A 72,089-nucleotide genomic window follows, 5' to 3' on the forward strand; every position below is an offset into this window, starting at 1 on the left:
GTTCTTTTTCCTTTTTTCCCCCCAGACTAAATGGCTAAGAAGTAAGGAAACCACTTGAAGTAAATTTGGTTCTCCTAAGTTTTTCTACATAAAGCTTTAAAATGCTTCACTCCCTTGACAAACTTTATGGTGAGAGGGAAGAGAGAGAGAGGCCTGGGATTCCACCCACCCTTCACACCACACTGCACGTGGTTTTAAATCTGCACAAAACTCTGCCATCTGGAAAGAAGAGAGAAGATTGAGAATAAAAGATTTGTAAAATATGTGTTTCCCAAACCCTCGGGACCTAAAGAGTTAGTAACTTGACAAAGCAACTAGCTTTTTTTTATTAGACTACAGATATTTATGAAACACTGGGCGCTATGTGGTGTTTTCTTTGTTGGATTAGTTATAAATGTCATGATCCATGTTCAAAGGGATTCAGGGATGGAACAGACAGACCGATGGACAACAGGGCCACAGAAAGCTGAAGAGGATTTTAAAATGTAATTTGAACGTTACGGAGAATGGCCAGGAACTTCCAGAAAATTCTGTTTTGCTGCCATAAAGAATTTTACAAGGCTGGGTGGAGCCCATTGAACGTTGAAGTGTCTCAATCTTTTTGAATTTAAAATCTAGGTAATAAAACAAGCTTGTGCCACGTGGAGAAGATGGACTCTTAGGAGAAAGTGCTGAGTCTGGTTCCTGGAGTTTAAGTCATGTGCAATCACAGGCAAGAAGAGGATGATTAGTCCTTCCAAAATGGCCCACTTCAAACTCTGATTATCACGAAAAGGGTGGAAGGTGGTATCAAAATTACCAGTTATAAACCTGGAGGGACAGCGAGAAGAGCCAGCCTGGGACTCTTACAGAAATAATACAGTGAAAGAGTACGTCCCACCCTGGGAATTAGGAATGCACTCTGTCTTCTGGTGACCTGGCCACAGACCAACTTTTCCCCCTTCTCCTTTTTTCAGGAGAAAAAAAAAAAAAATCTCCTTTTCCCTCCCTTGAGTTTCTGTGTTTATACAAGAAGCCCGTCTTCTGTGTTCATCACCACCACGTTCTGTGAGAAGCTTTCAGCAGTTTTCTCAGGGTGGAAATCTTAAGGCCGGCCTTTCTTGTTTGGGCTTCTTGTTTGGGTCTCTGACACACAACGGGGCTGTTGACAGAAATGGTTAAGTGGCCGTGAAGTCTGGAGCCCAGATGCAATCCACCTGCCAAACAGGATCAAGGGTGATGGCGGAGATGGAAGGCCAAGCCAGCTCTTCAGCCTCAATGGAAGTGTTAACAGAAAGCAGGAGGGGGAGCTAAGCTTGCTGAGGACAAAGGAAAATGCAACAGATCAATCAACTCTCCTTTGTTAAGAGGCAGCAGATCACAGGCTGAGGCCATCAGGCTCCCAGACGAGATGGGGCTGGGAGGACCCTTCGGGGTGTACCGTTTCCTCGGTGGGACGCTCAGCTCCAGGCAAATCCCCAATCTGCACGTTGGGCTTTGCAAAGGGTGCTCCTGTGTCTTTGATGACTTTCCATAAGAAGACAGTCTGACAGAGATGACGTTCACTTCCCTGCTCCCAGGCCAGTGAGAGCACCGCAAACCCCTCTGTGCAAACTATTAGCATTTCGGGATCTCAGGGGAAAAAAAAAAGATCCACTTCTGCATTCCAGACTCATGGGGCAAATGGAAACAGATGAAAAACAAACCAAAACCCAGAACTGCTGCCTTGCAGATCTGTTAACAGGGGCAACCACTGGAAGCAGGTACTTCACTTCTTCCCTAAGATGTGGAATAAAATGTAGACATCTTTAGATGCCTTTGGTATATTTTAATGTATTTACCCTTAGACACAGAGGCCCATATTTATTGAATTGCCTCAAAAATTATTTAAGCAGGTTTTCTCTTATTATTATTCTTTCCCTTCCGTGGTCACGGGCTGGGGCTCCGCACTACCGCGCTCACCATACGCCCACATTCCCACTTGGTTCTGCCTCCCCCGAGCATTCCCTGCTTTTATTTTTGTTGTTCTTTTTTTTTTTGTGGTACGCGGGCCTCTCACTGTTGTGGCCTCGGCCATGGCTCATGGACCCAGCCGCTCCGCGGCATATGGGATCTTCCCGAACCGGGGCACGAACCCATGTCCCCTGCGTTGGCAGGCAGACTCTCAATCACTGCGCCACCAGGGAAGCCCCTATTTTTGTTGTTCTTAACAGCCAGTCCCCTTCCCTTTCCATCTGTCTCTATCATCTATTTTCAGGTTATGGCTCAGGCCCCTCCTCCTGCAGGAAAAGCTCTATTTATATATTCTCAAATAGCTGAAGAAGAGGGGCAGTGTCTAACAGTTGTTAGCAACGTGAACAACGGGATTCATGTTTCTCTAGAAATAAACCAACGGCTTTAAGCTTAGATCTAATTGCAAAACTGGCAGCAATGATTTTACTATTTATGAGACAAAATACGTAAGGTTGGATAATTTCTTTTCTTTTCCTTGTAGGCGTATATACAGTTAACGGGTCCTTTTAAATGATAACCTTAAGAACCATAGTCTCGGGATGGCCTTTATCGCTGATGAAGGGTCGCTATTACGCCATGGTATATATTTCTCCTTGTGAAATGCTTGGCTTCCCTGCACACAGGGAAACCCGCACACAGCAGAGCTTCACTACACGCACGCCAGATACAGCAAAGGCATGGAGTGCACAGTCAGACTCGGACAATTTATTTTACTGAATGTAGGTTCAAGTTCAACTAGGCATTCTAACAGGTAACATGATTCAAACGTCAGAGAGAAATCTCTTTAAATCCCAAGAAAGCAAGCTCACACACAGCCTGCGGGCCATCGAATGAACTTTTTATTCTCGACACTCATCCGTGTGGAGTGTGGCCACGTGAGGTTGCCAAATATAGAAAGTGATAGACACCACAACCATCTCCCGAAGATAATTATTCTTTGAATGGAAAACATCACTTAAAGAAAAAACATTTAAAGATGCTCCCTTAGTCTGTATAATTCCTAAACGTAAAATATCGTCTTAGTAACAGAACAAAGAACTCGCCTTGGTTGGTCACATCATTCATTACGGAAGGGGAAAATCAATAAAAATCATAAAAAAACAAAACCCTGAAATAGAAATAAATAAATAATTTACTCATAGGTAGTTTTGCTGCATTGCACGTTACCACACAAAATTCTAAAGCTGATTTTTCTTAAAAGCTTGGAAAACACATTTGCCTGTTGGAGTTTCTTGCTAAGTGGTGCATGCTTCTCAGAAGGAAAAGTATTCTATGTAGGCCTGAGTTTCAAATTTAAACACTGGGTAATCTAGCGCTTGCCCTCCTGGGTGCACAGCTGTGATGATGGGAGAGCAAGCGTCTCCCCAGCCCCCGAGGTGGGGAGTGCTGCAGAAAGCCAGCAGTTTAGGGTGAAAATGGGCAGAAACCACAGGTACAGATCAGTCTGTACTTTTAAATGGATTGTAAAATCTTCGAGACCATCCTCTGGAGGTTCAGAAAGGAGCAGCCCAGATATGACGATGGAACAGAAGTGTTTACTGGAGGAGTCTTTCCACCAAGAGTTAACACAGAACATTGCTCTTTGAGAGGCTTTTAGCAAGTTCCCACCAGTCCAATTTCTCTTGCTTTCTGTTGCTAAAAGTGCTCAGAGTTTACGGCCTTCTTGGCCAGCCCTTAATTGATATTCTTTGCTTCCTGAGTTAAGCCCCTCTGGGGCTTGCCTCTCACCCCTGCCTGCGCCTGCATCGCTGAGAGAAACTTCCCGGCCGTCTTCTCCTCCCTGGTGCCGGGTGGAGAGAAGCTACTGAGCCCTTCTCATGACTGCAGACATCTCAACACAACACTGTGAGCCCTCCTGAACAGCACGTTTTAAATTTGGGCGGGGGGAAGGAGGAGTATGCTACTTGGTTTATTAGAAAACCGATCTTGAAAAGAATCTAGAGGAAAAGGTAAGTGAAATTCTGGTGCATAAACAACTATTTTGAGATTGAAGTTTGGTCACTTCTCTTGCCCCTCTTTTTGTGCTCACGGGTGGTAACTACCTTCCTGAATGAAGAGGACGCGGCTGTATATCTGGTCTTGAACGGGACTCTCCACGCAGGGTCAGCAGATGTCTTCTGTAAAGGGACACTTAGTAAATATCTGAGGCTCTACAGGACACGTGCAGTCTCTGTTGTGTATCCGTCACTTTTTTTTCCTTTAATGACCCTTTCAAAATTGAAAAACCATTCTTAGCTCAAGGGTCTCCTAGATTTTCCCTGTGGGCAAGTTTGCCAGGCCTGCTCCGGGAGTTCTTTGGCACGGGACACGGCACCGAATTGTGCAAAGTACAAGGCCGCTGGGCCTTGGAACCCTAATCTGGGGACTTCTTTTGGAGAGTGAGTTAGGTCCTTGCAGTTGGATGCTCAGGCTTGGATCCTCCATGCTGGTCTCTACTACACTCCCCAAATGGTACAGAGCTGGACCAGGTTAGCATCCTTTATTTAAAAAGTGGCTATTTATCGTAGGAGGTCTTAATTTAGGCCTATTTAGATCTATGCCTATGCTAGCTTATCCTTGCCTTGATTTGAAAGGCCAAATCACCTATTCTAGGCATTCTGCAGGTCAGGGCCTTACTCCTCCAAATAGCTGGCGGCAGAAAAGCTAACATGTAAACTTACTTCTTTACCACTAATGCCACCCACAGTCCGCAGGGCAAGCCTCCTTTAAGAAGTCAAGGAGAAGCACACCAGTTCACTATGCCCCTGGGGTACCCATGACACAGCCCGTGTGTGGCTGCGTCTTGAAAAGGAACAGTGTTTACCAGGGACCAAGCATTTAAATAGCTGGAGACCAGCATTTCAGAAGCTGGATTTTTCGAAAGACATCTGTCTCCACCCTCTCTGAAACAAGTCTCTCTACACATCAGATGCTATACCACCATACAGCTCCCCTAACCTTCTTTATATTTGAGAGGCAAACTTTCTACCAATAATTTGTCCGTTGTTAGAATATTCACTTTGAAGAGCAGAGTCACAGGATTTGCTTTTCTTTCATAAATCTGTAATCTTTTAAGTCATCAATATACTTGTATGCCACATTTTTAAGTAATTAATGGACGAGATGAAAATCTAAAAATTTTTTCTGAATTAAATAAGGGCTTCAGTGCCTGAATTCTTTCTCTCATCATTGATTTTTTTAAAAAGCAGTTGATGATTCTCGAAATATACATTTGTTACCAACTAGACGAATCTAGCTGTTCTGGAGTTAAGAAATAGCTTGTGCGCGCGCGCGCCCACACACACACACACACACACACACACACACACACACACACAGAACATCGCCTAAAAAACTATGTATGAGAATTCCCAAAGCTTCTAAACTAAACGAATAGGTGAAAACCCACTGATCTCATACACGCCAATCCAGTTGTCCTTTTTAGGTTTTTGTTTAAAATGTCAAACGTGTTTTCTTCAGAATGTGAGTTGATTTCTCGTGTTCAGTTCTTCTCTTCATTTGGACTTACAGTGGCCCTGCCAGCACAGCCTCAACCGCGACAGTAAGCTAGGTCTCTGAACTACGAGGGCAGGGGGATACCGACTTGAAGATGGAAGAAACCGGAGCACAATTAAACAAGCACGAACGAGCTACTGAGAAATAAGGACGTGCCTGTTGACAAGCACCAGCTCCAGTTCTAACAACACCGAAACCAGTGAACTATGAATTTTCCAACTCAGCAACGTAGCGTTCTAAGGCCGCCGAAAGATGGCATGAAGAGAGTAACTACCTGTGGTCAGAAGAAGCAACAGTAACGGGGAATGATTCTTCTAAATGAAATGAAACAGTGCATTCTGAAGCGTGTGCTTTTAGAAGTGAGAGCACTGCACTCCCTCACTCTCTCCCATCAGTGGGTTTCATACACAGACACGCGCACACACTCTCACTCTCACACACACCACCCTCACCCTCACACACACACACACTCTCACCCTCACACACACACAGCGCTCTGGTTATCATTTCACATTTTTCAGGTCTCTTCACTATCAATTTTAAAAACTGTTACCTCTTGGTGCCTATACCTCTCTATTTTGGATAGAAACAGTTCTGATTTTTTTAACCTGCAAAGAAAACACACAGCAACAGCCCTGAACAATAAATAAAACTAAACATCTCCCTCTTTAGGTTAGCGCTTTCAAGACAGAGAGAAAAAGGGGATGATCAGTCCAGTCGGTATGTGTTCTGGTTCTGTGAAAGCGTCACCCCTCGGTCCCACCTCCCCTGACAGAGAAAAGCCTGCCGTTTCCCTCCAATATTAAAGTGCATCTGTTTAAAATCAAATATACCTTAGAGAACAACCAAAAATCTTAGTAATTTTTGGCAGGTATCCTGTGCAGCAAAAATGAAGTGATGTTCCCTTTTCCCTATTCCGCAACTTAAAGCTGGACACAGAACGGCTAAATGCAATGCTTCTAGGACAGCAGAGTTTACGAACAGTGGGTTTTGGTTTTGTTTCAAGGAACGAAAAGGGAAAGGAAAAACAAAACAAATGAGAATGAAGAGGAGAAACCCTGAGGCGAAAATGGCTTTTCCGTTAGAGTCTTTCTGGGGCTCGAACTCCGGTTCATAAGGTGCTGGCGATCTTCTGGGACGGAAGGCCGTCCTCCAGCCAGACGGTGGCGGCCGAGCCACTGCGCGGGGCCCGCCTGTGAATGCGCCGCAGCCGCAGCAGGTAGAGGAGGATGGCGAGCAGGACCACCAGGAAGCAGCCCGAGAACAGGTAGTGATTGTACACAAAGGAGAAGCCCCGCCAGTGCGCGTGGCTGGCCCGGAAGGTCTCCTGCTGGATATCTCTGCCCACACGGGAACAAGAACAAACATGAGAACGAGGCAGGCGGGAAGGGTGACGTAATGATGCGCAGGGTGGGGTGGGAGGGGCCTGGTTTAGGACTCAGCTCTGCAGACGGAAGCTGGAACCTCCGTCTCCCAGACTCAGTTTCCCCTCCTCTAAAATGTAGGATACTGTGGCCCAGCAGAGAGTAGCTGTAAGTATGAACACGATAACCTGTGAAAGGGTATTCTTAAGTCTGTAGCTGTTACCAGCATTATACTTTGGGTAACAAAAATCAGAGAAAGTTAGAACTGTGAGTGTTTCACTAACACACAGAAGCTAACGTGGAATCAAACCACACGTCTATGATCAGCAACACCCACTACTCACACGTTTTGCAGTTAAGCCAGCTAAACGTGCTGCTGGGAGACGCTTAATTAAATGAAGGGAAAAAACAAAAACAAAAACAGCTAATACCTCATTGGTTAGTGAACCAGGGTTCTTATGGGGGGGGCGGTCAACTGACAGCTAAGTCTGTGAACTTGAGTGGGAAAAAGGCGCACCTTTATTTTACCGACCTCTGGTTGTAATGCAGCATTTTCACTGAACGTGAATGCAGACAAAAAGCTATCGCTACTGTAGTATCAGCAGAACAGTGACTCTGTTCCTAGAGGAACTCACAGAGCTTTTACATCACACTGTGGGGTTTTGCAGATGCCTCAAAATATCATCAACAGGCATCGTTACACTGAACTGACAGGAAGTACGAATTCTGCTGCCAGGTCTCGCTATTTAATAAAGAAGAACGTATACCACTGTATCACAAATTTGTCTTCTGTAATATTTTGATAAAGGTACTGCAATACAGTGGTTTCCTCTATAGCCTATGTATTTATATTATGCATTAAAAACAAGATTTTGAGAAGGGGTCCAAGGCCATAAAGGTTAAGGACCCTGGAATGGACCCTTCTGCGCAGGGGCTAGGTAACAGGCAGCTGAGAATAAGCACTTTTGTGGCGCCTTTGCTGGGATGGTGGGCTGGGAAGGGAGGAGGCTCCGGTGGGGAAGACCAAGTCAGACCTCCCCGACTCTCCCACTCTGCCCACGGCCAGCGCCAACAACGCCCCAAACAGCCACACCCACTGCCCACGACGCCTCGGACGCAGGGAAGCATCTTCTGTTGGATTCTCGTGACCAAATTCGCAGCCATACCTTAAGGGTAAAAAGCGGGTCCTGTAGAGGATTGCTCCGAGGGTCCACTGAACCTCCTTGTCGTACACTTGCAAAGCTGTCTTCAAATTTTTGTAGTTGACGGGAAATGAGAAGCCCCTGTGGAACACCTCAAACATCCAGGCGGATTTGAAGCACTGATACCTACAAACAGCACAGACGTGAGTGCGACTGAGTCACTGGGTGGGTCCAAAAGCACGTTCGTGGAGTCGGCCTTGCCCTCTGTGAACAACGGGGGTGCACAGGCTTCACGAGGCCTGCGCCCTGAGGGCGAAACCATCCGTACGCATCTCCAGCCGACGTGCTTGCTTTACGCCCTCTGTCCCACACCATTCACCTGTTAAAATCGATCTGCTCATGAAGCTTGGTCTCCGTGTAATTTAATACGTGGCCGCGGGAGATTTTTCCCCTCAGGCCTTCCATCACTTACTCAATTCAGTTCTGAATAAATACTGAGCAAGTTCCACCTTCTCTGGACCTCAGTTTCTTTATTATAAAATGACAAGATAGGCGGGTCCTTTTCAGCTCTGATAATCTATGATTCTAAATATTTATCAGAGGGTTGCTTTTTGCAAAGCACTGGGCTAAGCAAGTAATAAGACATCATAATAAATAATAAGATAGCCAATGTGCTTAAATGACTTACAATGAAAGAGGATGTTTTAAAAGCTACAAGTAACTATAAACACAGAATATGATAAACGCCACAAGAGGGACGTAACGAGCGCTCTGGAGACTCGCAGAGAGGGACGGAGCCTAGCCAAGTGGACAGAGGAAGACTCGGAAGGGACAGCACCTGACCTCTGAGGTCTGGGCAGGACATCAACGAAGAGAGCATGCCCAGGGGAATTCCAGGTGGAAGGAAGAGCAAAACTGAGCCCCAAACTGCAAGATACGTTTGAGCACGAGTATTTGCCATTGGTTTGAAAGGAGCCTGGAGGAGATGAGGAGGAGTAGGGACTGATGAGGGCAGAAAGGTAGATTGGGACCATGGTATGGCCAAGAATGGACACACAGTTTCTTCAACACACCCTGGGCTCAGCTGTCTATGACTTACTTGAGCCTGTGGAGGTCGGCGTGAGAGGCATACAGTCCTCGGTCAAAGCGTTCCCGCAAGATCGACCACTTCGTTGCGCAATAATCCTGAAAGAAATTTCACCCCAAAGAAATCACTAGGAAAGGTTTATTAAAGTATTTTCACTTTAAAAGTTTTTACCAAATTCATATTCATAACAAACATATCCTTCCAATTAGGAGACACAAGCTTGTGTCTGTGACCCATGAGGACGAGACACACAAACACTCTGTGAATGCTTACTGATGAGCTGAGACAATGCTTGTTCTTTGTCTTAAGATTCAGCCAAAGTTATTGTTAAAGAGAATCTCGCTGCCCACAACCGACCTCCTCAAAGCTGCTAAGTTTCTCCCCGCAATGACTGCATGTGACAGGCACAGACTTTTGGAAAAGTGAAGCGGTCCTTCAGCCAGTTCAGACTGAACACCTGTGTCTGTGGCTATATGGTGCAAGGTTCTGGGAACACAAAGATGATTACGAGAGGCTTTGTCTTCAAGAGAAGGGAAAGAGGTGCCACCTTTTCCTGAAGTTATCTGTAATGTTTACATTAACAGCTAACATTTACTGAATCCTGTGTTGGCACCTTCTCTAAATGTAATGCTTCAAACAACTCCTTGACACAGCTGCTATTCCAACCTCTATTTAAAGGATGAAGACATTGAGGCTCACAGGGGCAGTGAAACTCACAACAGGGGATACAGAGAATGGCACTCAGCCTGGGGTGAGAGGGCGAGGATGCATGTCAGGCAGAGGAAACACGACGGACGAAGACAAGATGGGAGGGAGCACAGATGGGAGGGAAATGAACAGATGTCTGATACGATTAGAGTATCAAGTGCTAGGTGGGGAGATGAGGCAACAGCGTGGGAAGGACACACTAAAGCATTTGAAATTCATCCTGGAAGCAAGAGAAAGCCACTGAAGACTTTCAATAGGAGAGCAGGTGGCTGCACTTGGGTTTCAGACAGAACACTTGGGAGTGGTGTGGAGGATGAACCACAGAGGGGGGCCAGATGCAGAAGGACCACGGGGAGGCCCCTGCATAGTGCAGGTGACAGAGAGCGGCCAGGGCTGGGACGGCGAGGGTAGGACAGAAAGTAGGGAGAGCAGGGCTCTGAGAAAATGTATGACATACAATGACACGCTCGATGACTGCTATTATGGGGTGTACAGCGAGGGATGGAGGAGTGACAGGGAGAAGTGTGTACCTCCTGGGTTTGGGGGAGGGGAACTAGATGGTTTAGTGAGGCCATGACCGAGACAACATAGCAGAACAGAATGGAGAGAAAGGGGGGTTGTCTGCAGTCGTGAAATCTAGCAGGCGCTAGGCAGGCAGATGCAGAGCCTCCTCCTGGGAGGCAGCAGCAAACCACGAACACAGATGAGACCATCCAAGAGCCTGAAGGTCAGAGGACCAAGGGAGGAAGTATGGGATCACCAAGGCTGAGAGCCTAGGAAAGGGTCAGGGAGGCAGGGAGAACAAGAGAGAAGGGGTCCTGAAAACAAAGGGTCGGAAGCTGTGAGGAACTGTCAGATCAGAATTACACTATTACACATAAAAGACTGTCATCTGGAAGCCACTGATGGCCAGTGCAGTCTCACAGGGGACTTTCTGCTTCTGCTGTGACGATTCCTCCGGCCCAACCAAGGGAGCAGCGCTGCCGAGGTGCTGCACACAGCCTTCGCCCTCCCCCTCGCCCTGCTCTGGACTTGGGCCCGTCGCCATCTACCCTGGCTTCCTGGGTGGTTACCTTCGCAGCTCTCGTAAACGCGGCAGCGCTGTAGTCTCCCCCCATCCGTAGCACATCCTCAGTGCAGTAGTAGAATTCGGAAAAGCCGTAGAATTCACTGTTCTGGAAGTGAATCGGGGGCTGGTAGACCCCATTGAGGGAGGTCTGCGTCTCGTTTGTTTTGTTCATGAAAGGCTGGATGGTCTCTCGGCACAGGTCAAAGGCTCCCGTCCCCCGCAGGTACAGTGTTTGTCCATTCTGCTGGATTTCATCTTTAATGTCCAGGGGTAGGCAGGGGTCCAGGTACGGAGTATCAGGAGTCAGCCCAGTCTGTTTCCCCAGGAGCCTATAGGGCAAAGAGAAACTTCATCACGAGACCAACAGAAAACTGTGTGAAGAAAAAAGTGGCTGCAAGTCAGTGTTTCTCAAACTCTGCCCTATGGAACACAAAAGGGTTCCGGGGGCTTCCCTGGTGGCGCAGTGGTTGAGAATCTGCCTGCTAATGCAGGGGACACGGGTTCGAGCCATGGTCTGGGAGGATCCCACATGCCGCGGAGCAACTAGGCCCGTGAGCCACAACTACTGAGCCTGCGCGTCTGGAGCCTGTGCTCCGCAACAAGAGAGGCTGCGATAGTGAGAGGTCCGCACACCGTGATGAGGAGTGGCCCCCGTTTGCCACAACTAGAGAAAGCCCTCGCACAGAAATGAAGACCCAACACAGCCAAAAATAAATTAATAAATTAATAAATTCCTACCCCCAACATCTTCTTAAAAAAAAAAAAGGGTTCCGGAAAAATTAAGTTGGGAAAACACGGACTCAAGCCCCTCCTGGATACTGATGATACACATGTGCGTACAGCAGACAGCTGAACGGGGTCCAGTGAAACTGTGACTTGGTCAGATTACTGACGCTTTCCGTGCCCTGTGACGCAGGCTGGTGTCCACGGCTGCTGAGGGTCCGCGGTTAAGAAGCTCCTCCCAGTGTCCTGCTCACTGCAGTCCAACGCCCACCACTGTGCTGTTCCCAGTCCCGTTTCTGCCACTAGTGCTTGTGATTTTAATTATATACAGATGAAATGTGACCGTGACAAGAAGTCGCTGGTGCTGTTAAAGCTAAGGTTAGATGGCTTAGAAAAATATAATAAAGGCAGATCGCTAGAAAACCAGTGTCAAATTAGGTGTTAACAGGATTAAAAGAAAAACAAGTTGGGAAAAATAAATAAAAATCTAGACGAAATTGGTATCGAATTGCTTCACAGATGTCTTTAAGGCCCTGGTATCCTTTAAAGAAAGCCAAAATGACATCAGGATGAGTGGGTGCAGTGCCTGCCAGAGAAATAGCCTAAGAAAAGCCTTTAGTCCAGAGCAAAAGATTGGCAAATGAATACGTAAGTTAAAACAAAGTGCTTGGGGTTGATTCTATTTTTATGATTCTCTGTTTTAACTGAATTTTTAAGTTAACCAACTATTGATCCCAACTGCAGCAAATAACAGTTTCTCTCGTACTACAGGCTCTGAGAAGTCCTGCAGAAATCTTAACTTGTTCACTGAAATGCCCTATGCTTACCACCTGCCGATGAAATGTCCACATCTGTCATCCTACTATGTGTCCCCACCATTAAGCAACTGAGAAGTAGAAAAGAGCATACAACAGCTGGAGTTATGTTACTGTTTGACACCAGGAAATCCCATGGGCCTAAAAGGTGTTTAACTATTAGGAAGGCGCCTGAATTTGATATTCAGTCACTGACATCAAGTCAACTTTTTACCTGCCGCTCAACTGACAAGTTGTTTATTCCTAAGATCAGGGCAACTCAGAATGCACTAAAAATGTTTAAGTAATTTAAAAAAATCCATCATCACTACTAATGGCCAAGGGATGAATAATGCATTTCAAGGCTCAATTCATGACACATGTAAAAAGTGATGACTGACATTTATAATTATTATAAAAGTCCAAGATGAGTCAAATGTATACTTCATGTTACAGTTTTTAGTTGCTCTACAACTAAATTAAAAAGTACCACTGCAATGTCCATTATATAACCTTCTTGACATTAAAACCAATTAGGAAAAATTAGGGTTGCAGAAGAAGGTGTTTCTCCAAAATTCTAATTTAAACATCACTTATAAAATATTTCTATTTTAAGACTATTACTAAAAATAATTATACTAAAGTGCACTATGTAAAATACTATTTTAAAAAAGAAACGGGGACTAGTTAATCTCTCTTAACTAACGCTATTCAGTTAACGTCTGGAGCAGACAAAGAACCAGTTTTTATTGCTTCTCCTATTCACACATGTGAATTTCTGGAAAATGAGGTAATGAATGGCTCTGACTTGGCCTTTCGTAAAGTTCAGGCCTCCACAGGTTTATTAAGATTAAATTGTAGCCATTATTTTAAAATAACTATAAATGAAATATAACCTTTAAAAATTCTGAATCACTATGTTGTACACCTGAAACTTATATAATATTGTACGTCAACTATACCTCAACAACAACAAAAAAGATTAAAATAGATCAAGGAAATACACTATCATTTATTTCTATGAATCAGGATTTTTCTCCTCAAAATCGTTTCGTCAAAACAAAACAAAGGGGCTTCCCTGGTGGCACAGTGGTTGGGAGTCCGCCTGCCAACGCAGGGGACAGGGGTTCGAGCCCTGGTCCGGGAGGATCCCACGTGCTGCGGAGCAACTGGGCCTGTGCGCCGCAGCTGCTGAGCCTGCGCTCTAGAGCCCGCGTGCCACAACTACTGAAGCCTGCGCGCCTAGAGCCCGTGCTCTGAAGCAAGAGAAGCCACTGCAATGAGAAGACCATGCACCGCAATGAAGAGCAGCCCCTGCTCGCCACAACTAGAGAAAGCCCACGTGCAGCAACGAAGACCCAGCGCAGTCAAAAACAAAACAAAACAAAGCACAGTAATTAATACCATTTTACAAAACCCCAGATTTCAGATTTTTTTATTCATCCATATGGTTTTTCTGTTCTTATGGACTAATTTCAAATAAATAATTGGTATACACTTAAACTTATAAAATAAACTTAAACTGTTAAAGTGTTTTTGCATATTTTCTATACCAGAATTCTTCATGAACTCATTTTTTGAAGTTTCATTGCTAAAGAGGTTTACAATCACTAACTTTGACTTCTAGATCGTTTCTTTCTCGTGAGTAACTTCCTTCACTACGGTCTGATTCACTAAATAACTGTCAGGCTGGTTTCCCACGACACCGCCAGGACATCCCGTAACTCAACGCTATCATCGTTTCCTGGGGGCCTCCAGGACACCTGAGTGGCCCAGGTGCTGAGTTTCCGCAGGACTTTGCAATCTGGAATAGCATCACCCAGGGTTCGAAAGTATTTTAATATCCTGAAATTGAAACCTCTAATCCAGCAGGGGAGCCATGGGTCTGAGAGAACGAGAGCCTTCTTTGGAGGCGGGTGAGCTGGGGCCAAAGGCAGGATCCTGCTGCCCTTTCATTTCTTCTCCAGCTCAGCGGGCGGGGCAATAAACAGCTAACCGTGCTCATATGCTTCTGCTGACTGAGGCCTCCCTGCTTGGCCTGGATATGTCTTCTGTGAGGACAAACCGCGGTTTCAAGGTGACGACCGAGCAATGGAAGGTGCTTTACCTGTTCTTTTGAACTGTGCTGGTAAATATTCTGTCCTCATATCTCTGTCGAGCAGCATTGCCACCAAACCCAAGAAACGTGGCCACGTAGACGCGGTACACGTGCTCAGTTTGGTGAACGTCACATCCCAAGTTAAATTCGGCCAATAAGTTCTTAGCTACTTCTTCCTACAGACGTAAGGATCACAAACGTCAGTATTTTAAGCAATACAAAAACAATTACCTCCTGTCAAAAAGAGGGATCTACAAAAATTCTCGTCAAAAAGGAGCAAAAATTTCTGCATCTGCATTTCCCAAGGGTCCTTCTAAGCATCCCTCCTAATTCAATCCGACAATCCTGACTTAAGAAATCTCAGATGGGCTGCACGTTTGTGACACTGATAGGACTTTTTGAAAAGGGACATTGGCAATGTGGTTTCATATCCTCTGATCTAGTAAATCTACTCATGGAATCCTGTGCTTTGAAAATAATCCTAAACATTGAAAAGTCTCTATACACAAAGATGTCCTTTGCAATTCTGTGACAGAAAAAACTGGAAGTCATCTATATATATAATTTCAAGTAGGGGTTAGTTAATAATGGTAATAAAGTTTATGGAGGAATATGCTTATGCACTGCTAAATAAAGGACAAAAATTGTACAAACACTAAGATTATAACAACCATATTTTTAAACACTATAAACAGACCAAAAGGAATAAAGAGAAATGTGCCAAAATGCTAACAGTAATTTTTTTGGATGATGCATCCATGGGAAATTTTTTTCCAAACTTACTTTTCTATGAGTTTCTTACTTTATTTGAGGGGAAAACATGACTTTGTACAAAGAGTGTAATACTTTCTAGAGGCGTGTCTGGATGGGAAGCAGGAAACACAAATTGTAATACTTGAATTTACAAAGCATTTTCTAAGGAGCTTAATAAATACTTCAATAATGTTTGCTGAGCTGATACGAGGTGCCTAGCAGGCCATTAGATATACTATATGCACTATCTCAATCAGCCTTATGATAACCCTCTGTTAGAAGCACTTGCAGTCACATGTATAGCTGAAGAGGCTCGCTCGAAAAAGCTAAGTGACTTGCATAAGGTCCCAGAACTAGTGAGGATAGGGTGACGATGCAGCTCAGTCTTGTCCAGCTCCACTCTTTTCTAACCACTCACTCTGCTAGGTATTAACCTAGAGCTGAATGGAAACAGTAATAAAGACATAGAGCAATTCAGGAAAGCATCTGGACACCCTCTACAGAAGGCCACCCAGCCTACTGGGAAACTACAGTACCGAAGGGGATATGCAGAAATCACAGAGTAAACCATGAGTTCAGAAACGTGGAAGCGGTGGATACAAACCTCTATCCTTTCCAGAAAAATCAAAAGCTGTCTGAGCCACACACAAGAGTATTTCTCCCAATTATAACTTAAGAAATCTGATACTATTATATTGAGTTTTACAATACCTGTTGAGAAAAGAAGTGACTGGAAATAGAAACAAAAACTCAAGTGTGTGGCTGACATACACACCAAAGGAAAATTCTTGGTAAGTTCAGAAAACAAACCAGCTGACTTCAATGAACAAACACAAACGGCTTAGTGGAGGTTTGCCTTGGTTTCCTCCTGTCTCCTTTCTCCTGGGCTGTGAAGGTGGTACCCTCAGCAAGCACAGTAAAGATGTGTTCAGACTCAGAAAACAAAACACAAATGGATGGAGACATGTTAAATGAAAATCAAACCAAACAGAAGGAAATTTGTACAGATAATAACCTGCTGTGAGGAGGCAAAGCTTACAGTTTTGGGGACTTCGTATGCTATCTGGGTTGAGACGCCTCCCATGTCGAGAATACCGGCTGTTCTTTTACGGAGAATGGCTTTGCTGCTTTCGCTACCAGGGATGTTAACTTCCACAACTGCCTCATCATCTGGAAAGAACAAGAAACATCCACTGGAATGGAACAAATGCAGAGAAGCGGGATCTTGTGAAGAGTCATCCTGCTTTGATGGTGGGTTCACGTGTATCTAGGCAGACCCAGCTTGCTCCTCCGACTAAGATCAAGTTTACTGTGTGACACAGCAGCACCTCCCACTCTGCTCCTACACACCCAGCTGTGTCACAACACTCAGCTCCTTTTTTATGCTTTGCATGAAATAGAAAAAGCCGCAATTTCCAGTTAGATACATTTGCTGGAAACACGATACTTACCATCTTCAATATGCTCGAATCGTCCAAGGACAAAATTAATGCCAATCCAAGCATACACACCTAGAGACGTTATAAGAAGAGTAAAGTTTAAAAATATTTTATATAATCCCGATCACTGCAGTCAGTGCAAACATTTATTTCATTCCCTGATAAGCTGTGAAAACGTTATCTGAAAAAATACATTTCTGTTGATGTATTACCTTTTCCTAGTCATTTTCCAAGAACTCTCAGCTTTTAATTTTGTAGTTTCATACCATTTGCATGGGTTGAAAATATAATTCCCTAGACACTCCTGTTCCTTTGAAATTTATAGGTTGTTTGGAAATACCGGAGTTTTCACTTTTTATGAGGTTAAACCTATCAAGTACAAGGTTTTAAGACAAGTGAACTCTAACCCTTCCATTCTTTTATCTCACACTTTCACTCAGTTCCCAAGTCTGATTCTCTTTTTGTAACATTTTCTACATCGGACCTTCACCCATTTTCATTACTGCCTTGATTTAAGCTGGTACAGAGATCTAATTGACTTTCCTGCCCCTACTCTCCCACTCCAACCCATGCTATCCTCTGCTGGGCTGATCTACAGAACAAAGTCCAAACTCCACAGCCCAACAGTTCAAGACCTGTCCAACTTGTTTTTAACTGAATAAATTTGGCATGTAACAATGTGTAAATTAAGGGGTACAGTGTGTTACTTTGATACGTTTATATATCGTAATATGATTGCCCTTGTAGCGATATCATTATCACATTACATCATTATAGTACAGTATTATTGTCTATATTCACTACGCTGTGCATTAACTGTCTATGGCTTATTTACCCACTGCTACAAGTTTCTACCCTTGAACACCATCAGTCTTATCTCCTGACCCCATCCCCTAGTAACCGACATTTTACTGTCTTTTTACACGTTGGACTTTTTCAGATTCCACAAATAAGTGATATCATACAGCACTTGTCCTTCTCTGACTTAACTCGCTCAGCATAATGCGCTCAAGGTCCATCCATGTTGTCAAAAATAGCAGGATATCCTTCCTCCTTTCTCATGGTTGAATAAGATTCTACTGTGTATGTCTACCACATCTTTTTTTATCCATCTGTCTGTTGATGGAACACTTGGGTTGTTTCCGTATCTTGGCTATTGTGAATAATGCTTCAAAAAACACGGGAGTACATGCATCTTGTCAAAATTCTATTTTCATTCCCTTTGGGCATATACCCAGAAATGGAATTGCTGGATCGTATGGTAGCCCTATTTTTATTGGGAACTTATTTTATTGAGGAACCTCCATACTGTTTTCCACAGTGTTGGACAAATTTTCATTCCCACCAACAATGTATAAGGGTTCCCTTTCCATCACATTCTCACCAGCACCTGTTGTCTCTTATCTTCTTAAGGAGAGCCATTCTAACAGGTGTGAGGTGATTGCTCACGGTGGTTTTGACTTGTGTTTCCCTGACGATTAGTGATGTGGAGCATCTTTTCATGTGCCTGTTGGCCATTCTGACATCCTCTTTTGAAAATGTCTTAGTTCTTCTGCCCATTTTGAAATCAGATTTTTTTGGGTGGTTGTTATTAAATTGGATAAGTTCTCTATATATTTTGGATATTAACCACTTACATGATAGATGGTTTGCAAAAAGTTTCTCCTATTCTGTAGGTTGTCTTTTCATTTTGTTAATTATTTCTTTTGCTGTACAGAAGTTTCTGAGTTTGATGTAGCCCATTTGTTGATTTTTGCTTTTGTTGCTTGTGCTTTTGGTGTCGTATCCAAAAAAACATTGCCATGACCAATCGATGAGCTTCCTCCTTTCTTATTGAAGTTGTACGGTATTGAGTCTTACATTTAAGTCTTTGATCCGTTTTGAGTTAATTTTTGTGAATGGTGTGAGACAGGGGTCCAATTTCATTGCTCTGCATGTGTTTCTCCAGTTTTCCCAGCATCATCTGTTGAAGAGACTGTCTCTTATCCATTGAGCTTTCTTGGCTCCCTTGTCAAATATTAGTTGACCATATATGCCCAAATTTAATTCCAGGCTCTGTACTGTTCCATTGGTTGCTATGTCTATTTTTGTGCCAGCACCATACTATTTTTATTACTATGGCTTTGTAGTACAGTTTGAAACCCAGATGCCTGATTGGCCTTCTTTTTTCTCAGGATTGCTTTGGCTATTCGGGGTCCTTTGTGGTTCCACACAAATTTTAGGATTGTTTCTTCTATTTCTGTGAAGAATGTCTTTGGTATTTTCATGGGAATTGCACTCAATCTATAGACGGCTTTGAGTAGTATGGCCGTTTTAACAATATCAATTCTTCTGATCCATGAACACGGGACATCTTTCCATTTGTTTATGGCTTTGATGTCTTTCAGCAACGTCTTTTAGTTTTATTGTACAGATCTTTCACTTCCTTGGTTAAATTTATTCCTAAGTATTTTACACTTTGAGTGCTTCTGTGAGTGTGATCATCTTCTAGATTTCTTTTTTAGATGCCTCATCATTAGCATAAAGGAATGCAACTGATTTCTGTATGTTGATCTTGCATCCCGCCACTTTACTGAAATAGTTGATTAATGCAACAATTAATCAATATTTTTGACTTGAGTTTTTAGGATTTTCTTTATATATGAACATATCATCAGCAAATAGTGACGATTTTACTTCTTTTCTAATTTAGATGTATTTCTTTGCTTTGCCTAACTGCTGTAGCTAGGACTTCCAATATTATATTGGATAGGAGTAATGAGAGTGGGCATCTTTGTCTTATTCCTGATCTTGGAGGAAATACTTTTGGTTTTTCTCCGTTGAGTATAATGTTAGCTGTGAGTCTGTCATATGTGGCCCTTATTATGTTGAGGTATGTTCCTTCTACACCCAATTTATTAAGGGTTTTTGCTTGTTTGTTTTACCATGAAAGGATGCTGTGTTTTGTCAAATGCTTTTTCTGCATCTGTTGAGATGAAGTGATTTTTATCTTTCATTTTACTGATGTATTAACATTTATTGATTTACATATGTTGAATTGTTCTTGTATCCCAGGGATAAATTCCACTTGGTCATGGTGTATAATCCTTTTAAGGTGTTCTTGAATTCAGTTTGCTAATATTGTGTTGATTTGTCGAGAATTTTTGCAGCTATATTTATCAGGATGTTCGTCTACAGTTTTCTTTTCTTGTGGTATCTTTATGTGGTTTTGGTGTCAAGGTAATGCTGGCTTTGTAGAATGAGTTTGGAGTGTTCCCTGCTCCTTTCTGGAAGAGTTTGAGGAGGATTGATGTTTTCTTTAAATGCTTGGTAGAATTCTCCAGTGAAGCCATCTGGTCCTGGAATTTTCTGTGTTGAAGTTTTTTGATTACCAATTCAATCTCTTCACTGATTACCAGTCTGGTCAGATTTTCTATTTCCTGATTCAGTCTTGGAAGGTTGTGTGTTTCTAGAAATGTATCCATTTCTTCTGGCTTATGTAATTTGTTGGCATATAATTGTTCATAGTAGTCTCATGATTCTATGTATTTCTGTAATATCAGTTGTAATGTCTCCTCTTTCATTTCTAATTTGGAGTCTTTTTTTTCTGAGTCTGGCTAAAGGTTTGTCAATTTTGTTTATCTTTTCAAAGAACCAGCTCTTAGTTTTGTTAATCCTTTCTATTGTTCTTCTGGTCTCTGTTTCATTTATTTCTGCTCTAACCTTTATTATTTCTTTCCTTCTGCTAACTTCTGGCTTAATTTGGTCTTCATTTTCTAGTTCCTTAAGGTGCAAAGTTAGGTTGTTTGAACTCTTCCTAATTTCTTAATATATGCATTTATTGCTATAAATTCTCCTCTTAGAACTGCCTTTGCTGCATCCCACAATATTTGATATGTTGTATTTCCATTTTCATTTGTTTTGAGATACAGTAAGTCCCCAACCTACAATCCTTCAAGTTGCGAACTTTCAGAGATGCGAGCATGCATTCGCATGTGCAATCACATAAGTTAATTCACGTCTGGCATACACTGCCATGTGTGCATCCTTTACAAGTAGCTGTGCTTTTGTGCACTTTACTGTACAGTACTGTATGGAATACAGCAGTACAGTATCTTTATTTCAAGCCCAGAACCTGTGCCATCAATGTCAGATGTGAGTGACATTGCAGCTTGCCCTCCATCTCCTATTGCTGACAATCCTTCAGCTCTACCATCTCCCACCTCCTCTCCCTCCTCCAGTCAGTAACTCTTCTTGCCTGTTCGCTCCACGCCAGCCCCTGTATGCCAGCTGTTGTACCATACTACTGCTTTTCAAGGTACTATATTGTAAGATTAAAAATGTTCTTTATTTTTTGTGTTTGTTGTTTTTTATGTATTATTTGTGTGAAAAGTATTATAAACCTATTACAGTACAGTACTATATAGCTGATTGTGTTAGTTGGGTACCTGTGCTAACTTTGTTGGACTTATGAACAAACTGGACTTCACGCTCTCGGAATGGAACTCGTTCATATGTAGGGGACTTATTGTAATTTTAAAATTTCTCTTTTGATTTCTTCTTTGACACACTGGTTGTTGAGAAGTATGCTGTTTAGTCTTCACGTACTTGTAGATTTTCCAGCTTTCTTCATGTTGCCGATTTTTTGTTTCATACCGTTGTGGTCAGAAAAGATAGTTGGTATGATTTCAATCTTCTTAAGTTTGCTAACATTTGTTTTGTGTCCTATCACATGATCTATCCTGGAGAACGTTCCACGTGCACTTGAGAAGAATGTGTATTTGGTTGCTTTTGGATGAATTGTTTTGTATATGTCTGTTAAGTTTGCTTGTCCTGGTTCAATTCCAATGTTTCCTTGTTGATTTTCTGTGTGGACAATCTATCCACTGGTGATAGCGAGGTACTGAAGCCCTTACTACTGTTACATTTTTGTCGACTTCTCCCCTAAGACCTGTCAGTATTTGCTTAATATATTTCGGTGCTCAGGCGTTGGGAGCATATACATTTACAATTGTTATATCTCCTTGATGTATTGACCTCTTTGTCATTATACAAGCACCTTCTTTGATACTTGTTATCCTTTTTGTCTAGAAGTCTATTTTGTCTGATATAACTATGCCAGCTTTCTTTTGGTTTCTATTTGCTTGGAATATCATCTTTTATCCTTCCACTTTGAGCCTATGTGTGTCTGTAGAGATGAAATGAGTCTCCTGTAGACCGTGTATAGTTGGGTCATTTTTTTTTTTTTTGATCCATCTAGTCATTCTGTGCCTTTTGATTGGTGAGCCCAATCTATTTACATTTAATTATTTATGTGTAAGGATTTACTACTGCCATTTAATCTTTTGCCTTCTGGTTGTCTCTCCATTGTTTCTTTTTCCTTCTGTTTCTGTCTACCTTTGAAAGTTCGTGGTTTTCCATGGTGATTTGCTTAGTTTCCCCCTTTTTTATGTTACTTATCTCTGTTCGGATTTTTACTCTGTGGTTACCAAGAGGTTTACATAAAATGTCTCACAAATAGTCCTTTTTCTGCTGGTAACAATTTATCTTCATTTGCCTGTAAAGGTCCCATCCTTTTACTTTTCCCCTTTTATATTTTTCATGTCACAAATTCTCTCTTTTAATGCTGCAATTTTGTTACCAAGTTGTAGTACCTATAGTTATTCTTAATGCTCTTTTCCTTTAACCTTTATGCTATAATTGTTTAATATACCGTTCTAAAAAAGATTTAGTTTTCTAATTCCATTTATCACCTTAATTAGAGTTTTGTGTACTTTCATCTTTTCACTTCAGCTTGAAGACCTCCTTTCCACATTTTTTGTAGTCTAGTGGTGGTGAACTCCCTCAGCTTTTGTTTATCTGGAAAAGCCTTTACTTCTCCTTCATATCTGAAGGATAACTTTACTGGATAGAGTATTCTTGGTTGGCAATTTTTATCTTTCAATACTTTGAATATGTCATTCCACTCCTGGCCTATAGCATTTCTCCAGAGAACTCTGGTGATAGCCTAATGGGTTTTTTTTTGTAGGTTACTGTCTTTTTTTCCCTGGCTGCATCTAAAATTTTTTCATCACTGACTTTGGACAGTTTTAATATAATGTTTCTTGGATAAGGTCTTTCATGTTGAAATAATGAAGTGTTCCATCAGCCTTTGGACTTGTATATCCAGTTCCTTTCTCAGGTTTGGGAAGTTCTCAGCTATTATATCTCTGAATTCTCTCTGCTCCCTTCTCTCTCTCTTCTCCTTCTAGGATATCCATTCATCTTACGTTGGCTTTTCTAATGAAGCCTGATAGTTTTCACAGGGTTTCTCCACTTTTTAAAAATCTTAGTTCTCTGTCCTCTTCCACCTGAAACGTTTCTATATTCCTACCCTTGAGCTCACTTATTCTCTCTTCATCTGATGGGCTCTACTTTCAATGCTTTTTAATGCATTCTTCATCTCATTTATTGAGTTCTTCAGCTCTAGAATTTCTGTTTGGTTCTTTTTTAGAATTTCAATCTCTTTGCTAAGTTATTCTGCTTGATAATTTTATTCCTGAGATCACTGTACTGCCTTTCTGAGTTTTCTCGTACCTCGTTGAATTTCTTCCTAATAGCTATTTTGAATTCTTTACCAGTTAGACTGCAATATTCCATGTCTTTAAGTTCTGTTGCTAGAAAAGTGTTTTTCTTCTTTTTGTGATATCACACTGCTTTGATTTTTCATAGTGTTTGATGAAAAGTGCCTCTGTCACTGCATTTGAAGTAGCAAATGACTTTCCTATTTAAGTAAAGCTTTGTTTACTATCATTCTAACAATTCAACACACTGGTCACTAGAAGCCTTTGTTTCGTTTTTTAGAAGGTGGCGCTACAGCACAAGTTTTTGGTTTTTCTTACCTAAGCTGACTCATCACTAAGGTTGGGAGTATGAACATAAAAAAAGCCAGTGGAAAGGGAAAAAAATGGATGGTGACAGAGGTGGGGAGATGTGTGCTTAGTACCTGGGGCTTTGAGTGTGCCATAGCCCAGAAGAGGGTCCTTGAGTGGAGGTGGGGGAGTCCCAGAGGTCTGTGGGCTGTCCTCTTGCTAGAATACCAGGGCAGACAGCAAGAAACTCATTCTTTCAGCTCTCTCTGCCTTCTTCTCTCTTCTTTCTCTGCCCCAAGTTGCTGTGGTCTCTCCTCACAGAGTCCCTCCAGCTGCAATACTCAGCCAGGTAAACTCCCCACCCCAGCTTACCACCTTCACCCTCCACCTCTGCCACAGGTCGTGCTGGCCCACTGCCACCCCTGCTCCTCCTGGCCTGGCTCTGTAGCTTCCTCTGAGGTCCAATCCACTCACTTTCTTGGGCACTGATGAGTTGATCTCTTGGATGTCCTAGTGTGCTGTGCAGAGGCACTTTTTTTTGGTTATGGATGTCCAATTAATTGTAAATCAAAGGAGAGAGAGAAAAGGAACCATGCACGCCACCATGATACTGACATCACCAAGACCTATCCAACTTTTAATATTACCACAACCTTTTGAAAGGGCCATCATCCCACCAAATTAAAATATTTTTATTCCTCTGTCCATAGTGCAGCTTTTCCGACCTGTGTTGACTCAAATCATTTCTTCTGCCTAGAATGAGCTTCCTATCCCTCTCTCAGAGTCCTAGCCTTACCATGATTTGGCATGCTGTGTTTATAATTATCCCTTGAGGCCTAGTTCAAATGTCACTTTCTCCATGATGCTGCTAGTTAGGAAAAAAAAAAAGTCTCCTTCTTTCAAATTTCCATGATAGTTTTTCCTTATCTTCCTTATGGCATCTAAAACTCTGCCTTATATAAGCAGCTAACTGTGTACCTTACTTGTCTATAAACAGCTTGACGGCAATATGTGAATTTTGCCCAATTATTGGCGAAATGATAGGTGATTTTGAAATAAATGCTTTTTGGCCTCCATTTCTAGCAAGCTATTCCCCAGATAATTTCAGTGATTTGCCCTTTCATTCTCAAGTAGAATTATTTCTTTGAAAACAGAACATTTCCTCAGTGTATCGAAGTCAAGAATAATTTCCCCTTCCTAACAAGTAAATCAGTAGAAGGTTCCAACAGTCCAGTAATTATCGTAATTCCAGAAAGTTGTACAACTTAGGCAAGGAACACAAAGCTTTTCTATCAAAACAAGTCCAAAATATCCTTCCTAAATGTGATGAGGACAAACCAAGTTATTTTTTAATCGCTTAATGTTTGGATTATAAAGACCAGTCATGTAAGAAACTGATTTTTCCATTTAAAAATTATAATATTTGAAGGCATGGTTTCCCAAATTTTAAGATGTTAAGGGTAATTTAATAAAGTGTACGTGAGGAAGACTGGGAGGACTTAAAGGAATAGCTTCCCAAATTTCAAGTTGAAGACTAACATACCGACCTTCTTGTTTCCCTGAAATTACTTCTGCATGAGAGTCAGAAAACAGAAAGTCGAAGTGCACGGGGATGTCGGTCAGAAGGTCTTCTAGAATGGCTTTCTGTTGACTGTAAGACAATCCAGAAATTTACATATCAATATATTATATCCTGAATTTTTCTGTTTTAGAAAGAAAAAAAAAAACCCCTATGGCTCTGGTATATCTTATGTGAAAAAATTTTTTTAAACCAAAGCAGTTCATTGAAAAGACTGTTTATTTTAAGAAGGAATTTTCATGTAAAATAGACAGCTAGTGGGAAGCAGCTGCATAGCACAGGGAGATCAGCTCGGTGCTTTGTGACCACCTAGAGGGGTGGGATAGGGAGGGTGGGAGGGAGGCTCAAGAGGGAGGGGATATGGGGATATATGTATACATATAGCTGATTCATTTTCTTATACAGCAGAAACTAACACAACATTGTAAAGCAATTATACTCCAATAAAGATGTTAAAAAAAGAGAGAAGGAATTTTCAGAAGTTGTGTAAATTATGTGATTCCGAAATGTAAAACTACAACTGCAAACAATCCTTAAACTAATAAAATAGAAAATCAGTTTTTTTATGACAACTTTACAGTTTACTATTTATAGTCATAAATAAGTACATTAAAAGATATTTGGTGAGTTCTGACTAAGGGAATAGGTCTGGGACTACTCCAGATTTGAAAAAAGAATTTTTAATGTCTTCCTTTTGATGATGATGATGGAAGAGGAAGACAAGGAGGAGGGAGATGAGGGGGATGAAGAGGGAGAAAACCCACCACAGCCAATACCACCACCAGGCTGGCTGGCCCTGCCCTCGTGGGAAGGATCACCTTTCAGGGAGGATTCTCATTCCAGCTGTGCAGAGAATGTAGAGAGGGGTCTCTTTGTGTTTTGCCCGTGGTACATGCTCTGCAGCGAAGTTCAAGAGCGGAGAAATGTAATCACTGACTTTCTCTGGAGAGGTAGCGAACTCTGAAATGCCTACAGAAAAAGGACACTCATGTTAACAAGTTGATCCTTTAGCTTATAAGGTATGCTTCTTCATAAACTGTCACTGTTTGCAGATGACATGATACTACACACAGAAAATCCTAAAGACACCACCAAAAAACTACTAGAGCTCATCAATGAATTTGATAAAGTTGCCAGATACAAAATAAACATACAGAAATCTGTTGCATCTATACACTAACAACGAACTATCAGGAAGAGAAATTAAGGAAATAATCCCGTTTACCATCACATCAAAAAGAACAAAATACCTAGGAATAAACCTACTTAAGGAGGTAAAAGACCTGTATTCTGAAAACTATAAGACACTGATGAAAGAAACTGAAGACAACACAAACAGGTGGAAAGATATACTGTGTTCTTGGACTGGAAGAATTAATACTGTTAAAATGACCACACTACCTAAGGCAATCTACAGATTCAATGCAATCCCTATCATTTTTCACAGAACTAGAACAAGTAATTTAAAAATTTGTATGGAAACACAAAAGACTCTGAACAGCCAAAACAAACCTGAGAAAGAAAAGAACTGGTGGTATCACACTCCCTGACTTCAGACTGTATTACAAAACTACAGTAATCAAAACAGCATGGTACCGGCACAAAAACAGACATATAGATCAATGGAACAGAATAGAGAGCTCAGAAATAAACCCACGCACTTAGAGTCACCTAATCTACAACAAAGGAGGCAAGAATATACAATGGAGAAAAGACAGTCTCGTCAGTGAATGGTGCTGGGAAAACTGGACAGCTACATGTAAAAGAATGAAATTAGAACATTTTCTCATACCATATACAAAAATAAACTCAAAATTGATTAAAGACCTAAATGTCAGATCAGAAGCCATAAAACTCCTAGAGAAAACATAGGCAGAACACTCTTTGGCATAAAAAGTAGCAATATTTTTTTTGGATCTGTCTCCTAAGGCAGAGGAAAGGAAAGCAAAAATAAACAAATGCAACCTAATTAAACGTAAAAGCTCCTGCACAGAAAAGGAAACCATCGACAAAACAAAAAAGACAACCTACTGAATGGGAGAAAATATTTGCAAGTGATATGACCAATAGAGTTAATATCCAACATATATAAACAGCTCATACAACTCAATATCAAAAAAAGCAAACAACCCGATTAACAAATGGTCAGAAGACCTGAAGAGACATTTTTCCAAAGAAGACATACAGATAGATGGCACATGAAAAGATGATCAACATCCCTAATCATCAGGGAAATGCAAATCAAAACCACAATGAGATTATCACCTCACACCTGTCAGAATAGATATCATCAAAAAGACCATAAATAAAAAATACTGGCAAGGATTTAGAGATAAGAGAACACTTGTACACTGCTGGTGGGAATGTAAATTGGTGTCGCCACTGTGGAAAACAGTATGGAGGTTCCTCAAAAAACTAGAAACAGAACTACCATGTGATCCAGCAATTCCACTCCTGGGTATATAGCTGAAGGAAACAAAAGCACTATTAGGAAAGATACATGCACCCCAATTTTCACAGCAGCATTATTTACAATTGCCAAGATATGGAAGCAACCTAAGTGTCCATCAACAGATAAAGATGTGGTATGTGTATGCAATGGAATACTACTCAGCCAGAAAAAAGAATAAAATTTTGCCATTTGCAACAACACGGGTGCACCTGTAGGGTATCATGCTTAGTGAAATAAGTCAGACAGAGAAAGACAAATACTGTTTATTATCACTTATATGTGGAATCTAAAAAATACAACAAACTAGTGAATATAAAAAAAAAGAAACAGACTCACAGATATAGAGAACAAACTAGTGGTTACCAGTGGGGAGAGGGGAGGAGGAGGGGCAAGATAACGGTAGGGGATTAAGAGGTACAAAAGAAAAAAAAGTTATGCTTCTTTAACGAGGCTAATTTGAGAGCAATTCACACTACACACCATACACTCTTAGTTTTTCCCTATCCCTCTGGCAACTCCCTCCACAGCGTCTCGGCTGTTAAGTGACGGTGGTGCTACCTGTTCAGTCCTATGCTCTCTTCTCAGTCATCACAGACCTAATTGAGCCACTATTGTGTGTCAGACACTTGGGATCAGCTGCACATGAGCTCGCCCCTGCCCTTGAGAAACACGCCCCCACTGTCCTCAGCAGGTTCACTCACTCCCATGGCGGCCATCACCATCTATGCCTCAGATCTCCGAATCTTAATCGCAGCCATCCAGCTCTCTTCCCCAACCTCCAGATCAGTATGTAGTAACTGTCCACTGGACACAGCCATGTGCTTGTCCTCACAGCAACATATGTAAACCCAAACTCAACTTCCACTGTAAACCTGGCTCTTACTGCTCGTGACCTACCTTAGCAACCCCAGCCAGTATCCTGGATAAAATGCCTCTCCCTCACCTCAACGTGTGTTCTGGGTTTCACTGATCGCCTATCCTTGGCTCTGCTCACACTATTTCACTTCTCGTCTCTGCTGGACACCACCAGCCTCTGCCAGCCTGCTGCAGCACATCCTACTCTCAAGTCCTGGCAATCCCCAACCACTCTCCATGGTCTGAGATCTTCCTGGTCTGAGATCCTCTGGTGGCTCCTCAATGCCCTCCAGATAAAGCTCAGCTCTAGAACAGCATAACGTGCCCTGAGCACTCACCTATCCCATCTCTTGCCACATTCTTTCCATTTGGCTTCAACTAGACTGCATAAAATTTCTGTAATGCATCATATTCTGGCCTTAGGGCCCCTGCAGCTCCACCAGGAAGAGGCTTCTCTTTGACTGCCTCCCTCCTCCCACCCCTTTCACCTGGCTGACTCCCGCTCACCCACCGAGCTATGCCCTCTCTGGAAGTCCTCCCTAACAGGACCCTGAAGGCGAGCTCTCATTACATTCCACGCTTACCCCTATCTCTCGGTGGAGCACTCATTCCGCCTCATCGAAACTACCTATTTACTTGCCTGTCTCATTTCAACTGGAAGTTTCTTGAGGGCACAAACTGTGTCTTGTTCAAATTTATTCTCAGCACCTGACACAGTCTCTTGGCAAATAGCAGGTGCTCAACAAATATCTGTTGAATGAGTACATAAGTGAATGACTATTTCCAGCTGTCATTTAGCCTACAACATTAAAGCTGAGGGGGATTTCAGAAGTCCAAAATTTATTTCACAGATTAGAAAACTGTGGACTCAGAAAGATTAAGCGATCTGTCAAAGCAATCAGCATCAAGCAATCTAAAAGCCAGATTTTTTGGACTCCACATACATTGCCATTTCAATGGACACCAAGCCCAAAGCTATCTAGAATCTATTAAGTAAGGAAATTTCTAGAGTTTTGCTAGAATGCTATACACAAGAGCCCATGCTTCAGGACAGAGAAGTACTATAAAAAGGTACCTGAATTTCCACTTCAAACATTTCCTGTAGCATCAAAGAGAATCATATTCAGACTGATTTTAATGAGATTCTGGTGTGTACCCTGGGATGCTATGGTAGCTGCCCCTTGTTCTCAGGGGACAACTCCAAGGCATGAAAGTTTTCATCTTATTCCATGAGAGCAGGTAATCACTGATGGAACCTGGGATGTGAAGCCAGACGAAATGCAAAGTGCTTTACAGAGTTTAAGTTTTTAATTTTCTGGTGAATTTATTTGGTCAATATTACTTTAACCCTGAAAGTGTTTCTAGATTTAGAGACACATAAAAATGTAAGAAATGGGAAAATAGAAAACTGAAAGTCATTCACTAAGACTTACAGAGAAAATGATCTTCTATGAATAACTTTAAAAAAATGTTCACGGGGGCTTCCCTGGTGGCGCAGTGGTTAAGAATCCGCCTGCCAATGCAGGGGACACAGGTTCAAGCCCTGGTCCCGGAAGATCCCACATGCCACGGAGCAACTAAGCCTGTGCGTCACAACTACTGAAGTCTGCGCACCCTAGAGCCCATGCTCCGCAACGAGAAGCCTGCGCACCACAACGAAGAGAAGCCCTCACTCGCCGCAACTAGAGAAAGCCCGCACGCATCAACAAAGACCCAACTCAGCCAAAAATAAATAAATTAATTTAAAAAAATGTTCATGGAAATGTACTCTGGTATCAAAATAATGCTTATACAAGACGCTCAGAGTAAGTTCCCTCTCTTTAACCTGAAAAATGAGGTAGAGATTTTGAATTTTCTGAGCTATACGCTGGTGCCAAGCTGCCCAAACCTCAAAGAACAGTCAACCTGTCGAGTGTTGCCTGAAGAAAGAAGTGGGACTGACTTATTCACTGAAGAATGAGTAGGATGCAAAAGGTCTACAGTCCTGGTAGACTGTTTTATGAGGACAGGTTTTCTTATCAGTTAAAACTAATCTCCTTTTCACTTACATTTTTGAAATGGGAGATAGTAAGCTATGACAGCTATTTTTTGTCAACATTCTCTAATATATTCAAAGATAAATTCTTCAGAATTTTTTATTTAATATTTTACTATTCAACACATTCACTAAATGAAACAAAAGTGCTGAAACTCTATTAAGATCTATGGTCCAATCACATCAGTGGTTATCAACCATCAAGACCTAAGGTGCCTATTTCAAGGTATTCCTGAGATCTTCCATTCCTAACACTCTTGACAGAAGGGTGCTGCCCATGGAAATGATACAGATACAGAAAAAGGTTGAGAACCACTGATTTAAATTGTCTAACGAGGAAGGCAAATCCCAATTTTTACATAACACACTGACTTAGAAATTACAGTATCTTTAAAACTAGACATAGTGATATCAGCTCTTCTAAGTTCTATTGTCACTCTTCTTAAATAACCTAGATGATTAGAAATGCACTGGGGTAGCAATTTTTAAAAATAACAAATACATACCAATGTATTCAAGTACAGATATCCATGAGTTATCTGAAATTACCTTCTCATTAAGGATAGAGACCAACGGCTACCACCTAGAAAACCATCCCTCCATAATTAACGTCAACTAGCCAACATTTGAGCAGACACCATAATGGTAAATGCTGCAGGAGACAAAAAAGACAGACAAGGGTTTAGGCTATTTTGTGAAGGTATCAGTCACCTTATGCAAGATGAACAGAAAAGGGGAAACAGAGTGAAACAAGGAGATCAACTGGGTCCTGGTGTGAGCTCTGAATGAGGGTGATGACTGCAAGGAGAGAAAGGGAAAGACGTGAAAGCCAGCACAGAGAATGAAAAGGCAGAGCCTGGTTACCAGTCAGGTATTTATCATTCACATACCGGGTTTTATTTTCATGACCACAGGCTTTCGGTTTTTATCCCGCATTTGCCTGATATCCAACAGATCATGAGGATTGCCGTTATGCCTTGGCCAGCAATAAACGAATATCCGAGACCCGCTGCTCCCACAGTCCACCACGATACCATAGTTCACATTGGGGTTATTGGTGTCCGTAGCTTCAATGTCAGTAACTCGTGCCAAGTACCTTGTTTAGAGAAACAAACACATACTTTTAATGAGACAGAGACTATCAATGATGCAAGAAACAAACACCAAATCAGTGATCTCTAAGCTGTGTGGTAGCACCACCGTAACACTTTCACAACTGCCGAATGATTAAAAAGTCAAAAGAAAAACAAAAAAAGTGATAGTGATAAAAGTCATCTAGAGCAGATACACACTCATCATTCCCTTAACTAAGTTCAAATAAGCTCTGAAAAGCAAAACTCTATTTCCAAACTATCAACATTAACTGAAAAATCAGCTTAAAAGATATCACAGGAGAAGCTTATGCTTACATCCTCTTATGATGTGGATTTGGTGGTAAATGACTAAACCATTTCAAACAGTTTAATTTTTCATGCTATGCTGTATTCGGTACAAAATCTGTTTCCTCCAGCCACCTGCTCCTTAAATTCCATCCAAGTCCCCAAAGTCTGGAAGTCATCACATGAAGGTATGGCATCCCATCTAGAAAACAAATGTTTTCTCCTCCTACCTTTGAAACTTCTTATCTCTGGAGAGCCGCCCATACTTATTTCGGATTATGACAACGGAAAAGTATAAAAGTGAGACAGCAGCAGCCAGAACGCTAATGACGAGAATCTGGCGTAAGTTGGTGTTCAGAATTCGGGGACACCCCACTGGAGAGATGCTGAAATGCCAGGAAGCCGGAAGAAGACAGGAGATGCCGATCCTGAAATTTCAAAAGACAGGTTTAGCTAAAGCAGTCTGCTCCAGAGAGGCCTCCCCTCACTTCCACTGATCTGAAAGTTAAGACATTCAGCTTGAGCTGCCCCTACTTCCCTGCTGGTAGGTTATCGGTATACCTGCATCTTCCACGTTGCTATTTTGCTATGTTAACTCGTTATTATAAAATTACATGAATGAGAATTCAGCCCTGATGACACTTCTGTGTTCCCCCTTTCTGGAGAGTATTAAGTAGTTTTATTTGTGCCCGGCTTTGTTCCAAAAATAGAATTATAGACAGCTTATAAGGATAAGTTCAATAAGATAAATAAGTAAATCTATAATGAAACCAGGTTTAAGGAGGCTGAACTCAGAGCCCAGAAACACATGTAATAAGGAAAGTCTGCAAAGGTGGCTGAGCATGACAGCGACCAAAAACCCTGTCTGTTACAGCAGAAACATATAAACAGCCCAGGAGGAATCAGATTTTCTAACACCGAATCCCGAGGCCAATCTCTCCCGTGCTGATTGCGTGAGAAAAAACGAAAAAACAGTATCTTTAACAACATCCCCGCAGCAGTCAATAAATACGTTTTGTATATCCTGTGTTTTTAGAAATATTCCTGAGACATTTTTGCAAATAAACTTTCTTCTCAGTTTGTCAGGAATGAGAGACTATTATTAGGCTTAAAAAACAAAACAAAACAAAACAAACCTTGCTGCCTTTGGGATAAATTCTACTGTTTACTGTTAATTTCTACACTCTTCCCTTTAAAAAGTGCTTCATGGACTAAAATATCTCACAGAAGGGGGAGGGATCCCGCTAACCCAAGGGAATTTTCTATTTGTAGTTTCTGGTCTCCATGTGGGTTCTTGGGCCACGCCATGGAGTTTATCACCCCTCTCATACCTCCGAGGCTTACAGGCGGTCACCCTGTGCTTAATACAACTCCTCCCAGATTCCAACATGTGTGCCCTGTACAGTAAACTACACGAACCCCACTTTCCTTCTGTGACAGGCGCCCCCCTGGGGCCCTGGAAGAACAAAGGTGTTACACAGAAGTGTAGCACGACTCTGAACACTTCTCACTTGGGATTTAGATTCTTCCCCCTTCTCGAGACCTGCTTCTGTGGCACCAAATCTTCGGTTTTACAGTGCCGGTGATTCGGCACCATCACTCACCTCCCCATGCTGGCAGGTCAGAGGTCAGGCGAGGCCCTGGGAGTCAGTCCTCACACACCATTACAGAAGGCCTCCTGGTGCCAGAGCCCTCCTGTTCCAGGAAGCGACAAAAGTCACAAAGACAGCACAAGCCAAGGAGACGCTGTGTTCTTTATCAAGTGCCTGCTTAAGCCCAAGCACACGTAATCTGGTCTGTGATCCTTGCAGCGGAGCTCTTAGCTCGGTTTATTTTGAGCAACACACTTCGAAGTTAATTTCATGCTATCAGAGACACAGGCCTAAATCAAAAGAGATAATAACAGTCTGGCATTTTTACCTAAATGCGAATCAGTGATGCCAAAATACAGGTCACCGAACAGGTCTTAACCACCTTATGGTGCTGAATGTTAAGGAAGATTAAGGGGTGGGAGTAGGAGGCAGGCAGAATGAATAACCGAATGGGAGTCTGAACTCTCCATTCAGCTGATAAATACCTACTAGATCGCTCTTTTATGTACAAAGTACCATGCAAGGCACCATGTTCCGAGGGAGCTCTGTCACCTTCACCGTGGCTGCCACTCCTTCAGCTCCCAGACCTCAAATCACAGGAGAACAGGAGGCCGGGGCCTCCTTCCAACCTGCCGGATCCGAAGGACGCGTGATCCTGGGTCTCCTTCTTGGTCTTGTGGCACCGATGTACCTCTTCCAGGCCTCTCAGGACAGCTGTCTCCCCTAGTCTGCTTCTTAGCTCTTGAATGATTCCTTCTCAGGACCCTCCACGTCTCGGCGTTTCTGCACATCCTGTCTGCTGTTCCCCAGGTTCTCTGTCTTGGCTCCAATCTCTTCTAACTCTAATCTCTGTTCCTGGTCAACTTCACTTACTGCTTCAATGATCCAACAGCTCAGAACTTTCTTCCTCCACCCCAGGCTTCTCCTCTGAGCTACAGATACGTATCTTCAAGCACCTACCAACACCCCCATCTGAACATCGCACGGGCCCATGAGAAACATTTCTAAAGCTGAACCCTTCCACTGTAGCCCTCATCCTCTCCTCCCACGCTCCTCCTCTCAGTCTCAACCCCACCGACTGCTCAAGCAGAAACTAGGGAGTCGTGCCTGACCCCTCCCTCCTCCTCATCCTCCAGAGCCGACTTCTTATGGAGTCCTTCCATTTCTCTAACCTCCGTTCCTCTAAAGCCTGTCCCTTTTCTTAGCAATCTCTTACTCTTAAGTGGCCTATCAGGACAGCAGCCTAACTTGTCAGTCTCCCACCTGCCGTCTCAACCCAGCGGCTCTCCAGTTCCTCACCCCATAGCTTCAGGCAGATTCTTCAACAGAAACTGACATCCACCCCATCCCTGCTCGGGTCCAGGATCCCGTTAATCTTGTGCTGGAAATCCTCCAACAGCTCCCCTTGCAAGTAAATAAAGGTCAAAGGCTGTACCCTGACTCCCCGTCCTACGGGATCCGGACATCTGTTACTGCTCTGACCTCACCATCCCTCTCCCTTTCTCACTTCACTCCAGCCACACTGGTGTCCACACTGTCTTCACACACGCCAGGCACTGTCTGCTCTCAGAGCCTCTGAATGTGCTGCTCCCTCTGCTTGGAAATAATCCATATGGCTTATTTTTTCACTCCCTTCAGCTCTTTACTCAATGTCACCTTCTCAGGGAGGCACGCCCTGGCCACCCAGTCTATAACTGCAAGCTCTCCCCTCCATCCAGCTCCCTTCCCTGGGTTATTTCTCCTCCTTAGCATTTACGTATTTATTAACTTTTTTTTTGCCACACCACATGCATGCAGGTTCCCAGTTCCCCAACCAGGGATCGAACCCATGCCCTCTGCAGTGGAAGCTCGGAGTCTTAACCGCTGGACCACCAGAGAAGTCCCTTTATGAACTTCTTATATAGTGCTTATTATGTGCCAGGCCCTGCTGAAATGCTTTGCAAATACTAATCTACTCCTCCTATCGACCACCAAGGTAGGTACTATTTGCATAATATTTTACAGATGAAGCAGGGAGGCTGAGTAATGTGCCTGAGGTCACACAGCTAATAAAAGGTAAATATAAATAAAAGAGCTGGGATTCAAGCATGTGAATCCATACTCCTATCCTGTCCTCTAACACACTCTGTGTGTGTGTGTGTGTGTGTGTGTGTGTGTGTTTGCATTTCTCTTGCTCATGTGTCTCCTCCTCCAGAACGCCAGCCCCACAAGGGGCCAGATTTAGGTCTGCTTGGCTGCATTCCCGGCGTGGCGGCCCCTAGGAAAGGGCCTGGCAAGAAGTCAAGTTTCAGAGTTCTGGGACCGAAAAGGGTTACAAACTTATACACTAGGGTAATCTTTCCAAAACAAACAGTAATCATGATACCTCCCCACCTCCCAATTTTTCTCTCTCACTCAGGAAAAAGTCCTAACTCCTTAGGATGGTAAAGGAGGTCCTTCTTGATCTAGTCTTGCGCTATTCCATACAGTAGCCATTGCCACATGTGGCTAAAGTAATTTAAATTAAAAATTCAGTTTCTCCAGACTCACAGATACAGAGAACAAACTAAGTGGCTACCAGTGGGGAGAGGAAAGGAGGGAGGGGCAAGTGAGGGGTAGGGGATTAAAGATGTTCATCACAGTATTATGTATAATAGCAAAACACTGTTCTAAACTAATGTGCCTTACAGGGGGGTGGGTTAAATTAAACATGGTCCATGTATGCAGTGGACTACAATGTGACTGTTAGAGGTGCTGACACAGATCTACATTTATTGACATGGAAAGATACTCATGATAGGTTAAGTGAAAAACCTAACATCATGCATAGAGAGGAGAAAATGGAAGGAGAAAAACCAAAATGTTAACAGTGGTTAGTTATTTCTGAGTAGTGAGATAATGGATCATCTCTATTCTCTTCCCTAGGCTTGCCTAGGTTGCTTAAAGGGCATATATTAATTTTATCATCAGAAGAAACAACAGAACTGTCTTTAACAAGCTACCTTTGACTGATATCTCCAGTTTCCGGCATCCAATCCTCTTCTGGGTATATCAAGAAAGCCCGTCTTCAAAACTCTTCATGGCACAGGAATTCCAGTCTGAACATTTTAAAAAATCGATAATTATGTGATAGCTGAACTACGAACAAAAGAAAAGAATGTTTAATTAACAGCTTAAAGTCAAGGTCCTTGGGGGAAGAAAGGCCTTTCATGATTCAACGATTTGTATTATGAAGTGACATGAAGGGCAGAGAGGAGTAATACGACTGACTCCAATCTCAAGGCTTCTGCAGATTGGTAATGGAGAAAATACCAATACCCAAGAAATAATCAAGAGAGTAACAGAAGGCAATGTTAAATTATCTGGACTCCTGCTGTACCAGTTCAAAGAGCACGGTGAAGGCTACATGTTAACAGAAAGATTCCTGCAGGTGGGAAGTAGGCTTTGGATGGGGGAGGAGAAAAGAGAGTACCTTTCAAAGAAGAGGCCCTGTTGGGATGCACCATGGCAAACTTAGTAAATGTTATTTAATCCGGTGTTTGTCTTAGGCCTTTTTTTTTTTTTTTTGAGATATGAGATGACTTTGACAATGAGGATGAACAGATATTTTTGTAAGTTACAAAATTTGTGTTTAAAGACAGACAGAAAATAGGACAGCTTGTAAACTGCTGAAGTAATTACTTTCATTTAGGACAAAAGTATGGCTGAATGTCACCCAGCAGACAACAATACGGTAATTTGATCTTAAAACGTAAACTCCAGCTGTACTTGCAGCTAAGAGTCTTGGCACCAGGGTTTAGGGTGGCAAACTCTTAGCAGTATTACATAAAACTGCCATGTTTTTAAAAGGCCTAAGTTGTGTGAGGCCCATCACCAGAGAGGTGCATTAACTCGAATTCTTTCAGCTCATGGGGCCCCCCCTCAGCTGAACATTCTTTAGCAGAGTGAGGTCCGCTGGGTCCTGAGTTAAAGTCTTTTCGGTCAGTTAGTTTCTCATTGACAGTCCTAAGGAAAACAGTGAAAACAATACAAGCCAACTGCAAAGTGAAATGGCTCCCACGGTGAAAAATGCAGGATGCAGTGACACAGACATTAGCAAATTCTGAAATTACAGGCAAACAAAATCACAGACAAAGGAGACTCTGGAAGAGCTAAACCTGAGTAAGAGCAGGTAAGATGCCACGAAGGGTGCTTCAAAAAAGAACAACATGAATATCAAAAGATGACAAGAGAAGCTGGAAAAATCAAAAGAAGCCCACAAACAGGCAGAATTCTGTAAGAAATGACCGTCTTGGTGGGAGTGAGAGGCCAAAGTGAAGTGAAGGATGCTATGTGGCACTCAGCTGTGGGAAAAATACATCAAAGCAACTTGATTCGTTTGTTATTTAAAGAAGAATGCACAGTAACACGTGTTGGCAACGATGTGGACAAAGAGGAACCTTGAGCATTGTTGGCGGGAATGTAAACTGGTGCAGCCACTAAGGAAGACATTATGGAGGTTCCTCAAAAAATTAAAAATGGATCTACCATATGATCCAGCAATTCCATTTCTGGGTATTTTTCTGAAGAAAACAAAAACATTAATTTGAAGAGATATATGCACCCCTGTGTTCATAGCAGGATTATTTGCAACAGCCAAGATATGGAAGCAAGTAAAGTGCCCGACAACAGATGGACAAAGAAATTGTGGTGTATGTATACAATGAAATATTACTCAGCCACAAAAAAAGAATGCAATCTTGCCATTTGTGACAACATGGATGGGCCTGGAGGGCATTATGCTAAGTGGAATAAGTCTGACAGAGAAAGACAAATACTGTATGATTTCGCTTATATGTGAAGTCTAAAAAACAAATGAGCAAACATAACAAAACAGAAACAGACACAAACATACAGAGAACAAACTGGTGGTTGCCAGTGGGGTAGGAGATGGGAGGAGAGAAACAGGTGAGAGAGATTAAGAGGTACAAAATTCCAGTTACAAAATAAATGAGTCACAGGGATGAAATTTACATAGGGGATATAGTCAATATTGTAATAACTTTGTATGGTGACAGATGGTAACTAGACTTACGGTGGTGATCTTTTTCGTAATGTACAGGATTATCGAATCCCTATGCTGTGCACCTGGAACTAACATAGTGTTGTAGGTCAATTATGCTTCAATTTTTTAAAATAAGAGAAAAAAGAAGAATGCACGTAGTTGTATTTATGATCGACATTTTCTTAATATTTAAATTTTATTTATTTATTTTAATAAATTTATTTATTTATTAATTTTTTGGCTGCGTTGGGTCTTCATTGCTGTGTGCAGGCTTTCTCTAGTTGCGGCGAGTGGGGGCTACTCTTTGTTGCGGTGGCTTCTCTTGTTGCGGAGCACAGGTTCTAGGCACGTGGGCTTCAGTAGCTGTGGCTCGCGGGCTCAGCAGTTGTGGCACAAGGGCTTAGATGCTCCGCGGCATATGGGATCTTCCCGGACCAGGGCTCGAACCCATGTCTCCTGCACTGGTAGCAGATTTTTAACCACTGCGCCACCAGGGAAGTCTTTAAATTTTATTTTCCATAGCAAGTCCTAATCAAACCTCTTCCCTACCTCTCGCTGTTCATTTGCAAACTTCTGGTCCCCATTTTAAATGATCTTTTTCTGGTCATACTTTTCCCTGCCTCTCCTCTGTAGTTTCCCAGATCTGCAACTCTGACTTCCCTCAAGTTTCAGTTCCACATCCTGAGCTTACCCAGTTACCACAAACTCATTTAGTCTAAGATTGTGCTCCCAAATCTTTTGACACAAACTAATACCACCTTCCAAATTCCCCAGGTCTAAGAGGAGTATCACCGTGGACTGGGGTCACCTGATTCTTAACCTTGATTCCCAATTATCTGTGTGTTGCTACTCTGTGTCATTTATCAGGTCCTGTCAATTCTTCCTCAAACAGTCCACACATCTAAAATGACCACAGCAGACATCCCTACCTCAGGATAGGTCTCTAGGCGGGTCACTAACCTTCTGCCTTCACCGTGAACACCGTTCTTTGGAAACATTTCTTTGTAAAACGTTACCTTCACAATACAACCAGCTCAAGAAAAAAATCTAGAAACAATAAATGCTGGAAAGGGTGTGGAGAAAAGGAAACCCTCCTGCACTGTTGGTGGGAATGTAAATTGATACAGCCACTATGGAGAACAGTATGAAGGTTCCTTAAAAAACTAAAAATAGAACTACCATACGACCCAGCAATCTCACTACTGGGCATATACCCTGAGAAACCATAATTCAAAAAGAGTCATGTACCACAATGTTCATTGCAGCTCTAACTACAATAGCCCGGATATTGAAGCAACCTAGGTGTCCATTGACAGATGAATGGACAAAGAAGATGTGGCACATATATACAATGGAATATTACTCAGCCACAAAAAGAAACGAAATTGAGTTATTTGTAGTAAGGTGGATGGACCTAGAGTCTGCCATACAGAGTGAAGTAAGTCAGAAAGAGAAAAACAAATACCGTATGCTAATGCATATATATGGAAGCTAAAAAAAAAAAAAAATGGTACTGATGAACCTAGTTGCAGGGCAGGAATAAAGTTGTAGACATAGAGGATGGACTTGAGGACACAGGGTGGGAGGTGGAAGCTGGGTCCAAGTGAGAGTAGCACTGACATATATACACTACGGAATGTAAAATAGATAGCTAGTGGGAAGCAGCAGCACAGCACAGGGAGATCAGCTCAGTGCTTTGCATTGACCTAGAGGGGGGGATAGGGAGGATGGGAGGAAGGCTCTACAGGGAGGGGATATGGGGACATATGTATGCATATGGTTGATTCAACAAAAACTAACACAGTATTGTGAATCAATTATACTCCAATAAAGATCTATTGGGACTTCCCTGGTGGCACAGTGGTTAGGAATCCGCCTGCCAACGCAGGGGACACGGGTTCAAGCCCTGGTCCGGAAAGATCCCACATGCCGCAGAGCAACTAAGCCTATGCGCCACAACTACTGAGCCTGCGCTCTAGAGCACGTGAGCCACAACTACTGAGCCCGTGTGCTGCAACTACTGAAGCCCGCATGCCTAGAGCCCATGCTCCGCAACAAGAGAAGCCACTGCAATGAGAAGCCCGCGCACCGCAACGAAGAGTAGCCTCCACTCACCACAACTAGAGAAAACCCGTGTGCAGCAACGAAGACCCAACACAGCCAAAAAATTAGAAAAAAAAAAAAAAAAGATCTATTAAAAAAAAAGAACCTTCCAGAGCCTACAGGTCAACAACAGCTTCCCTGTGTGGCATCTGAGAACTTCCATCCATCAAACAGTCCCATCTTATTTTACTAAACTGTTCTCTGCTCAGCCCTAGAACATCTCTCTGCTCTAGTGAGGTGGGTCTCTCCTCTCCCACACAAGCAGTCCTCGTTCTTGCCTTGGGCCATTACTTAAGTCACTTCCTACTAAGTAATATGTCCTGTTCACAATATTACACTTCTTTCAAGGCACAGGTCAATATTCTTCTTTGCCAAGATTTAACCAGTTATATTTCCCAATGTTTCTCCACGCTCTGAATCTTCTCTTTATTCATGTGTAGTTGATTTAAAATAAACATGCTGAATAAATATGTAGAGAATATAAATACCTAGATAACTTTCATTTTGTTTCTTCTTTCTAGACTGTATACGTAAGGGTTGAGATCATGCATTCCTATTAGGCCTGGAAGGATGTAAACCACAGATTCAATATGCAACAAATAAATCAATGTTAAGGTTAACAATGGAATAAACAAACTACTTACACAAATTAATACTCCATTTTATAATTCTGCTAATGTGTCAAACAGAATGAACAGACCTGATACAAAGACACAATAACATCAAATATAACATAATACAAAGAATATAATTCTTTTAGGCCCCTCCAAGGCTGGAAAATTATTTTCATTACACAAAGCAGTACACAGTAAAGGCTGTAATGTGAAATTAAACTAGGGATCTGAGTCTCTAATTTAGAATTCTTTAATAACCTAGTTTATCTTTCAGCATGGAAGCATCTCGTTTCTTTCCTAAACAGTCTACACCTGCGTTCGTCTCACTGGGGTCTGAGAACCCCTGCGGTTCTGAGTCAAATTCCAGAGGAATGAGCGAACTGTCCCTTTAAGAGGTGTCACGCATTACTCGAGTTTGTGAAACACTGCTCTTACCATCACTTTATTGCCCAACTAGCTCTATTTTTCCAATGGAGCTAATCAGATTTAGATTTTAGAGAAACCTAAAGCATGAAACTTGGTAAAAGCAGAGTAAAGGAAAAACGATGCTGACTTGTAAATGTCATGACAAGGTGGCAGGTAAGACCCGCAGGGTCCTCGGTGCAGCATCCTTCTCCCCGGCCAGGTCCCTCCCCATGCGGCCCAGACCCGCGCCCACTACGTGTCAGAGGGGAAATCCAGCGCGGTCACCGGAGCGGGCGCCGACAGCACGACTGCCAGCTTTCTCCCGCCAGGGGCTGGGGGACAGCACCTGCCGCCCGGGGTCACGGGTGCTGACGGCTGGCACCCGGATGTGGTCGCGCGACCCGGGCGGCGGGGAGGCAACGGCGCGGGAAGGGCCCCCGGGGCAGAGTGGCTCGTCCGCGGCCTCGCTGCCCCGTCGGGCCCCATCGGGCCCCGCTCCAACCGTCCCCGCTTCGGCCGCCCACCCTCCCCTCGTCCGCGCCAGAAAGGCCGCCTCACCTGCTCGGCAGCGTCCGACTCGGCGGTCGGGGTTCCCGGGAGCGGGGACCCGCGAGCGGAGCGCATCACGGCCACCGCGGCGAGGCGGCGCCGGCAATGCAGTCGCGGCTTCCCGGCAGCAGCTTCCCGGCAGCTCCGCTCCTTTCCCGCAGCCGTACCGCCAAAACACCACCCCGTAGCCACCCGTGTCGCGTCACCGGGAGCGGCGGGAGCGCGCACGCCGCGGGGCGGGGCCTGCGCCGCCATGACTGGCATCCCAGCGCAGCGCTCTTCCGCGGAACCACGCGGGTGCAGCTGAGCTCAGGGACTGCCGAAAGTGAAAGTGGCATCACGGAAATAACCAGTACTGTGGCTTGGTTACCGCCGATCCTACAGCGAGGCGCAAAGTGCTTATGACACCAAAGGTCTTTTTTTTTTAATTAATTAATTTATTTTTGGCTGTGTTGGGTTTTCGTTTCTGTGCGAGGGCTTTCTCTAGTTGCGGCGAGCGGGGGCCACTCTTCATCGCGGTGCGCGGGCCCCTCACTATCGCGGCCTCTTTTGTTGCGGAGCACAGGCTCCAAACGCGCAGGCTCAGTAGTTGTGGCTCACGGGCCTAGTTGCTCCGCGGCATGTGGGGTATTCCCAGACCAGGGCTCGAACCCGTGTCCCCTGCATTGGCAGGCAGATTCTCAACCACTGCGCTACCAGGGAAGCCCCGCAGTTGTTTTATTTGTGTTCTATTAGTATTATGGAAAAGAACACTTGAAAACTTAAGAAGAACTAGGCATTTTTGCTCGACTCGACATTTCGTTTTGCAACTTTGCCAGTAGCTATCCCTATTTTATAAGCGGGGAAACGAAGGTCAAACTCATTCAGTGACTCTCTTAAGGTCCACATAATTAGTAAAAGCCAGGATTTCATCGTTACCAAAAGTTGCATATTTCAGAGCCTACTCTGGGTTAGAGCACCTCCAACACAGGCAATGGTTATGAGAAGAAATAGTGAGGTGAACAGCACTAGTTCCAGAGAGTAACCCCAAGACCTGGACTTAGCTCAAGGCCCCACTCTAGCTTGACAAAAAAAAGTGCCTTGAAGTCACAGAGCTGGAAGAGACCTTGAGAAACACAGCTTTTTATCCTTTTTTCTTTTCTTTTCTTTTCTTTTCTAAACAGGTGAATATACTGCTTCCCAGAGATAGAAAGTGACCAGCCAGCCTAGCCAGTTTAAAATATTTTTAAAAATGAGAGTCCTGGAAACGTCTACTCCATTACTTGTGTCAAGTAAAACAAGTTTGGACACAACTAGTAGTTATAAATTTTAAGCAGAATCCTTGGTCCAGCGCCAGCTCCGGTTAAATCTCCTTGTGGTAGCATTTCATCCTTGGATTCAGATACTGTTCATGGAAGAAGGCTAGCAGTGACCAAGGAGTCTTGTACTTTAGAAGTAAATACTGTCTTTTAACTGTTGCTTCATACTAGAATCATAAAGCCACAGAAAGTTCGAACAAAGAGACCATAGTTACTATCTAGACCAAACCATCTCCTTTTACTGTTAAGGAACCTGGAACCCAGAGAGACTGAATGTCTTGCCCAAATGCCCTAGAGGCAGAAGGGGAAGCAGAACCTCTGGTTCTGACTCCTACTTGAGTGCCCTTTTATGGCAATCTGTTGCTATTTTTAAAAAATGACCAGTTTGGATAGCTTACACATTAGAAAGCTCTGTGACTTATACCTAAGGTTAGCTTTGAGAAGCTGAAGTAGTTGGCCACCGACATGCTGTGATTTTAGGGCCAGGACCCCTCAAAATTACGTGTGTTTCAAAGTCCTTCCCATCTGTGTTACTGGTTCATATTATGGTAGTCTCTCTCTCAGGGAGGCCTCTACCAAAATGCCACACTAGAATTTTCACACCATCAGTATTTCCTGATAATTCATATACAACAATTTTCTGATAAGAGCTAGGAAAAAAAAGTATAAAGTATGAAAACATGGAATATGCTGCATTCGTTTCCTAGAACTGCCATAACAAATTACTCCAAACTGGGTGGCTTAAATCAACAGAAATTTATTCTTTCATAGTATGGGAGGCTTGAAGTCTGAAATCAAGGTGTTGGCAGGGCCGTGCTCTCTCCGAAGAGTCTAGGAGATGATCCTTCCTTGCCTGTCAGTTTCTGGTTGTTGCCGGCAATCTTTGGCATTTCTTTGGCATTTCTTGCATCACTCCAATCTCTGCCTTGTTGTCACATGATGTTCTTCTGTGTGTCTCTGTGTCCAAATTCACCTCTTCTTAAAAGGACAGCAGCATGTTGGATTTAGCCACACCCTCTCCCCTCCCAACCAATACAATATGATTTCTTCTTAACATGATTATATCTGTAAAGACCCTGTTTCCTAATAAGGTCACATTCACAGGTTCTGGGTGGACATGAATTTTGGGGGGACACTATTCAACCCAGTACATGAGAGGACCAGCCCGGTTTTGGTCATCAGGGAAGGCTTCTCTGAGGAAGTGATGTTTGAGGTCACACCCGCAAGATGAATAGGAATTAACCAGAAGATGGATGAAGTCTGGGCCTATATGAAGGAGTAGCGCTTCAGGCAGTGGAAACAGCAAAGAGGCTCTGAAGTGGGTAGAAGCACAACTGTCAGAGTGAGCCATCAACTTATTCTCCCTTATTAACAGGAGAAATAAAAAAACTAAGCTAATAGGAGACAACACTTACTGCGTACTTTATGCCAGGCACAGTTCTAAGAGCATTAAAAAACATTTCAAATAGAATGGTAATGAAAATACGTCAAAATTCATGGAATGCATCCAAAGCGGTACTTACTGAGAAATTTATAGCTTTAAAAGCTTATTTTTGTAAAGAAATAAAAGTTTGAAATCAAAGTTTCCACCGTAAGAAGTTAGGCTAAGAAAAGAAAGTTAAAGCCAAAGCAAATAGAAGGAAGGAAGTAATTTTTAAAAATAAGTTGGACAAAATTAACAAAACCACAAGTTGGTTCTTTGAAAATATTAATAAAATTGATGAATTCGTAGTGAGATTGATCAGGAAAAAAGAAAGAAAACACAAATAATCAAAATCAAGACTAAAGGAAGAACATCCTTACAGATCCTACAAAAATTAAAAAAAATAATAAGAAAACGTAATGAACAACTGTATGCTGGTTTCAACAATTTAGATGAAATGGAAAAATTCTTGGAAAAATACCATTTCCCAAAATTGACAGAAGGAAAAATCATCTGAATGGCCCTATATCTTTTATGGTCCCCAGAAGAAAATTCCAGGCCCAGATGGTTTCACCAGTAAATTTTATCAGCTGTTTAAGAAAGAAATCATACCCATCTTATATAAACTCTTTCAAAGAAATAGAGAAGGAGGGAATATTTCCTAACTCACGAGGTCAGAATAATCCTGATTCCAAGAGATAAAAAAGAAAGAAAATTACATACCCATCGATATCCTTTATGAACATAAACACAAAAATTCTAACAAAACATTGGCAATTAAAATCCAGCAATATCTATCTAAAGAGAGTAAGATAGCTTAACCAAATGAGATTTTTTTCAAGAAATGCAAGGTTGGTTCAACATTTTAAAATAATCCCTATTATTCACTACATAAACAGAATAAAGGAGACAATTCATATGATCTCAATCAGTGTAGAAAAAACATTTGACAAAGTCCAACACTCATTCATGATTTAAACCAAAAAGCTTTCATCAACTATAAAGGGAATGATCTTCCTTAGTTTGTTAGCATATTTACAAAAGAACTACAGTTAACATGGTTGCAAGGTCAAAGTACGTTATTGCAAGTCTGTGTTTTGAAAGTATTAAATCATTAGAGAAATGCAGACCAAAACTACAATGAGGTATCACCTCACACCATTCAGAATGGCCATCATCAAAAAATCTACAAACAACAAATGCTGGAGACGGTGTGGAGAAAAGGGAACCCTCTTGCACTGTTGGTGGGAAGGTAAATTGATACAGCCACTGTGGAGAACAGTATGGAGGTTCCTTAAAAAACTAAAAATAGAACTGCCATACGACCCAGCAATCCCACTACTGGGCACATACCCTGAGAAAACCATAATTCAAAAAGAGTCATGTACCACAATGTTCATTGCAGCTCTATTCACAATAGCCAGGACATGGAAGCAACCTAAATGTCCATCGACAGATGAATGGATAAAGAAGATGTGGCACATATATACAATGGAATATTACTTAGCCAGAAAATGAAACAAAACTTGAGTTATTTGTAGTGAGGTGGATGGACCTAGAGTCTGTTATACAGAGTGAAGTAAGTCAGAAAGGGAAAAACAAATACTGTATGCTAACACATATATATGGAATAAAGGAAAAAAAAAAGATTATGAAGAACCTAGGTGCAGGACAGGAATAAAGACGCAGACGTAGAGAATGGACTTGAGGACACAGGGAGGGGGAAGGGTAAGCTGGGACGAAGTAAGGGAGTGGCATGTGCATATATACACTACCAAATGTAAAATAGATAGCTGGTGGGAAGCAGCCACATAGCACAGGGAGATCAGCTCGGGGCTTTGTGACCACCTAGAGGTGTGGGATAGGGAGGGTGGGAGGGAGATGCAAGAGGGAAGAGATATGGGGATATATGTATATGTATAGCTGATTCACTTTGTTATAAAGCAGAAACTACAGAAACTAACACCATTGTAAAGCAATTATACTCCAATAAAGTTGTTAAAAAAAAGAAAGTATAGGGCTTCCCTGGAGGCGCAGTGGTGAGAGTCCACCTGCCGATGCAGGGGACACGGGTTCGTGCCCCGGCCTGGGAAGATCCCACATGCCGTGGAGCGGCTGGACCCGTGAGCCATGGCCGCTGAGCCTGCGTGTCTGGTGTCTGTGCTCTGCAACGGGAGAGGCCACAGCAGTGACAGGCCCGCGTACCACAAAAAAAAAAAAAAAAATAAGTATTAAATCAGAGTTTCAAAAAGGGATGTGATGTCTAGACTGCAGAAGCCATCCTGTAACCATGAGGCAACAGTGATGCAGATAAGAAGCCAATACTAAATATGTTGAAATAGAAAGAGTTGCCTAGGTCCATCATGGCATCACTAAATCACTAAAATAATACTAGCCACTGATGTACATCTTGCTCCTTGTTATGAGAGGAGAACAAGGCCTTTGTTTATTTAAATTACTTCTGGCTGGATATTCCATTACTTGCCATTAGGTCTCAGAGGCAACATGACTTGTTCAAGTTCCTAAAACTGGAAGGGATGCAGGATGATTGAATGTGAAGCTAACTAAACTGGAAGGTGGAAACCTGGATCCCAGTCCCTGCTATGCTATTAATTGACTGCATAAGCTTAGAAAAATTTAGTCTACCTCACTGGTTCTCACCATCCATATGTAACTTTAAAAAGGGAGTGGAGAGGTGGCTAGGTTGACCTCTGAGGTCTGAAATCCATGATTTCTAAGAGGCAAAAGAGACCAGAAACAAGGTCCTCCCTTCCTCCTTCCCTTCTCTCCCTCCTTCTCCACCTCTGCTTCCTCATTATGAAATCTAACATAAGATAGAAGAGCTCTTTCCTTTTTAAATTGAACTCCAGATTCTTTTAAAACTGTGCATGCAGGAATCTTAATGAATGGATTAGGGCCAGTGAAAACCATCAGTATTTAGAACCCAAACAGCATTTCCTTTAGTTATCTTTCTGGAAAAACCTCCAACATGGCCATAGCTTGGCATTCTGTTGGCTTTGCTCTCCAAATGTTTTAACCCATCATTCCAGGGAGACTAAATTGGCAAACGGGCCCTCCTGGCAGTCTGTAAGTGTTGGGAGGAGGTAACTGTGGGGCACTGGATGTCATGGAAACAAAGGAATCAGGTGACCCTTGGAAACAATGAGTCCTATTGCCCTCCTCCGTTCCTGTTTGCCTTCCAATGCATGCGTGCACAGACTGGTTTTTGAGCGACTTGGCTAATAATCCTATATATTTATACAGCATTTGTCTTCAAGAAGACCATAGCACTTTACAGACATGACCTCATTTATGAGCCCAGCATTCCTAAGGCAGGGAATGGGCCAGGAGAATTCTTATTTTATGGAGTTTTGTTACAGAGTGAAAGCACTTGAGATTCAGAAAGAGAAAGGGACTTGGTCAAAGCAGCATCAAAATTCACAGAGTTTCCTTCAAACTTTTCTCATCACAGCATGTGACCAACTGTACCATAAAGGGGTCTAGTGGGATGTGGATCATTACACATACATAAACATACACACACACAAAATAGGGAGTGGACATGGTTGCTTTTGCTGCCTACAACTATCCTTCTCTTTTCGGTAACAGTACCTTGAATTTCTGAAGCAGTATGCCTGTCTCGCACTCAGTCCATTTGGGTCAGGACATATGACCCTGGCCTGGTTATGCAGAGTAATTTCATTCCCTGACCCTGTGATTGGCACATGAGTCCTGCTGTTCTGATCAGATATAAGCTACATTCTTCAATATCAGCTTCATCTGCAAAAAGATGATATTTTGATTTTTGTACAGTTTTTGTTTCATTTCTCAAATCGTTCAGACTTGGGCAGGAAGCAGCAGGTTATTCATCGGCTCCCTTGAATCTCAACATTTCTGTGTTCCTTCCTCACCCCAGCTAACATATCCTTCTCCTTCCCAGCATCCTTTGTTAATTCCTCATCCCCTCTAGGTTACAGTTGAAATTCCTAGCAAATCAACTCTGGGAATCAGTGGGGTGATTAGATTTTTATTGACGGGTTGGTCTAATACCCATCTCCTTAGCATGACACCCCAAGGCTGTCAGCTTTTTAAGCCTCTTGTCATATATTCCCTGTGTTCTAACATGCTTAACTACTTGCTTGCTCCTAAATTGTTCCCTATTTTCATGCCTCTGGGTCTTTACACACATTTCCTATGGCTGGAATACTTTCTTCTTCCTTGACTGCCTGGAAAAAAACCCTCCTACTCATCCTTCAATTTGCCCCTTGAAATTGTGTGTTGTCATGTGACCTCCCCAGGCAAGAAAGTCTTTATCCTTTATCGCTCAGCACTGTTGTTTGGTGTAACTGTTGTTGGTCTTTGCTGCCATGTTATTCCTCTGTGCATTCCTAGCCTGGAGCAAACATGAATTCAATGCAAAAACACATGCTGTGTGCCCACATGTGTCTGTCCCGTTCCCTGCAGAACTGAGAAGGTTCTAGCTATCTTGCCTTCGGTAGAAAGAAATAGATTTCACCCGCCTCCTACTGCAGTGGACTTTTGCGCTAGCTCCAAATTCATCCCTGTTTGAAATCCATGCTGTATTTTTTAGGGGAGGTGCTCAGTAATGTCTACTGGAACCGAATTGAAGATTTCATCTTGTCAAGTCAGGCTAAGCTTCATCTGCCAGAAACGTTGGAATTCCTATTTTGTTATCCAACTCACTCATTGTCCTTCTTAGCTTTTTTTTTTTTTTACCTTCATTCCCGACACCTCCCTAAGGAATGTCTTTTTAAATATTATTTTAATTAATTAATTTACTTATTTTTTTGGCCGTGCTGCACAGCTTTTGGGCTCTTAGTTTCCCCAACCAGGGATCAAACCCAGGCCCCCTGCAGTGGAAGTGCAGAGTCCTAACCACTGGACCGCCAGGGAAGTCCCTGTCCTTCTTAGCACTGAATAATACTTATTTGCCTAGGCACATCCCGTCTCCCATATCCTCTCCCATTAAACTGTGATCTCTTTGAAGACAGGGACTGTCTTAGTACAGAGCGAGGCACTTAGGAGGTGCTCAAAACATGTTTGCACAGTAATTAGTGAATGAATGAATGATATTACTTTCCTTCTTGATCAAAGGGAGACGTGGATGAAGATAGATAGAGCTTGGCCAAAGAGGTCTCTTCTCTGCTTACCACCTTTCAAATTCACTGAAGAGAGGGGACAGAAAAGGGAGAAAAAGCAGTGGGTGATCCAGAGATAAGCTTTATCTTTCCTTACAATATTCTGATCCTACTTGCCTTGTGTGTCTAGCAGGAAATTCTGGAGGGTTTCTGGACTTGGATGGTGACTTTTCCACTTGTATGATGCAGGTTGAGCCCTATTTTTACATTTTCTCATCATTTTCGTTGGAATTGGGGATGAGCAGTCAGATGTGTAATTTCAGCCCGGCATCCTTCTCTGGGATGCCTCCTCTGACCCCCATTTACAATGGCAAGCTGTACCCCTTGGACTCCACACCCTCTACACACATCCCCTGCTTTACTTTTTCTCTGTAGCTCATATCTATCTGACATACTACAGATTTTCTGATTTTGTTAGTTTACTCTTTGTCTCCCTATATCAGTCAGGAGGTAGAAAGAATATAAGCTATTTAAAGGAAAAATTTAACATAAAGAGCTGTTATCTAGTAGAAGGTGGTTAATGACTAAAAGGTGTAAAAGAAGAGGTTTCATGAAGGGATGCAGAAGAAGCAGGTGCAGAAAAGCAGCTACTACCTCTGGGCTGGGGCAAGGAGTGGACAGGAAGGAACTGAGGACCCAGGGGGACATCCCCCAGCCCCCTTTCTGTCCCCATCCCAAGGCTGTGGTTCAGAACTTTTCCAGTAGGGTGTGGCTACCTAGGACTGCTACATAATATGCAGACTCAGGGCAAAACGAAAATACAAGGCTCTTTGTTCCAAAGTTATTAAGAATTTCAACACAGTGGCAGCAGAACATGAAATCAATCAAATGCAGGGCTTTCCTGAGTGCCAGGGCCCACGGCTGACTGCAGAATTGTGCAGCTCTGTGGCTACCGCAGGAATGCATAGCCTGCTGGTGGCAAAGAAATTTGCCGGAAGGTATGGGCTGGCCTGGATCTGTGGAAGCCGGCTGCTGTGGCCTGAGGGTGTGGACTGGCCTGGGCCCCGCTGCTGTGCAGAAATGGGCTGGTGGAGTGGGGAGAGCGTGGCTTAAGGAGAGAGCCAGGTCTTGATAGTTCACCGATTTTCAGTGTTATAGAAACCATAGCTTCATACCCTTGTCACAAAGATATATATTTTTTCAAGTTAGAACAATACCACATTCTATTTACTCATGTGTTATCTGGATTTATAATCTTGAACATCTCTAAACAATACATGTACTCTTACCCCCAGCCCTACAAATGTCTGTGGTGATTCCAGAGGGGAGAAAAGAGAAGGACCAGCCCCCTGGAAAGGGCGACACGAGATAAGATTGAAGATGCAAAGAGACAAATTAGTGTGAGGCAGAGGAAAGACTTTTTCTTTTTTAACTTTTTAATTTTATTTAATTTAGTTTTTTATACAGCAGGTTCTTATTAATTATCTATTTTATACATATCCGTGAATATATGTCAATCCCAATCTCCCAATTCATCCCACCACCACCCCCCTCCGCCGCTTTCCCCCCTTGGTGTCCATACGTTTGTCCTCTACATCTGTGTCTCTATATCTGCCCTGCAAACCGGTTCATCTGTACCATTTTTCTAGGTTCCACATATATGCGTTAATATACGATATTTGTTCTTCTCTTTCTGACTTACTTCATTCTGTATGACAGTCTCTAGATCCATCCACGTCTCTACAAATGACCCAATTTCGTTCCTTTTTATGGCTGAGTAATGTTCCATTGTATATATGTGCCACATCTTCTTTACCCATTCGTCTGTTGATGAGCATTTAGGTTGCTTCCATGACCTGGCTATTGTAAATAGTGCTGCAATGAACAATGGGGTGCATGTGTCTTTTTGAATTATGGTTTTCTTTGCGTATATGCCCAGGAGTGGGATTGCTGGGTCATATGGTAATTCTATTTTTATTTTTTTAAGGAACTTTCATACTGTTCTCCATAGTGGCTGTATCTATTTAGATTCCCATCAACTGTGCAAGAGGGTTGCCTTTTCTCCACACCCTCTCCAGCATTTGTTGTTTGTAGATTTTCTGATGATGCCCATTCTCACTGTGTGAGGTAATACCTCACTGTAGTTTTGATTTGCATTTCTCTAATAATTAGTGAGGTTGAGCAGCTTTTCATGTGCCTATTGACCATCTGTATGTCTTCTTTGGAGAAATGTCTGTTTAGATCTTCTGCCCATTTTTGGACTGGGTTGTTTCGTTTTTTTTAATATTGAGCTGCATGAGCTGTTTATATATTTTGGAGATTAATCCTTTGTCCAATGATTCATTAGCAAATATTTTCTCCCATTCTGAGGGCTATCTTTTCGTCTTGTTTATGGTTTCCTTTGCTGTGCAAAAGCTTTGAAGTTTCATTAGGTCCCAATTGTTTATTTTTGTTTTTATTTCCATTACTCTACGAGGTGGATCAAAAAAGATCTCGCTGTGATTTATGTCAAAGAGTGTTCTTCCTATGTTTTCCTCTAAGAGTTTTATAGTGTCCGGTCTTACATTTAGGTCTCTAATCCATTTTGAGTTTATTTTTGTGTATGGTGTTAGGGAGTGTTCTAATTTCATTCTTTTACATGTAGCTGTCCAGTTTTCCCAGCACCACTTATTGAAGAGACTGTCTTTTCTCCATTGTATATCCTTGCCGAGACTTTTTTTTTTAATTGTGGAAAAGTAGACATAAATGTGAAATTTACCATCTTAACCATTTTGAAGTGTGTAGTTCAAAAGTGCTAAATGTCTTCACATTGTTGTGCCATCCATCTCCAGAACTTTTTCTTTTTGCAAAACTGAAGCTTGGTACCCATCTCCCATTTCCCCTCCCCTCAGCCTCCTTCACCCAGCCGTCTACTTTCTGTTTCTGTGAATGTGACCACTCTAAATACCACCTATAAGCGGAATCATACAGTATTTTATCTTTTGTGACTGGCTTTTTTCACTTAGCATAGTGTCTTCAAGGTTCATCCATGTTGTAGCATGTGTCACAATTTCCTTCCTTTTCAAGGCTGAACAATATTCGCTTGTTTGTACATACCACATTTTGTTTATGCATTCATCTGCTGACGGATACTTGGGTTACTTCCACATTTTAGCTACCGGGAATAAGGCTGCAATGGGCCTAAGCGTACAGATATCTCTTTGAGGCTCTGCTTTCAGTTCTGTGGGGTATATGCTCAGAAGTTGGATTGTTGCATCATACAGTAGCTCTATTTTTAACGTTTTGAGGAACCACCACACTGGTTTTTTATAAGGGCGGCACCATTTCGCATTCCCGTCAACGATGCACAAAGGTTCCATTTTCTCCAAATCTTCAACAACACTTGTTATTTTCTGGGTTTTTGGTTTTGTTTTGATAGTAGCCATCTTGGTGGGTGTGCGGTGGTATGTCACTGTGGTTTTGAAAACTCCTCTTGTTTTGAAATAGGAGGGAAGGAGGGCAGGATGAGTGAAGAGGCAGAGCTAATGTGGAGTAAATCAGAGGGACGCTGAGGTAGCTCATAGCTGATCTCCATTTGGTCCACCATCTTGGTGGCGAGAGAGAGAGGAAGGTGTGGACCAGGTAAAGGCTGGTGGGGACTGGCCAGGGTTAAAATAGGAGCCAGTGGCGGGGATGAGACAGGTGAGTCAGCTGGCGATGATTATAAAGATAAAGTGAGCAGTTGTGGGGTTCCATCTGAGGTCAGGAGGCTTGAATACATAACGGGCCCAATCCCAGTTCTGTGACTGTCTCCAGCAGCCCAGAAGAAGGGAAGGTGCAAACAGACTTGGTGGGGCTGCCTGGGCCGGTGGCTGAAAATCCCCTTCTTGTTTGTGATGGGCGGGCGTGGGCTGGCAGAGAGGTGGAGCTGGAGACACAGCCATGCTTGCCTTGGGTGTTTGGTGTGGAAATGGCTGTTGAAGTTGGAAGAATAAAGAAATTGTGAGACGAGGGTGTTAGAAGTGCCAGTGAGAACCACGCTTCCTTGTCTTGTGATCAGGGATCTAGGAAAAAAAAACAAAACCTGGGTAGAGGGCCTTCCACAGAAAGCCAGGTTTCCTTATGTAAGACATTGGGAAGAGTTTGTTTAAGGAGACGTTCAGGGACTTCCCTGGTGGCGCAGTGGTTAAGAATCCGCCTGCCAGTGCAGGGGATGCGGGTTCGAGCCCTGGTCCGGGAAGATCCCACATGCCCAACGAAGCCCGTGCACCACCACTACTGAGCCTGCACTCTAGAGCCCGAGAGCCACAGCTGCTGAGCCCGCATGCCACAACTCCTGAAGCCCACGCGCTTAGAGCCCGTGCTGCGAAGCGAGAGAAGCCACGGCAGTGAGAAGCCCACGCACCTCAACGGAGAGTAGCCCCCGCTCGCTGCAACTAGAGAAAGCCCGTGCGCAACAACGAAGACCCAATGTAGACAAAAATAAATAAATAAAATAAATAAATTTATTTAAAAAAAAAAAAAAGTTCAGCAACAGAGGAAAATATAGTGGAAAGCAGGCTCCCCAGAGCAAGGATGATCAAAGCGTGATGCTGCCAGGACCAACAACATCAGCTGCATCTGGAATCTTGGGAGAAATGCAAATTCTCTGTCCCACCCAGGCCCCCTGCATCAGAAACTCTGGGGCTGAGGCCCAGTAATCTGTGTTTTAATAAGCCCTCCATGTGATACATGCTCAAGTTTGCATCCTATATCCCATGCTCAAGTTTGCATCCTATATCCCAAGATACAGTATAATATCCTAGTAGAGGGTTAGACAGGGTAAAGTGAAGAAGAGAAGGAGTAGAACAGAAGTGCATTCAAACTGAGAGCTTGAGAGGAGGAAACAGAAGTCAGGGACATCAGGTGGGCAGCAACCACAGCCCGTAGAGACACAAGGCCCAGGAGGTTGGGAGACTGGTTGGAGGTGGCACAGTGGGGAGGCCAGAGAAGGCTGTTTTATTGGCTGGATTTGGAAGAATGAGTAGAATTAGTCAGACCCAAGATTCCAATGGCAGTGAAAATCCACAGGTGAGAAGGCTCAACCAGGATTTCCAAGTCCTGGACCACTTACGGGTTATGAGACCTTGGACAAGTCATTCACCTGCTTAAGCTCCTCTTTTCTCAAAGGCAAAATGGAGATCATATTCCCACTTAATTTGGGTCGTTGTGAGGATTAAATGAAATAATCCAGAGGAAGGGCTAAGCACGGGCCTGGCATGTAATAAGAGTTGATAAAAGTCATGCTTTATAAAGGAACTTCTTGTTTGGTAGGAGAAGGTAAATCGAGAGAGAAATGAGATCTCTATAAATGCCTTTCCTAACCACACCCTACCCTACACATACATGTTGGACAATTAATGTTCACTGATAATTAGTCTCACCTTCACTTTTGTCACGTGCTCAGTAGTTGTTCAGTCATCATCATTTTCTTCATATCGGTACCATCATAAAAGTGTCTTTGGATAGGAAACTAGTGGTCGGGGCTGTACCTTCTTAGGACTTAGCTCGCTCGGCCTAGAGTCCAGCACAGCTCCCACGGCTGCAGCCTTTAGGAGGCGCTTTAGAAATTAACAAACCCCGACTTTCCTCGTTCACACAGGGAAACCGAGGCAGGCCCAGGGGATGTGGCTTGCCCGACACAGATGGTGGCATAAAGATGATGAGTAATGCGGCATCTGCTTCCCCAGTTAACCTCTCAGAGGCCGGGGAGACAGGTAGAGACAGGTGTCGCCAACCCTCAGGGCCCAGCCTAGTGCAGTGAAAATTTCCCAGATACACAGAGGGTGTCAGGTCAGGCTCAAATGTGGCCCCCCGGGAACCAACCTCACTGTAAAGGACCTGTGTGTACAGCTGGATTCCTGCTCCCCTGCTGGGGAAGAGCCTGGCCTCCTGACCTGCCAGGCTGTTGCTTGTTATGTTTCTAAACAGTATATTCCAACCCTGCTTCCTCAACCAGGAGCCTGCTGCAATTCTTCCTCTGCTTCGGGACTTAGGTCTAGAGGTTTATGTTTCTTCCTGGCCTATCCTTTAATATAATGATTATAATTGAAGACATAATTTAAGAAGGTTAAGGAGAATATTTACCACACCGTACCATTGCTTCATTTTTGGGTACATCTCCTTCCGTGTGTGTAGATCATTTTACATTTTTGCAGTCGAGGCACACCTCGGTCCATAAGAGCGGTGAGTGTACATCTACTGTGACTCCCATTAATTACTTGGTGCTTGGTACACATAGCAGGTGGTCAATAAAGGATTATTGAATGAACACCATTCTATAATATGCTGCTTCCATTTAGCATAATAAGGATATTTCCCTATTTTCCATAGCATGAATCATTGTAATTTTTAATGGTTGCCTAATAGCATGGAATAGTAATGTATTCAAGGTTTCCTTCCATTAGAATTTTGACTCTTTGCTTTGTCGTTGTTGTTTTTACTGTTACAATTGTATTGTAAAAAATTTCATGCATATTTTATTTAACTTCTTTGGAATTAGTTTCAAATTAAAAATTCCCAGGAAGAGTATGATTGCATTACGGAGGTTTGGATAACTTCATGATTCAATGAGTCATTTCTTAAGGGGACCATGCTTCCTGGTAGAGACAATCCATTTGTGCCCTCTCAACAGTGCGTACTCATGTATCTATTTCCAGAGTGTGTCCTAGTCAATGATGAGAGGCACGGAAGCCATCCCCAAGAGCCCCTTAATTCAGAGCTCTGCTGAGGAGTCTGAAGACATTCATCGGAGGCTCACTTGGTGGGACAGAGTAGATCTTTCGGTTTCTGAGTAATAAAATAGATTATTAATAGACATGGTGCTTTTCCCACAGGTCCTGAAACAAAAGTCTCTCAAGGCAACACAGCTCCGGGTGGCCCTTGCTTTGACGCGGAGTGAGACTTTGAGATCTCAAAACCCAAAAAAGGCCTGTATGAGCTTTTCTTTCTCCTCTAACAAGTCCCCATAAATTTGGTGGCTTAAAAAACTGCAAATTATCTTACAGCTCTGCAGAAGCCTGACATGGTCCTTGCTGGGCTAAAATCCACAGGGCTGCCTCCTTGTCTGGAGACTCTACGGGAAAATCCTTTTCCTCGCCTTTGCCATCTTCTACAGGTTGCCCACATTCCTTTGTTCGGGCATGGCCTCCTTTCTCCCTCTCTAAAGCCAGCAACATCACATCTCTCTCAGGTCCTTCTCCCGTTGTCATCTCTCTCTTTCTGACCATAGGCTGGAAAGGTTCTCTGCTTTTTATTTTTCTTTTAAGAGTTGATAGCGATTTTATTCTGCTACAAGCCACTTTCTGTAAATTTGACTCTTATCCCCATTGTGACACTTATGTCACTGGCAAAATTATTTCCAGGTTATCCATCTGCTTTTAAAGAGCTAATGTGATTAGACTGGGCCTGCCTGGATAATCCAGGAGAATCTCCCCAGTCCCAAGGTCCTTAACCTTAATCACATCTGTGAAGTCTCTTTGGCCATGCAAGGATGAAAGGTAACGTATTCACAGGTTTTGGGGATGAAGAGGTGGACACTTTGGGAGGGAGGGATGATTCTGCTGACCGCGAGATCTAAAATGGACATATATTTTTAAATTAAAAATATATGCATTCACAGAACATATTCGTTATTCTGAATATGAATTCAGACTACATACACATTACATATGCTCATATACATTATTCATTCACTTGTATAACGAATGCTTAAATTGGGTGAATCAAGTACAAAAGTATGAGCTCGGAGAACTCTTCATCACCCAGTGGTACTCAGAGAAAATCCTCTGGGATGCCTCTCCCTCACCTCCGACACCAAGGTTAAGCCCGCATCTCTGGACCACTGAAACCGCCAGTCTCCCTTCCTGTCCAGATCCAGGCTCTGCACAACTGCCTGTCCTGTTGGGGGCGGGGGGCTGGGGCTGAGGGGTGGGATACCAGTCAAAGTGAAGGGGCAGGGGAGCATGAGGGAGACCCTGAAGGTGGCCCAGTGCCTTGAGAGCCTGCTGAGGATGTCCCTGTTTTCAAAGCTCTGTTTATGGGGATTCCTTTCGCAAAAACAGCATTTTCTTCCTTGGTGGTCATCATCCTTTTGCCTTCCCAAGCTGCTGCATTCTCCCCACCTGGATCTTATGTTTAGGAAAAGTTCCCCTGGAGAGGCTCTCTGATGAATGACCCTGCCAACAGGTGGGGTGTGTGTGTGTGTGTAGCTGAAAGACTGGATTAGCTGAGGTTTTTTTTTTTCTCCATTTGTAACTAACATGAATGGAAATACAAGGGAGGGTGTAGAAGGGCGTTCCAATTTCGTTCCAGAAAGCCTGGAAGGTGAAGGTGTGAGCTGAGAGAAGGCTCTGAGTTCAGGGATATGCATCTGATGGCAAGCGGGCAGCAAATGAATTTCTTTGGGGATGCTACGGTGGTTCTGGACCCACCTGTTAGAGCGAACTCGGAATCTGAGCTGTACAGGGATCCTAAAGCTATGTTGGTCCCAGAGCCTTTTCGGAGCCCTAGAGTGAGGCTTCCGACTCACCACTAGATGGCGCCCGTGCTGTGGCTCACCGACGCCGCGCGGGAAGAGGGGCCGGAACCGGGTGGGTCGGAGGCTCCTCTGAGGAGCTGGGTGATCACTGGGCTGCAAAGGGTCGCTCACGGAGATCCACCTGGTAAGACACAGCCACTCCTGTTCCTGCATCGCTGAATTTCACTTTAGTATCCCCCAGGACTAACCTAGGCAGTTTTTGCTCTATTCTGTGGATCCCATCATAGATTGAAAAATGGTCTTTTTGTTCCTGGGGCTCCAGAGAGAACAATGAAAATTGAAAACCTATTTGTTTAGTAATCATATTTTATTTGTTTATGGACAACACTGAGCCAGAGTGACTTGGGTTTAAGTTTTGGCTCTCATTTTCTGGACAGTCCTTTCTGGGCCTGTTTTCTTACATGTAAAAGGAAAATAGCCATCCCTGCCTGATGGGGGTGTTCTACGAGTCAAATGCGACGAGGATGCAGTGTGTCTAGCACAGCGCCCAATGCTTAGTAGGCACTTTGCAGGGGGCCAACCCCACTCACCTTAAGACCCGCTCAGCTATCTCAGTGCCTGGGATGTAGACAGTAGGCGTTGTGAGCAAGTGAAAAAACTAGCTCACGATTAGGGTTTACTCACCTTGATTTTACTCCACGAACCTCCTATCACTGAAATACGAAGTTTTGTCCAGGGTTCAGAAGATTATATCGCAAAACTCCCGCCTGCAGATTCTAGCAATCTGATTAAAGGAGACAAGGGTAACCAAAACACATTTAAGAGAGGACACAGAAGCTAATAAATGAAAAATGATTCCAAATGTATGATACAGACTGGCTATAATTAAATTTGTAGCTCCTCCAACAGGGCTCCGTTTCTCAGATTCTGGCGTTCATGCTAGTTTACATCTGCATTGTTTGTCAGATCCCAGATATTTTGCTGGGAAAGAAGAGGCCTCATTCTGCAGCAGGGATGTTATGTCTAGAAGGCAGACCTGCCTGGGAATCCAGGAGGTGTCATGAGAGCGGCAGGTTCCTGGGGATGGGATGGAGGTGCCTGGAGACAGAAAAAAGGAGTAAGAAAAGGGAAGTGGCAGGGTATCAGAGGCAACATTTAGCCACTGTACTATTTGATGATTTCCTTCCGAGTATGAATCAAGTCATAGAGTTTAAATCTGGAAGCTACCTTAAAAATGTTCTGGCTAGATCTCCAAAATAGGAGGCCTTATATAATCTCTCTGACTAGGAGCATTCAAATCACCGCTTAAACACTTTTAGGGACAGGGAACTCACTGCCTTGGAAGAAAACAACTTTTTAAAAAAAATTTAATTATTTTTTATACAGCAGGTTCTTGTTAGTTATCTATTTTATACATATTAGTGTATATATGTCAATCCCAATCTCCCAATTATCCCACCTCCACACACACCCCGCCCCGCTTTCCCTCCTTGGTGTCCATACGTTTGTTCTCTACATCTGTGTCTCTATTTCTGCCTTGCAAACCAGTTCATCTGTACCATTTTTCTAGATTCCACATATATGTATTAATATACGATATTTGTTTTTCTCTTTCTTACTTCACTTTGTATGACAGTCTCTAGGTCCGTCCACATCTCTACAAATGACCCAGTTTTGTTCCTTTTTATGGCCAAGTAATATTCCATTGTATATATGTACCACATCTTCTTTATCCGTTCGTCTGTCGATGGGCGTCTAGGTGGCTTCTGTGACCTGGCTATTGTAAATAGTGCTGCAACAAACATTGGGGTGCACGTGTCTTTTATAAAGCCACTTCTTCATTAGACAGTTCTACTTGTAATTATTAGCTCAAAACTTTCCTCCAGCTTTTACACATTGGTGCTGATTCTGCTCTGGAGCCGCGTAGATTACGTTTCCTCCCTCTTCCAGAGGTCGGTTCTTCAAACTGCCAAGAGCCGCTGTCAATCACATGGTCCTTAACTTTTTCTCCCCAAACTTCCCCACATCCTTCAGACATTTGCAAATGACCCCTTGCGTCTCCTAGACCACAAACTATATGGTGCTGAAGGAGTGAGCCATCGCGGGGAAACCATCTTGTGCCTTGGCTTCCCCCGCTACGCCGTGACACAGCACTAGATGGCGCCATGGCCAAGGCCCCATTCTGGTGCTCTGGGTATTCAGGACGAACATGAAGATTGCCCACTTCCTCTAAGAGTTATCAGTGCCAACCTCATCATGCCTCATATCCTTGTTTTCCTCAGCGACCACCAGAATCCAAAATCCCAGCCTCTGCAGTTATTCAACATCGCCCTGACCCTCATCCCCATCCTGCTCTGTATGTACCCAACGTGGACATTGTATGTTTGCCCAGCCGGTACTCTGCCCTCCTGCTCTTGATGACAGCATCACAGTTTTCCTCCGAAGAACCATTCCATTACTTGCCAACGTGAGGTTCTGTCCACCAGGGGTGGGCAGTGCACCCAGGACCATGGCCACTTAGAGAGACCACCACACTAACCACAGTGGATGGGTCAGGTTGGGATTTCACTGGGGTGGAAGGGAAGAAGCAGGCACTGAGGACCATATCCACCTCTAGCTGTTGGGCAGCCATCTGATGTTGGGTGGGGAGAGGCTGCCTGAGAGTACAGCCAAGAGAGAGGAGAGAGGAGCAGAGAGATGGAAAGGGAGCCCCACACTCACCTAAGACAGCAAACCTAGTCAATAAATGCTGAGTGTGTTTTGACTGCTCCACCGACTGGCTGTTCCCCTATCTCTCTTTCTTCTCTTCTCCTTCTTCTTCTTCCTCTTCCTCTTCTTCTCCTTCTTCTCCCTCTTCTCCTTCTTCTTCTTCTTCTTCCTCTTCTTCTTCTTTTTCTCCTTCTTCTCCTTCTTCTCCCTCTTCTCCTTCTTCTTCTTCTTCTTCCTCTTCTTCTTCTTTTTCTCCTTCTCCTCCTCCTTCTTCTTCTTCTTCTTCTTTTTTTTTTTTTTGGCGGTACGTGGGCCTCTCACTGTTGTGGCCTCTCCCGTTGCGGAGCACAGGCTCCAGACGCACAGGCTCAGCGGCCACGGCTCACGGGCGCAGCCGCTCTGCAGCATGTGGGATCTTCCCGGACCAGGGCACGAACCCGTGTCCCCTGCATCGGCAGGCGGACTCTCAACCACTGCGCCACCAGGGAAGCCCTTCTTCTTCTTCTTCTTCTTCTCCTTCTTCTTCTTCTCCTTCTTCTTCTTCTTTCTTCTCCTCCTCCTCCCCTCCCCCTCCTCCTCCTCCCCCTCCCCCTCCCCCTCTCCCTCCTCCTCCTCCTCCTCCTCCTCCTCCTTCTTCTCTCCCTCCTTCTCTCTCTCTCACCCCACCGCCCAGGCCTTCCTATTCCCTGAGACACAACTATAATGAAATTAGGCCAATTGGCAACCCTACAGTGGCCTCTAAGTGTTGAAGGGAAAGGAGGAGTCACATGTCTCTTTAAATAAAAAGCTAGAAATGAGAAAGCATAGTGAGGAAGGCATATTGAGAGCCGAGATAAGAAAAAAGCTAGGCCTCTCTGCCAAACAGGCAGCCAAGTTGTGAATGCAAAGGAAAAGTTCTTGAAGGAAATTAAAGGGGCTATTCCAGTGAGCATACTAATAGGAGAGCAAAACAGCCTTACTGCTGATACGGAGAAAGTTTCAGTGGTCTGGATAGAAGATTAAACAAACCACGACATTCACTTAAGCCAGAGACTAATCTAGAGCAAGGCCCTAATTCTCTATAATGTGATGAAGGCTGAGAGAAGTAAGGAAGTTGCAGAAGAAAAGTTTGAATCTAGCAGAGGTTGGCTCATCAGGTTTAAGGAAAGAAGCCGTCTCCATAACATAGAAGTGCAAGGTGAAGCGGCAAGAGCTGATGTAGAAGCTGCCAGTTATCCAGAAGATCTAGCTAAGGTCATTCATGAAGGCGGCTATGCCAGACAACAGCTTTTCAGTGTTGATGAAACAGCCTTATATTGGGAGAAGGTGTCATCTAGGACTTTCATAGCTAGAGAGGAGAAGTCAGTACCTGGCTTGTAAGCTTCAGAGGACAGGCTGACTCTCTTGTTAGGGGCTAATGCAGCTGGTGACTTTAAGCTGAAGCCAGTGCTCATTTACCATTCCAAAAAAATTTGCTAAATCTGCTCTGCCTGTGCTCTTTAAATGGAACAGGAAAGCCTAGATGACAGCATATCTGTTTACAGTATGGTTTACTGAATACTTTAAGCCCAGTGCTGAGACCTACTGCTCAGAAAAATATTACTGCTCATTGACAATGCACCTTATCACCCAAGAGCTTTGATGGAGATGTACAACAAGATTAGTGTTGTGTGCACTCCTGCTAACACAACGTTCATTGTTCAGCCCGTGGATCAAGGAGTCATGTTGACTTTCAAGTCCTATTATTTAAGAAATACATTTTGAGGGCTTCCACGGTGGCGCAGTGGTTGAGAGTCTGCCTGCCGATGCAGGGGACACGGGTTCGTGCCCCGGTCCGGGAAGATCCCATATGCCACGGAGCGGCGGGGCCTGTGAGCCATGGCTGCTGAGCCTGCGCGTCCGGAACCTGTGCTTCGCAACGGGAGAGGCCACAGCAGTAAGAGGCCCGCGTACCGCAAAAAAAAAAAAAAAAGAAATACATTTTGTAAGGCTATAGCTGCCATAGATAATGATTCCTCTGATGGATGTGGGCAAAGGCAATTGAAAACCTTCTAGAAAGGATTTGCCACTCTAGATGCCATTAAGAACATCATGATTCATGGGAAGAGGTCAAAATATCAACATTAACAGGAGTTTGGAAGATGCTGATTCCAAACCGCATGGATGACTTTGAGGGGTTCAAGACTTCAGTGGAGGAAGTAACTGCAGTTGTGGTGGAAATAGCAAGAGAACTAGAATTAGAAGTGGAGCCTGAAGATGTGACTGAATTGCTGCAGTCTCAGGATAAAACTCTAATGGATGAGGAGTTGCTTCTTACGGATGAGCAAAGAAAGTGGTTTCTTGAGGTGGAATCTCCTCCTGGGGAAGATGCTGTGAAGATGGTTGAAATGACAACAAAGAACTGAGAATATTACATAAACTTAGTTGATTAAGCAGCAGCAGGGTTTGAGAGGATTGATTCCAATTTTAAAAGAATTGTGGGAAAATGCTATCAAACAGCATTGCATGCTACAGAGAAACTGTTTGTGAAAGGAAGAGTCAATTGATGTGGCAAACTTCATTGTTGTCTTATTTTAAGGAATCGTCGCAGCCACCTCATCCTTCAGTAATTACTACCCTGATCAGTGAGCAGCCATCAACATTGAAGCAGGACCCTCCACCAGCAAAAAGATGATGACTCAGATGATGGTTAGTATTTTTTAGTAATAAAGTTGTTTTTTTTTCGTTACGCGGGCCTCTCACTGCTGTGCCCTCTCCCGTTGCGGAGCACAGGCTCCGGACTCACAGGCTCAGCGGCCATGGCTCACGGGCCCAGCCGCTCCGCGGCATGTGGGATCTTCCCAGACCGGGGCATGAACTCGTGTCCCCTGCATCGGCAGCCGGACTCTCAACCACCGTGCCACCAGGGAAGCCCAGTAATAAAGTATTTTTAATTAAAGTGTGTACCTTTTTTTTAGACAATATTGTTGCACACTTAGACTACAGTAGTGTATAAATACTGTACACTATACAGTTTACATACTGTATCAACACAACTTTTATACACCCTGGAAACCAGAAAATTCGTGTGACTTGCAATATTCACTTTATTGAAGTGGTCTGGAACGGAATCCGTAATATCTCTGAGGTAAGCCTGTATATGAGCAAATAAATTCTCTTTACTTCTGCTTAATCTGGTTTGAGTTGGATCTCTGACATTTGCAGCTGAAAAGTCATAATATAATCCCTAACCTGACTCACCCTCCCACCTCTCCTTTCTGTGGGGACATTTCATTGCGCCCTTTAGGAACACATGTTGAGTGGTCAGCACATTCCCCTGTATTCTCACCTCTTCCCTGAATGCACCTCCCAGCTCCTTTCATTGGGTGAAATCTGGTGCTCCCTCGGGTCCCTGGTCCCCCCAAACACCCACAGTGCTCTCAGAAGACAGTTGAGGGGCTTCCTTGGTGGCAAAGTGGTTAAGAATCTGCCTGCCAATGCAGGGGACACGGGTTTGAGCCCTGGTCCAGGAAGATCCCACATGCTGTGGAGCAACTAAGCCCGTGCACCACAACTACTGAGGCCCACGTGCCTAGAGCCCATGCTGCTCAAGAAGAGAAGCCACCGCAATGAGAAACCCACTCACCGCAACTAAGAGTAGCCCCCGCTCGCCACAACTAGAGAAGGCCTGCGCGCAGCAATGAAGACACGACACGGCCAAAAATAAAAAGAAATTAAAAAAGAAAAAAAGAAGACAGTCGATTTCCCCCCCTCCCCTTCAGGTAGCTCAGGGCATGAAGTGACTAGGAGCCCTCCTTGCTCTCTGTTGCCGTTTTAAAACCGCTTCTCTTCCTTCTACTTCAAACTCTTCAGTTCTTTGAAGCTCGGTCTCCACCTGTCGTAACTGCTGTGCCTGACAACCTGCTGGTCACTGCCGCGCACTCACTGGGACTTCAGCCACAGGCTCGTGGACCTTCTCTTTGGTCCCCTCCTGGCCACCATTCTCTCAGCAACCTCAGCATCCATGTGAATGATTCTTCCAACTCATGGGGCTCCAACACCACAGCCACCTGAGACCTCCTAATCACCGGGAATCAGAACACATCCCAAACCTCAGATTCATATCCCACCTTCTATCATCTTTTATCCTTACTGCTCGCTTCCTGTCGTACCTCCAGTCAAAAATTCTTTGACCTTCTCACTGCCAGTTCATGTGATCTGCATATTCTGGGTCTTACGGACCATCATGATAGTCACGCCCCTCAAAATCCCCTAAATCCCTTTATGTGTCTTGTTTTCTATTATCCTTATCATGCTGTATTTTTATATTGATGATTCATTTACACTGGGAACTGTGTTTCCCAGAATCCCTTTCTCTGAATCGTCCAGGGTTCGAGTTGGCCAAAAGCAAAGTCGTGGAAGATTGGGGAGGCAGAGGGGAACAGCGGTCATAACACCCTGAAAGTGTTGTTTAGAGTCAGACACAGAAGTGCCGGAGGTTCTCTCTGGGTCTCTCTTCCCAACTGCTGGCCCTGCTGCCCAACAGTGACCCCAAGCCCACCCCGGACACTTTGGTGTGAACTCACAGAGGCAGTAGCCACGGGGAACCACCAACCGTGCATGGACTTCTGTCCTAGCGCCCTTTGTGATCCTGTTGCCGCAGCTGGATGTGACTAGCTTACAGCATTCCTGCAAATCCCTATTTGTTCACCAGTGCCAGAGCTGGTTAGTGGCTTTTCTCTGATCTTTCAGCTCCAAATTTGGACTTTTCTTTCCCAGCTCCTCCTATGATTGTGTAAGGTCTAATTACTATAATAAGCTCCTATCCCACAATGTTTACTTAGCTCAGTCCTAACGGCCCACTTTCTTCGAGCTTGCCCCAAAGAGGCTGAATGTTGCTAGAGAAAACACACAGTCCTACTGACCGGTTTCACTTGAATTCATGACCACATGGTAGTCCTCTGGTTTTTGTCTGTCCAGGATCCTTTCCCTCTTCTTTGGGTAATAACATCACAGATTTGCTGGATGAAGTATCCCTCACGGAATACGGTCTTGGTGACACTTTCAATCACATGCTCATTTCAACGTGGGGGGATGGAACTTACTCATCCCAACAGCTGCATTCTAGAACTGCCGTCCATGTATTCCTGCTCTAGAGATCCCCAGGGCTAAGCTAGTCCCTGGTACTCTGGTCCTTCGGCTTTTCCTACAGCCATGTGAACTCCCTCCATTCTTCCAATAGATTTGTTACTTAACGTAGCCAGAGCCGATGGCTGAGGCTCGCACAGACCTCAGATGAGCACTCTACTTGGCCCAGCAATCCTGCTACGTTCCCCCAGACAACGTGAATTCTCACTTTCCAAGGCAGTTATTCCATATCTTTCCTCTCTTCCCAAATCTGCGTTCTGGTCCACCCAACTTTGGTCTCATACTTTGTTAGGGAAGTGGAAGCATTTGACATCTTCCCATCACCAAGTCTACAAACCTACCGGGAGTTGAACTCATATCTTCTGTTTTCTTTCCAGTCACAATGCTGCCTTCATAAGCATTTTAAATCTCTCTGCTCCAATCAAAGGTCAAGTCCTCCACCTGTGCTCTGGACCCATCTCCATGGCCATCTCAAAGATTATATGCCTGAGTTTATCAACCTTCCCTCTCTCCTGACCATCACTTTCCCTTCCTCTATTGGATCCTTCCCATCAGCACATAATTGTGTCCTAATACCTCCCATCTTTTAAAATACAGTTGACCCTTGAACAACATGGGGGTTAGGGGTGTGGAACATCTTTGCATTAAAAAATCTGAGTATAACTTAAGATCCGTGCTTGGTATCCTCTGTTCCTCCATATCTGTGGTTCCACATGCACGTTGGATTCAACCAACTGTGGATTGTTGAAAATATTTCCTATTGAAAAGTAACCTGTATAATTGGACCCGCACAGTTCAAACCCATGTTGTTCAAGGGTCAACTGCATATCCTTCCTTGACTCTATGTGTATATCATTCCATTCTCTGCTCCCTGTTCATGGCAAAACTTGTGGGTTTCCATTTTCAGCACTCCGGTGAAAGCTGCTCTTGTGTTCTGGTAACAGATGACATCCATCTTGCCGAATTTTGTGGTTACTTCTCTGTTCTCATCTTCCTTTTCCTCCCAGCGGCCTCCACAAAGTCAACCTTTCCCCTCTGTTTCTGTGACACCCCAAACTCTTGATTTTCCTCTACCTCACTAATTGCTCTTGAGATTATATCCAGCTCTTCACCCTCCCCCCTTTCTTTCAATGTTTATCATACTATAATTATCTTGCTTATTTTTTTTATATACTAGCTTATTTTCAGTCTTTTTTAACATTCACAACAATGTAAATTTCTTTGAGACAGGAATTTAGTTTTTGTTATCTGTACTGTTCAATGGGCACATAGTACGTACTCAATAAATGTCTTTTGAAAGATAATCATGACATGTTTCCCAGACCTTTTATCATCCAGGTCACCTTTCTCCCAGTGCCCTCAAGTTGGTCACTATTCCTCTAAAAATATGGCCCCGTTTGGAGGCCCATATGAGCATAATTACTTTGGACCCTGACAAAGATTCACTCCTTGATCTAATTCTAGTCTGGCTCCTCTGAACCCTCTTCTCAACCAGGCCCTGACCTGTGGGCTTCCGTGTTCATCTCTGCTTAGTCTAGTTTTAGCAAGGATTCTGCCGTGTCAGTTTAGTGACAGTCCCCCATCCTTGATTTCTGAGCAAATTCCTTATCTCCCCACACTCAATATCTTACTACCCTGGTCTGCCTTTAGCAAAAATTTTGTAGAGTTGGTTTAGCCAGAATCCCCCTTACCCCTGATGTTCCTTCTTAGTAATTTTCCATCCTCTGACCCTGCTCCTTGGCTATAAATCTCCACTTGTTGTGTTCAGAGTTGAGCCCAATCTCTCTCCCCCTCACTACAAAACCCCACTGTATTAGTTCCCATTACATAAAGTCTGCCTTATCACCTTTAACACGTATCATGAAAAAAAAAAAATAACAACCCTACAGTTCTATTAATACAGCCAAAAATCACTGCAGGTCTTGGGCAGCCATATCCAAGGCTGTCCATTGAAGGACATGTAAATAGTGCCCCCTGGAATTGTGCAACATGGTGGTTCCCTGTATTATTACATTGTTGACCAGCACTAAGTGGGGGGAGTTAACTGCATTTTCAATTTTTTTTTTCATAGACATGCTATTAGGTCATTTTTCCTCCTTTCTGGGTATAGTTTTTTCTGTCCTTTTTTTTTTTTTTAATTTCTTGGATAGAAAGGACATCTTCATACTTCTTCCTAGTAGGAGGAGTTTTAGTCCATCCTTGAGATCCATTGAGTTTGGAATCTTGCTTTTGTCATTCAGCATATTAATTATATGTTACCTGAAATGTTTATAAGTCTGCTTTGTCCACCGTCATCAAAACATTGGGCAGGATAGAGTCAAGGGTAGAGACCTGTGACACACCAGTAGAGACCTTCCCTCAGACTGATATGAATAAAAGATCAATCCTCTTTAGGCATTCCTTAGCATATTATCATCTCTTGTACACTTAGATCTCAAATAGGCAGAAAACAAGAATGTTTCAGAATAAAAAACAGTCCAGTTGATTCACATGTGGAAGCAGCATTGGACCCAAGGCTTTTAGGTTTTAGTTCTTATCTTTGGTACTTACTAGATCTATGAACTTGTATTACCCAGTCAAATTCTCTTGAATGCAGTGTACCTTATCTGTAAAATGGGGATTAAGTGATTTTGAATCTAGTTACAGGGTGCCGGATGAGTGAATCTCTTGAGGTACAATAGATCTCTCGAGTCTATACTTCTGTGACTCCCACTGGGATGGGGTCCTTCTCATGAATGTAGCGGCCTTTTAGCATCTGCTTTATTGTCATTTATAACAGTGAAGCATTGGGGGGAAATTCCCAATAGCCACCAATAAAATATAGACTATGATATAGACACAATAGGCTGTTTTGAAAAATGAGCCATTTTGTAGTAATGAAAAATTACGTTTTAGAAGGATTCTTAAAGATGTGAAGAAATAAGTGACAAAAAGTGACAAATATTATTTATATGTATAAAATGATCCCAGAACAATGTGGAAGGAAGCATATGAAATTGTCAAAAGAGGTTATTTTGGACATTAGGATTATTAATTATTTTTTCCATTCACTTTACTTAGCTCTACATTTTAACATTTTTATATGAGTATACATTACACATTCTGGAAGAATAAAACTAGAAAGCGTTTTGAGATACCTAATATATGCATAAAAAGTCATAAATGTTTATGCCCTTTAACGATATGAATTCCATTTTGGGTATTCAGTCTAAGGAAATAATTTAAATTACAGAATATACTGCATACAAAGATGTTAACGTGATGTTTTTTATAATAGTGTAAAATTGGAAACAGTCTAACAATATAGAAATGATTAGTTAAGAACACATCATCTAACTGAAATCAAAGGCAGACTTTTTAAATTGTGTGTATAAAGTCTATAATAACAAAAGATTATGAAGTAATGTTCAGCGAGACAGTAGAATAAAATTATATTCTTATTACAACTATATTATTTTTTACAAGGCCAAAAATAATGCACTAATTATCTAGAATACAGGAGGTGATTGTTGCCAGTGGTGAGACTCAGGGTAATTGTAAATGTTATTTTGACTTTTATATGCTTCCCAAATAGAAGCATTTATTATTCGTGTAAATAGTAAAAAAAAAAAAAAAAAAAAAAAAAGTATAATTATTTTAAAGTAAAAAGTAGCTGCTCTAGGGCAGGGAGACTGATGAGCTGAGCCTATCTCTTTCTGGGAGGCTCCCAGGGTTGGGTGGAGACAAGAATGATAATCTGCTGTCCTTATTCAAGGGCCCCAGGACTCCACCCCCAGAGCAGGGGCTCCCTGGCCCCAGTCGCTGGTTGTCAGATGGAACACACTCCCTCCCAGCCAGACGCAGCCTGGGCCCTGAAGGTCTAGCCCTGGACGTGGGTCTCTCCTGTGGCTGCTTGAAATGCTCAGAGAGATATGGAGGGGGCCTTCTATCACTCATTACCCGGCCTGCTCCAACCAGAAAAATCCTCACTTCCGTCACTGTCACCCTCTCCTACTTCTACTCCATGGGGCACTTTTGGTAACGATGGTGATGCTGGTGGATGATAATATGTTTCCAAGTCCCTCCGACACACCAGTCCTATTATGTACAGCCTTTCTGTGAATCCTTGCAATGAGGTCTGTACCACCTTGAGAGATACATACAGTTATCCTCACTTTACAGATCAGGAGATTTGGAGAGATTAAGCCATTTTCTCAAGCTCATACAACTACTAAATGGTAGATCCATTTAGTGTTGACTATTCCCAGTTCGTGCTCTTACCCACCGTCTTGATGTAGGTTGAATGCCCAGCCTGTGCTCTGAGCCATACTGTCTCCCATCCTCCTGCAGGGGCCACCCCTCTATTTCAGCCGGCGATAGCTTTCTTTTTTTGTGTGTGTTTGTTTTGTCTGACGCTCAATTCTTTTTAATTTTAGAGTTACAAAGCAAAACCAAATTGTGCTTATTAAAAAACAAGTTTCCCAAACCACATAAATAAGTGATTCTAAAAGGAAATTTTTCAACCATTTATGACATTTGCCTTTACTCCGATTTTTTTTTTCTTTTGGCTTTCTTTTTTTATGTCCTTCTCCAAGCATCCTTCTTCCCCCAACTTCCCGAGATGTGACGCAGCAATTTCAGTAACCTGTGTGTGTGTGTATCATAGGTTCCCATTAGTGCCCTCCCCCAGTGGCATTTATATGATGAAATTGAAGCTGTATAGATAAAAGTCATAAGGCTCCAATGCACAACCAAAATATAAACTCCTGAAGTTGCATAGATTTGTGGTTGCCTATGTAGGTGTTGCATCGTGGGTAAGGATGTGCCTGACTTTTCTCTGTATCAGCCTACAGTGCCCAGTACAGGGCCTGCCACCTCATGTGACTCAATAAAAGCTCTCTGAATAAATGAATGAAGGAGAGAACAAATGAATGTTTCCCATTTTTTTTCACGGCTTGAGGGATCGTAGTTCCCCGACCAGGGATAAAACCCGTGCCCCCTACAGTGGAAGTGATGAATCCTAACCACTGGACCTCCAAGGAATTCCCAACAAATGGATGTTTTAATGACAACACATGTGGCTTCAGTTTCTTCATCTGTAAAACAATTATGATTTTATTCTCGTCTATGAGAATGAGAGCTCTGAAGCATGCGGAATAGACTGTATTCTAGCACCCAACAAACACACTGCCTGGCAGACAGGATATACGCAATAAAGGTGAGTTGTCGGAAGTGAATTCCCCGAGACTCCTAGCGGGGATCTGAGAATGGCCGAAGCAAGGCCTAAACGTGCCCTGCCTATTTCTTAGAGAAGGACATTTTGCTGTTAAATGACTGAAATGGATTGTGTTATCTGCCACTTTTGCAGAGTCTGTGTGCAAATTATACACCTGAGGCTCTAGGAAGTGGTCCCCAAGAGCTGGAAGCATTCAGTGTCCTAGGGTAGCCCCAGGCCAGGCCCTCAGGGAGCTATAAGGGAAACCAGGATCCTCCACTCCCCCTGGGCTTCAAGACTATAAAACTCGGTCAGACCCAGACCCAGCTTCCTTTGGAGAACTGAGGCTGGAACCACCCTGGGATTCTGCTCCTCTTTACTGAGGACCTGCTAAGGGGGAGGAACTGGAATGGGCTGCTGCTGCTTTTCAGGCAAAAGCCCCTTTAATTGCTGTAAGGAATCCAGGAGGGTAAAAGGACTGGAGGGGTTCCGACAGGGTTTCTCATTTCTCTGGGGGAAGACTCGCCTGCCTTCCCACCTGCCTGGAATCTACAGCTCTGAATAGTCTTTCAAAGAGCCTCCCTTTCCAGCGCTTTTCCCTCCTTCCCCGTCTCATTTTCCCTCCTCCTCCCTCTCTCCGCAGCCTCCTTACCCACCGCAGCACCTACACAGAGTCCTCTCTC

At 43.2% G+C, this 72,089-nt stretch overlaps 1 protein-coding gene across 5 annotated transcripts; it reads right to left on the reverse strand.

Moving 5' to 3' along the window:
• Positions 1-2,682: 2,682 nt before the first annotated feature.
• Positions 2,683-42,273, reverse strand: ENTPD4 (ectonucleoside triphosphate diphosphohydrolase 4). Of its 5 annotated transcripts, none has more exons than XM_060015178.1 (14): positions 42,090-42,273; positions 36,368-36,463; positions 33,399-33,489; positions 32,025-32,222; positions 31,306-31,511; positions 25,892-26,042; positions 25,042-25,145; positions 16,677-16,736; positions 16,241-16,395; positions 14,482-14,648; positions 10,862-11,186; positions 9,093-9,178; positions 8,018-8,179; positions 2,683-6,827 (listed from the first exon to the last, which is right to left on the reverse strand). In XM_060015178.1, exons 3-14 carry the CDS (start codon positions 33,404-33,406, stop codon positions 6,599-6,601), a joined length of 1,851 nt encoding a protein of 616 aa, XP_059871161.1. In that variant the 5' UTR covers positions 33,407-33,489; positions 36,368-36,463; positions 42,090-42,273; the 3' UTR covers positions 2,683-6,598. The 5 variants fall into 5 exon arrangements, with proteins under 5 accessions (XP_059871161.1, XP_059871160.1, XP_059871162.1 ...); XM_060015177.1 differs by having other exon boundaries at positions 33,399-33,676; XM_060015179.1 differs by having other exon boundaries at positions 16,265-16,395; positions 36,368-36,503.
• Between the last annotated feature and the right edge of the window lie 29,816 nt (positions 42,274-72,089).

Source organism: Delphinus delphis, chromosome 6 (assembly GCF_949987515.2).
Source record: "Delphinus delphis chromosome 6, mDelDel1.2, whole genome shotgun sequence".
Lineage (NCBI taxonomy): Eukaryota > Metazoa > Chordata > Mammalia > Artiodactyla > Delphinidae > Delphinus > Delphinus delphis.

What these genes read in the sequence shown, in the direction of transcription:
- ENTPD4 (XM_060015178.1), bottom strand. An exon ending in AGAGATAAGAAGTTTCAAAG is followed by an intron (nt 31,512 to 32,024) that starts GTAGGAGGAGAA and finishes TCTCTAAACAAG; the next exon opens with GTACTTGGCACGAGTTACTG. An exon ending in AATTTCAGGGAAACAAGAAG is followed by an intron (nt 16,737 to 25,041) that starts GTCGGTATGTTA and finishes TAACGTCTCTAG; the next exon opens with GTGTGTATGCTTGGATTGGC.